The sequence below is a fragment of the Nicotiana tabacum genome, chromosome 19 (assembly GCF_000715075.1).
Source record: "Nicotiana tabacum cultivar K326 chromosome 19, ASM71507v2, whole genome shotgun sequence".
Lineage (NCBI taxonomy): Eukaryota > Viridiplantae > Streptophyta > Magnoliopsida > Solanales > Solanaceae > Nicotiana > Nicotiana tabacum.
In genome coordinates this window covers 148,894,775-148,966,863 of record NC_134098.1, presented here as the reverse complement: position 1 = coordinate 148,966,863, position 72,089 = coordinate 148,894,775, and the positions used below count along the sequence as shown (strand labels likewise).

The 72,089-nt window shown below is 36.2% G+C and overlaps 1 protein-coding gene and 1 pseudogene across 5 annotated transcripts; one reads left to right on the top strand and one right to left on the bottom strand.

Annotated features, from left to right (window-relative positions):
- Positions 1–14,361: 14,361 nt before the first annotated feature.
- LOC142173895 (uncharacterized) lies at positions 14,362–16,160 on the top strand (annotated as a pseudogene).
- Positions 16,161–41,911: 25,751 nt separating this feature from the next.
- Positions 41,912–67,637, bottom strand: LOC107774113 (callose synthase 2). Of its 5 annotated transcripts, none has more exons than XM_016593581.2 (44): positions 67,359–67,637; positions 66,968–67,054; positions 66,517–66,753; positions 65,789–65,889; positions 65,058–65,179; positions 64,866–64,959; positions 64,557–64,667; positions 64,356–64,472; positions 64,160–64,252; positions 63,980–64,071; positions 63,326–63,452; positions 62,470–62,607; positions 62,310–62,386; positions 62,156–62,240; positions 60,600–60,722; positions 60,376–60,493; positions 59,061–59,395; positions 58,886–58,938; positions 58,724–58,784; positions 57,529–57,610; positions 57,375–57,424; positions 57,198–57,284; positions 56,636–56,770; positions 56,462–56,556; positions 56,188–56,272; positions 55,932–56,092; positions 55,702–55,825; positions 55,521–55,618; positions 55,317–55,440; positions 47,923–48,074; positions 47,049–47,158; positions 46,820–46,945; positions 46,654–46,722; positions 46,381–46,570; positions 46,138–46,291; positions 45,565–45,684; positions 45,369–45,484; positions 45,139–45,222; positions 44,651–44,763; positions 44,343–44,572; positions 43,448–44,245; positions 43,310–43,360; positions 42,536–42,721; positions 41,912–42,455 (listed from the first exon to the last, which is right to left on the bottom strand). In XM_016593581.2, exons 3-44 carry the CDS (start codon positions 66,701–66,703, stop codon positions 42,207–42,209), a joined length of 5,823 nt encoding a protein of 1,940 aa, XP_016449067.2. In that variant the 5' UTR covers positions 66,704–66,753; positions 66,968–67,054; positions 67,359–67,637; the 3' UTR covers positions 41,912–42,206. The 5 variants fall into 5 exon arrangements, with proteins under 5 accessions (XP_016449067.2, XP_075094980.1, XP_075094978.1 ...); XM_075238879.1 differs by having other exon boundaries at positions 66,517–66,802; positions 67,359–67,498; XM_075238877.1 differs by having other exon boundaries at positions 66,517–66,784; positions 67,359–67,498.
- Positions 67,638–72,089: the final 4,452 nt, after the last annotated feature.

Sequence of the window (72,089 nt, the reverse complement as noted above, 5' to 3'; positions counted from 1 at the left end):
TCTTAGTCGTTCTACAGTAGCGAACCTGATTGAGCTAGATATGGTAGAATTTGATGTTATAATGGGTATGGATTGGTTGGCTTCTTGTTATGCTAATGTTGATTGTAGATAAAAGATGGTTCGATTCAAGTTTTCAGGGGAGCCAGTTCTAGAGTGGAAAGGTAATACTGCATCGCCGAGAGGTAGGTTTATTTCTTATCTCAAGGAAAGGAAGATGATCAGAAAGGGCTATATTTATCACTTAGTTCGAGTACAGGATGTGAAAGCAGAGTCACCGACCCTTTAATCTATTTCGGTGGTTAATGAGTTTGCTATTGACACATTACCAGATACTCAGCTGATATCTATTCCTCCTTATAGAATGGCACCTGCAGAGCTGAGAGAGTTGAAAGAACAACTGAGGGATTTGCTTGAAAAAGACTTTATCAGACCCAGTACATCACCGTAGGGAGCACCTGTGTTATTTGTGAGAAAGAAAGATGGTTCCTTGCGGATGTGTATTGATTACAAACAGTTGAATAAGGCAACGATCAAGAATAAGTACCCACTCTCGAGGATTGATGATTTATTTGATCATTTGCATGGTGCCAGGTGTTTCTCAAAGATAGACTTGAGGTCGGGGTACCATCAGGTAAGGGTTAGAGAGAAGGATATTCCGAAGACAGCATTCAGAACCAGATACGGACACTTTGAGTTTCGTGTTATGTCATTCGGTTTGACTAATGCCCCAGCGGTATTCATGGACTTAATGAACCGTGTGTTCAGACCCTTTCTACATATGTTCGTGATTGTATTTATAGATGATATTTTGGTTTATTCTCGTTCAAAGGTTGAGCATGCAGATTATTTGCGTACTGTGCTTAGAGGTCTACAAGAAAGGAAGTTGTATGCAAAGTTCTCTAAATGCAAATTCTGGTTGAATTATGTAGCCTTCCTTGGTCATATTATTTCGGGTGAGGGTATCCGGGTCGATACACAGAAGATTGAGGCAGTGAAGACTTGGCCTAGACCCATGACACTGACAGAGATTCGTAGCTTCCTGGGTTTGGCAGGTTATTACAGGAGATTTGTAGAGGGGTTTTCTTCCCTTTCAGCACCATTGACAAAGTTGACTTAGAAGGAAACCAAGTTTCAGTGGACTGATGCTTGTGAGCGGAGCTTAAAGGCATTGAAGGACAGATTGACTTCAGCACCGGTTCTGACACTTCCAGAAGGGACCGATGGTTATGCTATCTATTATGACGCTTCAGGCATTGGATAGGGTTGTGTATTGATGCAGCATGGTAAGGTTATCGCTTATGCTTCTAGACAACTAATAAACCACGAGAAGAATTACCCCACCCACGATTTAGAGTTAGCTGCGGTGATTCATGCACTAAAGATATGGAGGCACTATTTGTATGGAATTTATGTTGATATCTATACGGACCATAAGAGCTTTCAGTATATATTCAAGCAAAAGGAATTGAATTTACGTCAGAGGCGATGGTTGGAGCTACTAAAAGACTATGATGTTGATATTTTATACCATCCAGGAAAGGCGAATGTAGTAGCCGATGTCCTCAGTCGTAGATCTATGGGTAGCTTATCATATTTACAGCTAGAGAAGAGTGAGATAACTTATGAGATTCATCAACTAGCTAATCTTGGAGTTCGATTATTAGATTCAGGTGGTACTAGAGTTACTATTCAGGACACGACAATATCCTCTCTAGTAACTGAAGTGAAGGAATGCCAATATGAAGATCCTGTGCTAGCTCACTACAGAGATACAACCCCTAAAAAGGAGAAGACACCATTGGAGATTACAGAAGATGAAGTCCTCAGATATCGAGGTCGATTATGTGTTCGTAATGTAGCAGGGTTGCGCCAACAGTTTATGGGAGAAGCTCACTATTCTCGTTATTCCATTCATCCAGGAGCGACGAAGATGTATCATGATATCAGGGGAATATACTGGCGGGACGGAATGAAGAAGGATATAGCAGAGTTTATTTCTCAGTGCCCAAATTGTCAGGAGGTTAAGATTGAGCATCAGAAACCAGGTGGATTATTGCAGGCTATAGAGATTACGACTTGGAAATGGGAAGTAATTAACATGGATTTCATCATAGGCTTACCTCGTACCCAACGTAAGTTCACTTATATATGGGTTATTATGGATAGACTTACAAAATCAGCCCATTTTTTGCCTGTCAGGACTACATATTCAGCAGAGGATTATGCAAGGATTTACATAAAGGAGATAGCACGACTTCATGGTGTCCCTATATCTATTATCTCAGATAGAGGTGCTCAATTTACAGTTAATTTCTGGAGGTCCTTCCAAAAAGGATTGGGGACTCAAATAAGTCTTAGTACAATATTTCATCCCCAAACAGACGGTCAGGCTGAGCGTACGATTCAGACACTAGAGTATATGCTACGGGCTTGTGTGATGGACTTCAGGGGTAACTGGGATAATCATCTTCCACTTATTGAGTTCGCATATAATAATAGTTATCATTCCAGCATTCAGATGGCTCCATACGAAGCTCTTTACGGATGAAAGTGTAGGTCACCTATCGGATGGTTCGAGGTTGGGGAAACTAAGTTAGTAGGACCAGAGTTGGTACAACATGCAGTTGAGAAGATTAAGCTTATACGGGAAAGGCTATTAGCAGCTCAGAATCGTCAGAAGTCATATGTAGATAATCGACGACGAGACTTGGAGTTTTAGGTAGATGACTGGGTATTCCTAAAGGTATCACCGATGAAAGGCGTTATGAGATTTGGTAAGAAAGGAAAGCTTAGCCCTCGGTACATTGGACCTTATAAGATCATACGCAGAGTAGGCCAGGTAGCATATGAGTTAGACTTTCCTTCCAACTTGGAGTCAGTATATCCAGTTTTTCACATGTCTATGCTCCGGAAGTGTATTGGAGATATTTCTAGAGTCGTTCTAGTTGACGATATTCAGGTCACAGAGCATCTATCATATGAGGAATCTCCAATTGCTTTACTAGATAGACAAGTTCAGAGATTGAGAACTAAAGACGTATCTTCGGTTAAAATACTTTGGAGGAACAATAATGTGGAGGAGATGACTTGGGAAGCTGAAGAAGACATGAAGTCTAGGTATCCTCACTTGTTTCCGCTTCCAAAGGAGAATCAGACTGAGACATCACAGCCTTAGGTACGTATATGGTATTTGATTCTTATGTTAGTTATTGTCATTGGTTGTGTGAGACCATTGGTGTTATTGATGATTGTGGACCTGTGTGGCTTTGTATTGTTCGGTTTCTGTCTGACAGGTTGGTAGTGATACCATTACATAGGAGACTCTGCCAAAATTTCTATAAATCTCTAGGAGTTTAACATTCGAGGACGAATATTTCTGAGGGAAGATTGTTACACCCTGTACGTCCGAAGGCGACGTATAATGAATATGAGACTTGTTAATCATGATTTAAATGAGTTTAAAGTCATAATATGACTATATTTGATGGTTGGACAAAACACATAAAGTTTGGGAAAAATCGGATTAAAGTTGCGGAAAAACCGACTACGAATTTGCCCTATAAAATAGCTTTTTGAGAAATAAATTTTGTGTACTATATGAGGTTTTTTTGGGACATTATATACCAAATTGAAGGTCTTGGAATTTAGTTTCCAACTCTTTTAACCGTTCGTTCTTACGATATCCGTATAAAAAGATATAAGCGTTGGAAAATGGGCGAATCGGAGGGTGCCAAGCTAGCACCTTTTGACTTTTCAAAAGTTTGATAAATATGTTTTAACTCGTCTCTTTCTCTTCATTTTACATAGAATCTGACCAGATACACCATAAAAGAACGGTCCTTGAGCTCTCTAATAGCTTCAAATAATACTAATATCCCGAGTACGAAATCGAGAAGCGATAACATCAGAACGATCCCTACGACGTAAGTATCACTATATCACCTCTCTTTTTCTTTGTAGTTTGAGTTTTGGAATGTATTTATTAGTTAATAAAAAAATTTAATTTCTGTTTTTAAGCTTTAAAATATCAAGAAAAGTTGATAAATTCGTTTCCTAATAGTTAGACCTCACGGGACGGTAATCGGAAGCCGTGAGTTCGAGTTATTTGAATTGTAGTGGACTATTTTGTGGGCTGTTTTGTGTTGCTTTTGGGCTGTCTATTGTTCTGCTGATTTATGGAGTTTGGAAGGATAAAAGTGGCATGGAGAAACGCCACATGTGGTAGGGTAGTAGGTTGGTCGCTCGTCGTTGTAGTTGCAGGCTAATTGATAATTTGTTGATTGGGTGTATTATGGTATATTTGGGGATTTTGTTGTATTGAAGGTCCCGAATTGTAATTAGGTTGGTTTTGAGTTGCTGATTGTATTATGTTTGTATCTCGCCTATAGTAGGCTTGAGGGAGCAGTAAAATCAGGGGAAATACTGCCCGTTTTATTTTAGAATCGAGTTATCGCTTGAGGTACGTAATATACTACCGCCATCTAAATTGTACACGTATTTCTTTGCTATAGGGTTGTCCCTCTAGTTGTCATAAGCTTGTTGTTGAGTTGCATTGACGACTTGAGGTATGTTAAGGCTATCCTTTTTTTTCTTTCTGGCATGATCCAAATGATACAAACGAAACGAGCAAAATATGCAACGTTCATAAATGACTCTATTCATAGAAATACTAGAGGTGTCTATATTCTTGATTCCCCATGTGAATTATTATTATATCCTCTATTCACGGGTCTTAGAAAAATACGTATTTGATAAAGTTTGTCCGGAAGGTATATTGATTTTATGATATTTGAGAAATCTTATTAACGTATTTCTATTGCATTTCATACATTTATACATGTACATTGACCCATGACCAGAAGGAGTTATATACACGTATATTATATGTATATGGGATATGGGAAAAGGTTAAGGTGTTATATACGCACCACCACCTGATCAGCTGGTATATGTTGATGATTTTGCCCATAGTGGCCGAGATGATATGATGGGATGCTCTCAGAGGATTGATGATGTTATGTACACCTATACCTATGCATGATACGACATTTACACGCACGTGCATGATATTATAAATATTTTAGGATTCACAAAGTTATTTAGACTCACAAGTGGAATTCTTTACCCTATGTTTCATCTATGTCTTTTATGTACTGATTTTCATGCTTTACATACTCAGTACATTATTCGTACTGATGTCCCTTTTTGCCCGCGGACACTGCATTTCATGCCCCGCGGGTGCAGGTAGATAGGCTGACGGTCCCCTTCTTAGGATCCTTGATCAGCGAGAGTTGGTGTGCTCTATTTGATCCGGAGCTGCTTTGAGTTTTGGTATGATGTGTTTACATATATATATATATATATATATATATATATATATATATATATATATATATATGGGATATGGAAAAAGGTTCCATCCTTTATACAGTTGTACACTCTATTAGAGGTCTGTAGACAGTCATGTATAGTTATATAGTATGTGGCCTTGTCGGCTCGCCCTACAGTATATATATGTATGTATATATGTCTTTTGGGCATGTTTTCCCACGTAGGTTGTTCATATGACGGCCTATCAGTTTGGGTCGTGACAACTTAGTCACTCTTTCTCAAGTAGAGACTAAGTCAATTAGGCATGAATCAATGTTTGCAACCATTAATTCCTAAATTCAAGTAAGAACTAGGCTAAATATCATACACCCAACCACAAACAAGCCCTAAATCAAACACCCGTTAGGTACCCACACTAGAGTTGGGTCTCAACCCTAGCTAGAGATTTAGCTACTCATAGGCAAAAATGAAGAAACTAGGAAGAAAATAAGATTAAACTCATAATAGATGATAAAAGGATGAAAATCCAATGTTAAAATGATAAACTAATACAAAGTTTCCCAAAGCAGTAAAGGAAAAACGGCTATCTACTTTCTGGAGTTCAAACTTGACCTAAATCTGACTGAAAGAACTTTTTATACACAACTGAAATTATCGGACAAAATTTCCCCTGTGGAGGTTCTGTGGCCGCACAATTCTGTGTGCGATTCGCACTTTGAAGTTGGGCTTGACAGGATGGACTTCTGCGGCCTCACAATTCTGGGTTGCGGCCGCACGTCTTCCGATTCTGCGGACCGCACATTTCTGAGTGCGGCCGCACTCTTGAATTTGAGCTTGATAGGAGGGACTTCTGCGTACCGCACATTTCTGAGTACAGCCGCACTCTTGAATTCTACGGCCGCATAATAGTAGTGCGGTCTGCACTTCTTCATGGACTCAGAACTCCATCTCTCTGAACCTCATCTTCTGCGGCCGCACAATAATTTTGCGGTCCGCACTTTGCAAAGGAATTCTGTGAGACGTCCTTCATAGTCTGTGGCGGCACTTGATATTGTGCGGTTCGCACTTTGCTCTTTTTTCTTGGTTTTAGTCCTTATCCAAAAATACTCTTTCTTGAGTTAAATTTCATCATTTTGGCTCTTTTTCCAATGCTCCTGCAAGTAAGCATATTTTATCAGTTTTCGGGAATACCTTTAAGCATTTTTGAGCTAAAACTAAAGTAAAAGAGTGTAAATAAGTAGTCAAAATCCCTACTTATCAGTACTCCAGATAAGTCCTTATTTCCTTTCCCCGAAAGGGATGCCTCTTGTCTAAATTCATTGTCCATTCCATTATTTGTTTTTCTTTGAATCCCTTTCGGTCTAACTCTGTTCTGAAAACTAAGGCAAAGAAGGAATGGCAAGACTGATTTACAGGGTTCTCATCTGATACAAGCGAATATGCAAAAGTTACCCAACCTCGGCAGGGGGATCAAGTCGACCCCGAGTGACAATGGCGGCAGATGCTTTGAAATCAAAAACTCTTGAAAGAAGAAAATCAAATTAAAATTCCTATAAGGGAGGAACGAAGTTGAAAAGATTAAGTCCCATGTGACTAACCGTCTTGACAAGGTTTGAAAAGTCAATCAGTCCCCAATGCTTTGAAGAAAGAAAGTCAAAAACCCACAAAGGTAAAATGAAGTTGAAAAAGTTTCTCACGCGACTAACCGTCATGGTAAAGTTTCAGAAAAGCCAGAGGTTCTCTGGGGACAGAAAGGCAATCGGTATTCAGGAAACTAGTAGTTGTAGGTGAAATTATCATCAAAGAAGTCGTCCAAGATCAAGCGACTGAAACACTCAAGGCCGCAAAACCAACCACCGTTTCAAACTAACAATTGTTCTTTGTTTGAAAACAGGAAACATGTGCAATCCAAAAGTAACCTTGCAAGAAGCAGGTGCAACTAAAAAAAGAAGAAGAAGAAGAAGAAGAAACTGCGCAGGAGCTAGAAACAGCTTTGCAGCAACAACAACTCCAAAAGAGAAGTTTTCTCCAAATTCTTTCCCGTATTTTACTCATTCTCTTAAAAACAAAAAAAGTTCAAAATCATGGTAGTATAGGGTCTCCACTCCCTAGCTGCGTTTTCCAACATAGGGTCTCCACTCCCTAGTTGATTTTATTTTTAGATATAGAGTCTCCACTCCCTAGTTGATTTTCCAATATAGGGTCTCCACTCCCTAGTTGATTTTCCAGACATGGGATCTCCACTCCCTAGTTGATTTTATTTTAGACATAGGGTCTCCACTCCCTAGTCATTTTTCCAACATAGGGTCTCCACTCCCAAGTTGATTTTATTTTAGATATAGGGTCTCCACTCACTAGTCTCTTTTCTAACATAGGGTCTCCACTCCCTAGTTGATATTATTTTAGACATAGGGTCTCCATTCCATAGTCTCTTTTCCAACATAGGGTCTCCACTTCCTAGTTGATTTTGACATAGGGTCTCTACTCCCTAGTTGATTTTATTTTGACATGGGGTCTCCACTCCCTAGTTAATTTTATTTTAGATATAGGGTCTCCACTCCCTAGTCGCTTTTCCAACATAGGGTCTCCACTCCCTAGTTGATGTTATTTTAGATATAGGGTCTCTACTCCCTAGTCTCTTTTCCAACACAGGGTCTCCACGCCCTAGTTGATATTATTTTAGACATAAGGTCTCCACTCTCTAGTCTCTTTTCCAACATAGGGTCTCCACTCTCCTTAGTCACCTTTTCCAACATAGGGTTTCCACTCCCTAGTTGATTTTATTTTAGGCATTGGGTCTCCACTCCCTAGTCTCTTTTCCAATATAGGGTCTCCACTTCCTAGTATATGTTATTTTGGACATAGGGTCTCCACTCCCTAGTCTCTTTTCCAACATAGGGTCTACACTCCCTAGTTGATATTATTTTGGACATAGGGTCTCCACTCCCTAATGTCTTTTCCAACATGGGGTCTCCACTCCCTAGTTGATGTTAATTTAGACATAGAGTCTCCACTCCCTAGTCTCTTTTGCAACATAGGGTCTCCACTCCCTAGTTGATGTTATTTTTGATATAGGGTCTCCACTCCCTAGTCTTTTTTCCAACATAGGGTCTCCACTCCCTAGTTGATTTTATTTTAGACATAGGGTCTTCACTCCCTAGTTGATTTTATTAGACATAGGGTGTCCACTCCATATTCACTTTTCCAACATAGGGTCTCCACTCCATGGTTGATTTTATTTTAGACATAAGGTTTTCACTCCCTAGTCACTTTTCCAACATAGGGTCTCCACTCCCTAGTTAATTTTATTAGACATAGGGTGTCCACTCCATATTCGTTTTTCCAACATAGGGTCTCCACTCCCTAGTTGATTTTATTTTAGACATATGGTCTCTACTCCCTAGTCTCTTTTCCTACATAGGATCTCCACTCCCTAGTCGCTTTTTCCAATATAGGGTCTCCACTCCCTAGTTGATTTTATTTTTAGACATAGGGTCTCCACTCCCTAGTCTCTTTTTCAAAATAGGGTCTCCACTCCCTAGTTGATGATATTTTAGATATAGGGTCTCCACTCCCTAGTCGTTTTTCCAACATAAGGTCTCCACTCCCTAGTTGATTTTATTTTAGACATAGGGTCTCCACTCCCTAATCGCTTTTCTAACATAGGGTCTACACTCCCTAGTTAATTTTATTTTAGATATATGGTCTTCACTCCACTCCCTAGTCATTTTTGCATCATAGGGTTTCACTCCTAGTTGATTTTGTTTTAAACATAGGGTCTCCACTCCCTAGTCTCCTTTTCCAACATAGGGTTCCCTCTCCCTTGTTAGGGCACCATTTTGACAATCAGGGTACACCATTCCCAAAGAATCATGTTTTCTCCGAGTACACCATTCCCGACCCTTTTATCGCTTTTAATAATGAAGTACTATAGAGTTTTTGTTACAATAACTCACAAAATTTTTCTAGTGCAAACTGGGGCAGAAAAATTTCATTCGTTTGATTGTTTTGATGTCTGAGTAGGTTTTACCTCGAGGCACAGAGTTTGAAATGACCAAAAGAACAAGTCTCAATTCAGAATAAAAGAAAAAAATAATAAATAAGTGAATCCAAAATGCAAAAAGATGTGAAATGCTCAAGACATGACTAAAGCCACGAGCATTGAAGTCCCGTTTTAATTAGAAGAAGCTATAGAACAATGAACTAGAACCTACAACTAGCGAGCATCAAGGTTTAGATCAGAGTCTGCATGAAAAACCAGTCAAAACTCAAGATCAAGTTGAGAAGACTCATAGATAGAAATTTGGTAACTCATAGCTGATAGGCCTGTTTAGTTCCATTTTTATTTTTGATATAATAGCAGGACTGCGGACCGGAGCCTCGACGAAACCTCACTCTACTCCTCAACTCATCATTCCACCATTCTCCTTGAACTACACGCGATCCGATTTTCCTATAACCCGAGATATGTATGTTCTCCAAACCAGGACTCGGTTGCACTCTATCTTTTATTTATTTTCCTTTTGAATAACGGTTTGGTCAAATATTAGTCACATGGCTCACCTAGTCTTTGTGTGAAAGCTCTTCATGTTTCCAAGCAAAGAGGGGCAGCTGTGAGAACCTAATTTTTGACTATATTTGAATTTTTATCACCTTCTATTGTGTAAATATTTTTAGAAATTTAAAATATTTTTTTTAGCTTTGTTACATTTTTTTTATATAGGGTAAAAATTAAAAATAATTTAAAAGGTCAATTATTACTATTAAAATTATTTTTATTTTTATCTTTATTTTAAAATAAAATCAATTAAAAAAACGAAAAAATAAAATATTTTTTTATAATTTTAGGATGTGAATAAAATAATAGGAAAAGTATAAGTATGGAATTAAAAAGTAAAAGTAAAAGTAGGTGGAAATTATTTAATAAAAAAGTAAAAGAAAGTGGAAAATTTAAAAAATAAAAGTAAAAGAATGTGGAAATTATAAAAAATAAAAAGTAAAAGATAGTTGGAATTTAAAAAAAAAGTAAATATAGGTGAAAATTTTAAAAAAAAATTAAAAGAAAGTGGAAATTAAAAAAATAAAAAAAGTGGGAATTTAAATATAATAAAAGTAAAAAGTGAAAAATTAAAAAATAAAAGTAAAGGAAAGTGGAGAATATTTTTTTTTTTTTAAAAAGAAGAAAAATGGGAAGTGGGAACTTTTTTTAATTAAAAAATAATAATAATAATTTTAAAAAAATCTGAAAAATTTTGAAATGTTTTCTATAAATAGAAGAGAAATGTGAAGAAGAAAAAAGGGGAGAAAAAGGAAAAAAGAGAGGGGCGGGATTTGGAGAGAAATGTTTTTGCTTCTTCTACACTAAGGACAATTCTATTCGTGTCATTTTTTCTTCGTCTTTCTTTCGAAAAAAAACAGCTGAGAACCCAGCCAAGATTCAGTCCAAAACACATCTCACAAAATAACTTCATAACCACCGAGTGCTAGTATTGGAGTTTTGGAGTTTCGAGGTTACAGATTCTGTTTGTGGTTCCAGAGGTCCGTCGAGGTTGCCGCCGTCAAAAGATTTGCGGTCGTGGTCTTTGTTCTCGGCTCGATGATTGAGTTACAGAAGTGTAAAGTTTGATCCGGTCAATATAAAGATCCATCTTCCTATTTCATTTCAGTTTATATGGTTTTCGTTCAAGTTTCGTGAGTATTCTGTTTGATATTTTGTTATTCTTCATTTTTAACTCATTGAGTTAATATTGAATTTGTTCTAATTGCTTTCTTCCACTTAAGAGTCTTGTTTGCTTCTTCGCTCAATCTCTCGTAAATGCCTTTCACATTTTTGATTCATTTGGTTTTGTTGTAATTAGTCTACTAAATAATTTAATGCGTTATCTTTATTTTGTATTGTGAAGTGATCAGTTAGACTAATAGAGTAAACTAACAAATAAAGAAGAGTAGGGTTTGAAAATTTGGACTGGATTTCTTTTGTAACATTTGGGTTACTGTGGTAGTAATTTGAGAATGAATTTTGGATTAAATGTTGGGCCACTAGAATAAACTTGAAGATTGTTACACAAATAGCTGGTCAGATTCAATGTTTACTTTCTAGTGGTAAAAAGACGTAGAAAAAGTCTTATCTAGTGATAAAAGACGTCTAATATCAAACAAATGGTTAATGTTATTATCTATTATATATGTGTTTCAATTAGAAATTGATAAGTTAATTACCTTTTGTTTGTCTTAGTATAATAACAACTTTCAATATAAAAAAACGTCTTTGAAAGTGCATGTCAAGATTGTGCATATTTAGTTTTTATCGGATGTAAAATATAGTACCATATTTATAAGTAGAAATACGTTGATTTTGAATTCCTACCTAGTTCAAATATGGAAAATATTATTAACAAAGATTAGTTGAAATCAAAGTCTTTAAATTAGGAAAATAATTAAATAGTTATTCCTAAATATTAGATAATTAATTAAATGTTATTCCTAAATATTAGAAAAATAATTTGATATGACTATTTTGTCCAGTATGAACTCCATTTTTAAAGGGTAAAAAAGGCGAATGACATTTTGCCAAGGGCCTTTGTGCTTTTAATGTAATATAGATAATATAATAAGATCGATAAATATAGATAATATAATAAGATCGATAAATATATAATAATAAAAAGTATAGGTACTTGAAAGAAAATAATAAATGTATCGACAAAGAAAAATCGGGTTAGGAGATGACTCATAATCGATCCGGCCGTTGGACCCTAAACCCACCAAACCCGTATATTTCATGTAATGATATTGATCTAAAATAGCATAACATATTGATTTTTAGTATCTAAATTACAGGCCTAAATAACATTATTTGTGCTAAAAGTCAATAAATTTATAATTACCTTAAAGAAATGCGTACAATTATTTACTGATAATTTCGATGTATATATTTTAGTATCTTATCTTTATTTCATTTATCTAATTAGGTTTGTGTTCTAACATGTATAAGTTTACAAAAGAAATTGATGTACATTATGTTATTCACTATAACTGAATTATAGTTCAAAAGGTAGTCTTGTCATTTGTAAACTTATTTGTAGATATTATTGTTATTCGCAATTAATTACGGATATTTTTTCAAATATATACTACATAAATTGAAAAGTAGAAACTTTTAGCCTATAATTATTTTTTAAAGTTATTTGTTATAAGGTGTATTGTGAATACCTTTTGAAATATTCACGCTAAAAGAGTATTATTTTATAATATTAGAATTCCTAAACCTAAAAGGGAGTTCCATGTGCACGAGACTTCATTTGTAGTTTTTTATTCTCTTTTAATTAACTTTTATTTTACTAAAATTATTAATAAGTAATTGTTTATAATTCTATACAAAGAATAATGACTCCTAAATCTAAAAAGAGTTCAAGTGGACGAAACTTTCCTACTTCAATTTTTTTGGGTGTTACTTTTATTTTACAACTATATTGTCTTACCTAGTTTAAACAATGGAGAATTCAATACAAAAAATTTAGTTAGATTTTGAATTCCTAAATATAAGGAAAATAATTAAATGATTATTCCTTATATTAGGAAAAATAATAAAATGACTATTGTGTCTAGCGTGAAATATATTTTTAAAGGGTAAAAAAGGTGAACGATATTTCGCTAAGGGCCTTCGTGCTTTTAATATAACTAGTCTCAAGGTACGCGCGATGCGTACCTCGTATCGATGAGTATTAATTTATTTAAAATTTATGCTTGAGTTATAAAATAAAAGTGTAAGTTTATGAGGATGATCATGAATGTTGATAGTGTATAACTAACTCATTCAAGAAAGTTTTCAAGAAAGAAACTGTCTCATAAAAATTCTCAATCATTAGTCAATAATTTAATTTATAACTTGTTCCCACTTTATAATGTCATAATTTCAATTTCACAAGTTATTATGCTTCCTTTCAAATTTGAGAGATAACAGATTACCCTTGAAAATCTATATAATACTGAAAGGTAGTATTTAAAATATATTATTATGTAACTAATAATTTACTAATGTCAAATGAATACAAAAACCAAAGGGCAATAAAAATAAAATAAAAACACTAAAAAAGGATACTAAAGCAAGCTAGTGAAGGAAAGGAGTACAAATGTAATAAAAAAAATATTATAGTGCATATATAAAGTTCAAAGTTAGCTTGGAAGGAATTTATATAATTGTTATGCACTATTCAAATAAGAACAAAATTTACAGAAGATTAAATTTTAATTAATTCTGGATAAATTTTAATTAATTTCAGAATCTTAAATATAAGGACTTAATTCAAATACGGAGAATTTAATAAACAAAATTTCAGTTAAGCTCAAGATATTATGGAGTAAATATAAAGAAAAACAACATTAAAGAATTATAGTTATTTGCAATAAAAATTTTATGCTCAAAGATTATTTTTTTACGTGTCTTTTTGACAAGTATACTAACGTTTAGCCTTAATTTTTTTCTAATTTTTAGTACTACCAATTATACTTGTGTTACCTACCTCAATTAGGAAAGAATTTATGAAAGGTAAATCTTAAGTGATTTTAATGTCTTAAATATTAAGAATCTATAATAATATTTTAAACAAGGAAAGATTTAATATTCAAAGTTTAGTTGATTTTAAAGTTCTAAATATTAGGAAAATAACTTAAATTATAATTTTGTCCAATGTAAAATCTGTTTTTAAAGGGTAAAAAAGACAAACGACATTTCGTTAAGGACTTTGTGCTTTTAATATAGTATAGATTTAGATATGAACCAAACCACCTCTAATTAAGACATAGTCAAGTCCTCTCCCTCCGCATCTCTCTCTATCTCCTAATAATAAGTAATTCAACGTTAGTTCTTAATGATGAAAAAATTCAAGCAAGTTGCAAAACCACACCAAAGTAGTTGCAGAAGACTTGGGGAAAAAATCAGTTTGACTCCAAAATTATTTATTCATATTAAGACTCTGCCGCTGGCTACTTCCTCTTCTTCCGTTGCTTTGTTCATTTATTTTCTTTCCAACATTCGAATAACACAGACGAACCAGCACATGTTACCTAAGGTGGTGCGTTAGGTTGAAAAATTCCAAAATCAGAGTTCTCTTCAGATTCTCTAAAAGTCAGCTGTTTTCCAGAATAAGAATAAGAAAACTTGATGGTGGATGTACAAAATTCACATATTTCATTTTCGAGAAATCCATATAAACCAAGTCTACCCCCCCAAAGGAAATCACACATTGAAAACATACAGACTAAGGAAATTGAGAGAGATGAAATTTCAAGATAACCAACATTTCAGCCACCCCCATATTTTGAAATCACTTGTTCTTGATGAAGGTGACGAACTTCATTGCCAAGCCTGTGAGCAACCGATTTTTGAGCCATTTGCATCTCTTGCAATTTCTACCTCCATGACAATTGTCTTAACGCGCCTCGTTCTCTGGTGCACCTTTCTCATCCTTCTCACCCTTTAACGCTTCTTCCAACTCCAACTAATTCTAGCCGATCTTTTACCTGTAATGCCTGTGGATCTGAAGGAAGATTATGTAGCTTAAGTTGTGCTCATTGGCGACTTTGATTTACACTTGAAAGTGCTCTTTTGCCTCAAACTATCTTACTTGATCAACATCATCATGAACTTAAACTTATTTTCGATTCCCCTTTTAAGGATGAGGATGAAAACACCATTTTTGTTTGTGATCTCTGTCATGGAAAGACGGATCATAATTACTGGTTGTATTATTGTGGTGATTGTGATTTTGGAACACATATTGAATGTGGCCTTTCCAAATATGTCAACAAACCAAAAGAAAATCCTGTAATCAAGAAAGCAATCATTGAAACAGTCATTAGTACACCAACAAGAAGTAGTCCAATAAGGAAAACAGAGAAAAAATCAGCCAAGAATCCTAGAAGAAATTCCAAAATAAAGCCAGTATCTCCAAACGGGAAACCAGAAGAAAATGAAGGAGATGGAGAAGAACATCCAGTGATGATGAAACTAAAGGGAAAAACAATCAAGTCAGTCAATAAATGAGCCAGTCATTAGTGCGCCAACGAAAAGTCCTGTTAGGAAAACAAAGAAAATATCAGCCGAGAGCCCTAGAGAAAATCCCAACATGAGATCAGTAGCTGAATCTTTGGACGAGGAACCAGCAGAAACTTCAGCTGATAAACCAGAAGAAAATGAAAAAGGAGAAGAAAATGCAGTGATCATGAAACCAAAGAATGAACCAATCAAGAAAGTAGTCAACGATACGGTCATCAGTGCACCAATAAAAGGTTCATCAGTTAGGAAAACAAAGAAAAAATCAGCCAAGAATCCCAAAAAGAAGCCAGTATCTGAATCGCCAACAGACGAAAATTCATCAGACAAACCAGAAGAAAATGAAGAAGGGGAAGGAGAAGAAGAGGGGTCGGAATTATCATATTATGAAGCTCAGCACAGATTGAAAGAACAACATATGGAACACATGCTTATGATGCAAGCTCTGGACAATGCTGCAAGCTACGTCGGGCCATCACGCGGTTATAATTACTATTATTGACCTTCATTCAACATCATCACAGTGATGAAGATGAAAGTTCAGTAATCTTGCACATTCAGGATTTGCCACAGAGAGTAATATGTTGAGTTCCAGATGCAATGATCTGTTGGAACATAATGATTTGATTGAAGTATTTCTGGATTTCCCTGCGTTTCAATATTGGTATTACATGTTTTTTTGAAGTACTAATTTCTATGTTTGAATGGGGTTATATGTATATGTTTTTTTATCATTCATTGTATTTTCTTTATTGCTGTTAGCTGTTTATCATAATCTGCGCAGTCATTTTTTTTAGCATTTTGACAGTAATAATTCTGGACTTTTGCAAAATGAGAAAGAAGAGATCAAATCCAAAGATGTCATCTTTTTGCTTTTCTCTATTCTTATTTAACACCTTATAATATGGTTACTTCTTCTAAATCAGATAATAACTAATGCTGTTGGAAAATTTGACCACTCTCCTCCCTCAAAGGAAAAAAGAAAAATAGAAAAAGTTCTGCTAATACATGCAGAGCACAAAATGTTCAAATTTACTCTCAATAAAGTTTGTAAATTCTGATTATCCAATACATAGCACAATTGTTTATACATTGAGGGGAACGTTGAAGCTGCAAAGTTTTTCATGCATTTGTTGTTGAACATGGATTATCAAGAGTGGTACTTGCAGTTAAACTAAGCACGTGTCTAACCCAAAAATTCTGCATAATAAAATTGATAATCAACAAGTTTTATTAGTCAGATCAAAAGTTAACAAGAGAAGCAACATTAACATCCTAAGAGCTACACTATTACCAACCTAAACACAACAAACTATACAGAAGCCAGAAGAAAACAGTTCATAACAATTTATCATCTTCTGCTTCAATGGCCACCTCAATCTACTACACTTTCCTTCTTTTTTATTGTTTTTACGATGGTGTTCGGAGCAGCTTGCATGCACCTCAATCTCCTACACTTCTCTCAGAACCCGCTTCATTATCCGACCCATTTTCGTTTTCATCTCCACCACCTTCCAAATCCCGAATCTTTTTCCTCAATTCCTCCAACTCCCTCTCCATTACGTACATCTTGTCTTTCAACTCCATGTTCTCTTCTTCCAATCTCTCAATATGTTCCTCCACGTCATCAACTCTGTAACCAAACCCATATGCATCTCGACCCGACCCGCCATCTCTCGGGTCATATATCATCTCAAAACGGCTCAAATCATGGCTTAATCTTTTCTCCACTTCCTCAACGTCACTATCCCAGGAAATAATAACCCCTTCTCCTTCATCCTCTTCTTTATGTTCATTCTCCGGCGATCTGACCCGGATTAACCCGTTCATCGACCCGTAGCCGTCTACACCCCACTCTTCCTTCGCCACGTCAGCTAAAACTTCCCTCGCAGGAGAAAACTTCGGCGTCGGTAGAACAGCCGGAGTCGCCGGATATGGGGAAACCAAAGAGGCGATTCCGCCCGATTTTTTTGCACGGATTAGAAACGACGTCGTGTTGTGCGGGGTGAAAGAGGTAAAACGATAATTTTGTCTCTGTTTCTTTTTCTGAAAAAACCGGCGCGGTTTGTTGTTCGACCGGTGGGGTTTCCAATTACTCCGGATTACGTTCCCTGGAGTATAACTAGGTCCTTGTGAAAAAACTGGCGCGGTTTGATTTTCGGGTATCATTGTGGGACGTGGTGGTGGCCAAGGGTGGTAACTCCGGTTCAGCAGCTGAGACTGGTTCATGATCGTTGACCCGTCGGCTGGTGAATTTCCGACTAAAAATGATAGTACCCAGAAAATTTAAAGTGAAAAAAAACCGTAAATTTTAGTTGGAAAATCTAGTGGGAGATGGATTCATGTTTTGTGCAAGTGGAAATGGGGTTATGTGGAAAGAGGAAGGAGGAGGCACGTGGAAATCACGTGGATGACGCTAAAGCACCAGATAAAATATGGTAGCATGCGCATCAGTTGGTTCTGAAGTGGGGCCAAAGTGTAATTTATGATATACTCGGATTACACGATTTATAATTAGGCGTCTTGTGTCTAACTTTTCCTAAAATAAAGGTTTTCTACTCACAAGACTTTTGTACAAGAAACTACGGCATAGGAGGAGGTGTATTTCGAGACTCTCAGGGCCACTGGGTCAGGGAATTCGCTGGTAAATTACCTAAAACTAGCAGTGTCCATACAGAACTCATTGCGCTACTCGTGGGATTACAAATTGCTTTGCGCAACACACTCACACCTCTCTAACATTGAGACAGATGCCACTGAGGTAATTGGCATGGTCACAAAAACTAACCCTCATTATACTAATATTGTTGATGACCGTAGGTTGTTGCTCCTACAGCTGGGTAGCCCACCTATCCATCATATTTACATGGAGCAAAATAGCGTGGCAGATAGTTTAGTTAAATATGGCGCTAAGCAAGCAGATGGTAGCAGCTGTCTTCTTTTTGCAACACCATCACTTTTTGTCCAAGATTTGTACCATCAAGACCAAGTAGGAACTAATCACGAGAGGCTCGTTAAATCCTGTTCTTCCGGCAGATCTTCTATACCTACACTGGCAGCTCCATTACATGATATAACAACCTCTTCTTTAAATAGTTTTTCTAGTAATGTTTTGGCTTGTAACGCACCCTATGAAGGTGTGCAAATAGTAGACTCTAATATGCAACTAGTAGACTCTAATATGCATAGCTTAGTTACTCTGATGCCTACAGTGCATCCTGCTCCCTATAATGCTATCAACTTTTAGTTTCTTAATATAAGTACTTCCTTTATGACCGCAAAAAAGAAATTACGTAATATTTTAATTCTTTTTTCGAATTTTGAATTAATAATAGCAATGGTAGAACATAAAAGTGTTGGAAGTAATTAAGACATAAGCGACCAAACACACTCACGCAAGTATACGCGGTCGTCAAGTAATAAAGAGATTAAAAGTCGGATGTCGAACCCACGAGGACTTATGATTAACTATTAACTAAATTAGACTATCCTAATTATCTAAACAAGAATTAAATCTAAAAATATTTTATTCTAAACTAATTAAATAAGAAATATAAATAACGAACTTTGAACAGAGAAAGAGCAGATTTTTATGATATCAATGTAATGAAAACGATCTAGGGTTATGGGCTATCTAACAATCCTATTGTATTCTTAAATTGAATTGACCGATTAATTTATCTAGCTTATTGGTTGACAAGGTTAATATTGCTCATAAGAATCTGTCGAGTTCTTACTCGCCTATTCAAGCTAACCTAACGCCTATATGTCTATGGAGTTAGAATCAACAAGAACGCATGTATAATTCCTGTAAATCAACCACGCAAGGCAATTAGGTATATGTCTATCCTAACCACGAATCCGTTCCCCGATGCCCGAGTTCAAGAACTTGCCCTACTCAATCCTATATGCAATATAGAATTCCCACTTTCGAGTTCAATTCTAGATTCGTAGATAATATTCAATTGGTGATCAAGCAATTAAATAATTAAGTGCAAGATTGAATAAATAAACTAATATGATAAATCAAGAAGTCAAAATCAATATCCGAATAACAATAGTCATGAAAGAATCACAACCCTAGAACGTGAAGTTTAGCTCCACATAGACATGGTAGCCAAACAACAAATCATACAAAGAAACATAAAGATTACTAAGTTTGGTAGGAGAAAGATGAAACTTGATGAATTTCGGCCTCCACAACTTTGTCGTGGCTTTTTCCCTCTTCCCAATATGTTAGATGCCCTAAAAGAGGCGTTTTTAGCTTATATATTACGTACAAAAGTCGTGGGCCAAAGTTCTCCTATTCCTAATCCGACTTGGCTACAGGGATTGATGCTGGGGTGGATGCGTCGCATCCACCTCGTCCTCCACTTCTCAGCTTCGCATGCTAGGGTGGATGCGTCGCATCCACCCTTTGTTCCTCTTTCTCAGCTTTGCCTAGGTGCGGATGCTATGGCGGATGCTATGGGCCGACTTCACTGCTAAGGGTGCACGAAATCCAACCCCTCTTCCTCTACCTAGAGCACCTTTTCTTTATATTTTTGTACTCCAAATACCCTAATTCATCACACACAACTCAATTAGTCATAAAACCAATACTTAAACCATGTTGGGCATTTTAAAGATCAAATAGCATCAAAAAGTGGTTAAAACATGGGTAAAGTAACATCAACACATATCGAAATATGCCCAACATCACCACCCCACACTTAAACCTTTGTTCGTCCTCGAACAAACCATCACTATAGTAGACGAAACAAAATTAAGCTCTTATCATTCAAAGCATACTACACCTATGACCATGGTCATTTGCCACAACTAGGCTCTAGAATATGCATCATATGCACTTACCTTTACTTGTGTCATTCTTTTAAAAATATTCAAACAAAGACAACATGCTCACAACAATCCTAGCCTCAAAAACCGACTCAATGTCACAATGCACTCATGGCTTGAACACCCAACATCATAGAGAAGTCTAATAACGTTACCTATCCCTCGTGAAACCATGTGCCCTCACAACAAGAACAAGAGAGCTAGTTCAATCCACACATTCGAATCTCATGATCAAATATTTTAATGACTCACATATATCAAAGAAAATCGCTCACTCTCACAGAGAAGTCACATGCATGCAATTGGTACCATATGCTTGCCCTTAATGTAAATCTCTACTAATGTAAGCTCGTTCGATCTAAAATCAATTAAGACTTTTTCATGGTTGTAATGTGGGCAAAGGAAAAGGTAGGATATATTTTAGGAATAGTGACTCAACCTCCTAAGCACTTTAACACATCATCAAATAACTTAAGCGCAAATTCTTCAACACCACTTCAATTTCACAAATAATATCACCCCAACAATATTTTCTCTTTCTTTAAGCACTACTTTAATTCATACCCACTAGCAAGAACAAGACAACAATTTATTCCTCTATATTTTTCTTTCTTTCTTTTTTCCAGATTTTTCTCTTCTTTTTTTTTCTTTCAATTTCCGCTAGTGGTGTATTATTTTACAAAATAAGTGCACCCTTCTTTCTTTCATTGGTTCCACTCAAAAGTCACCCCACACTTAGTCCCTTCTTACTTCTTTTAGCGCTCATCTAACAATTAAAATGCTTTAAGAGGTAAAAGGATCAAAACAATATCAATTAAGAATAAAAAGGGTATAGGCTTGTAATGTGGGTACCAAATAAAAGGTCTACAGGCTCAAAAGGGTTAACTAGGGATAGATTTTATTTGTGATAAGCAATAAGCTCAAAAAGATCAAAGAAAGCCTAAAATCATTTTTCAAATCGAGCATCACCTAAAATTTCGCTTCAACTCACATACCGGGCAAGTTCTAGACACAAGTACAATACATGGACAACACAAAAACCTCACCACATATGGCACATGACTCACTAAGGACGATCACATTCCGACTCTCAAGCAATGCAAGTATTCACGGAGCCACGAGATATTAAGTATTAAACACAAGGTGAACATAAGTCATGTAAACGAGACATAGGCGTCACAAAATATGCTATCCAATTTAACAAGGCATCATCAATAAATTCAAATCATACAGAAGATACTAGACATGCCAAAGCATAAATATGTTACTATCAAACAAGTCAAGGGCGCCTAGGTTCATCATTCTTGCTCCTTTTATTCCCTAAATTCCTAATCTACTCGGAAAGAAAAAAGCTACCTGGTTCAAACTATATCCCATGGAAAAGAACCGAGGCACAAAGAAAAACCACAGGGGATTATTACTACCTAAAGAAAGCTAAAAGATATATTTTGGATTTTTGTTTAGACTTTAATCCCTCAAGAAAACTGTCTAGGAGATCAATCGTCGGGAAAAGTCCAATTTTTCTACTTTTTTCGTTTTTTTTTTAATTTCTTTTTTTCTTAAGAATGAGTACTACAACTAAGCTAAAATAGCACAGAAACTCATCCAAACGATCTCTTCACCCCACACTTAAAATTTTGCAATGTCCTCAATGCACACTATAAATAATAAGATGGTAAACGAGACTCCCTGGTAGGCCAAAGGCCGAAGCAATAGCGGCTCACGAGGTACTCAGACTTTCCCCAGACATCGTCCTTTGTGTGGGCACCCCACACTTAGTCCTCACCATCTAGCTCGCTTTTGCACTCTTCTAATGGCTTTGCTTCCTATGCTCATAATCCTACAAAACAAAAATAAATACTACAAAATAATTAAAAAAAAAAAAAGTAAACAAAAATAAAAGAAAGTAGTAAAGCTGGGTTGCCTCCCAACAAGCGCCTGATTTAACGTAGCGGCACAACGTGAATCACTTTTTGCCTCCACCTCGAACTTATGAATTGAGCCCCTAACATAGCATCCAGTTTGCGGCTATGCTCCAGTGGTGGGGCTACAATGATAACCAGGCCAAGTAATAAATATTTCACTCTATACTTCTCGGCCTTTAGATGAGGAATGTATTTTTTGCTTTTTGGCATGACAAATTCAAGAATACAAACACTCTCATCCTCACTCTTTGACTCCCCCATAGGCTCAGATGGCTTGATTACTATCTTACTATCTAAACACAATGTGGAAAAATAATTGGAATGAGGACCAATACGCCCTAACTCTAGAATTGTATTACTCTTTACATCCTCATATTTACATACACAAGAATCTTCAAATATAACATTATCTACTTCCTCACATGGCTCTAGTGTACTTTTCTCAACATGGGCATCATCAACAAAAATATGCTCGAGTGATTGGCTCTCCACTTTTAGCTCCTCAATTTGGCGTATAAGCTCATTTTCAGCTTTACACAACTCATTACTGTTTTGTTGGGCGTTAGACGCATCAACCTTTGTATTCAATTGAGCCTCTAAGTCGTGAATAGTAGTGCCAAATTTATCGATCTCTTGTCCCAATTTGGCTCTTCCTTCTATAAAGTATCTCATCTCATTTGTAATTTCCTCACGTTGAGCCTCATATATTTCTAATCTTTCGGATTGTTCCACCAGCGACATATGGCTCAAAATCTCCACTTTTTCAAAATTATCTGTTTGCTGGTACTCGCTCTCTTCATTCAATTCTTCCATATTGGCCTTCATTCTTGTGATTGCTGCCCTCATTCTTTTCATATCTTTTTTGAGTTCATCCTGTTGCTCTGCTACTTGCCTCAGAATATCCCTAATATATGCATCAGGCTCCATATCCTGCACTTCATTGCCCCTATCAAACTCAGAAACATCATTAGAAAGATCATAATAAGGGCTCAGAGAAGGATGAACAGGATTAGGACAACCATCCCAATGGTCATCTTGACCACCACACATATTACAAATATTCCACTCAAAGGATTGAGATTGTGCACACAAATCGGTCCCGGAAATATTCTGACAATTTTTTCACCAGTGGGGTCCTCCACAATATGGACAAGGATCATCAAAATAAGAATAACCATCATTCGAATAATTTTCATTCCAAGATGCCATGTTAAAATAAATAACAAATACTAACTAAACTAAAAAAAATGAATAGATAAAAAAAATGTCTAATCTAGAAAAATAGCTAATTTCTAAGTCCCCGACAACGGCGCCAAAAACTTGTTGCGACCAAACACACTCACGCAAGTATACGCGGTCGTCAAGTAATAAAGAGACTAAAAGTCGGATGTCGAACCCACGAGGACTTATGATTAACTATTAACTAAATTAGACTATCCTAATTATCTAAACAAGAATTAAATCTAAAAATATTTTATTCTAAACTAATTAAATAAGAAATATAAATAACGAACTTTGAACAGAGAAAGAGCAGATTTTTATGATATCAATGTAATGAAAACGATCTAGGGTTATGGGCTATCTAACAATCCTATTGTATTCTTAAATTGAATTGACCGATTAATTTATCTAGCTTATTGGTTGACAAGGTTAATATTGCTCATAAGAATCTGTCGAGTTCTTACTCGCCTATTCAAGCTAACCTAACGCCTATATGTCTATGGAGTTAGAATCAACAAGAACGCATGTATAATTCCTGTAAATCAACCACGCAAGGCAATTAGGTATATGTCTATCCTAACCACGAATCCGTTCCCCGATGCCCGAGTTCAAGAACTTGCCCTACTCAATCCTATATGCAATATAGAATTCCCACTTTCGAGTTCAATTCTAGATTCGTAGATAATATTCAATTGGTGATCAAGCAATTAAATAATTAAGTGCAAGATTGAATAAATAAACTAATATGATAAATCAAGAAGTCAAAATCAATATCCGAATAACAATAGTCATGAAAGAATCACAACCCTAGAACGTGAAGTTTAGCTTCACATAGACATGGTAGCCAAACAACAAATCATACAAAGAAACATAAAGATTACTAAGTTTGGTAGGAGAAAGATGAAACTTGATGAATTCCGGCCTCCACAGCTTTGTCGTGGCTTTTTCCCTCTTCCCAATATGTTAGATGCCCTAAAAGAGGCGTTTTTAGCTTATATATTGCGTACAAAAGTCGTGGGCCAAAGTTCTCCTATTCCTAATCCGACTTGGCTACAGGGATTGATGCTGGGGTGGATGCGTCGCATCCACCTCGTCCTCCACTTCTCAGCTTCGCATGCTAGGGTGGATGCGTCGCATCCACCCTTTGTTCCTCCTTCTCAGCTTTGCCTAGGTGCGGATGCTATGGCGGATGCTATGGGCCGACTTCACTGCTAAGGGTGCACGAAATCCAACCCCTCTTCCTCTACCTAGAGCACCTTTTCTTTATATTTTTGTACTCCAAACACCCTAATTCATCACACACAACTCAATTAGTCATAAAACCAATAATTAAACCATGTTGGGCATTTTAAAGATCAAATAGCATCAAAAAGCGGTTAAAACATGGGTAAAGTAACATCAACACATATCGAAATATGCCCAACATCAATAAGCATGGCGTTTGGTGATCATTACGATAGAGTAAATATTTGTATGTTGAAAAGAGTAAGTGCTGCAATGTAACAGTGGAGTAGAATACACATTATGGATAAAAAGTTTTTCATTTGGCTGGGTTTGGTACGAAGGTAAATATTTTTCGTAAAAAGTTTTTCAATTTTCCATGTTTGGTTGGATTAAACGTTTTGGAAAACATTTTCCTCATGAACTCATTTTCCCAATCAAGAGAAGGAAAAATATTTTCCAAAACTCTTTTTCAATCTTTCCCACCTTATTCCATCTCCACCAACCCACTCCCACACCCTCACCTACCCACCTCCAACCCCCAACCCCACCCTTAATAAAAATATTATTAATAGTACTTTCTTTTCATATTATAGATTTTTTTTTATCATTTCAACAAATGAGTGTTTTCTTTTCATGATATAAAAAAAAATTATTTTAATAAAAAAAAGAACTTTTTTTTCATGATGTAGGAAAAGTATTTTCTTTCCATGATGTAGGAAAAGTATTTTCTTTCATTTCAACAAAAAAAATAATTTCTTTTCATGATGTAGAAAAAGTATTTTCTTTTATTTCAATAAAATAATTACTTTATTTTCATGATGTAGAAAGATTATTTTCTTTTTCAACCAAAAAAAGTATTTTCTTTTTAGTTATGGAGCATAAATTTTAACGTTGTTTTGCGTAAAAAATAGTAAAGCATCACATTAGTTCATTTGGGTTTGTGTGAATTTTCAGAAGAATAATTAAATTGTTGAAGAAAATAGAGTCCTGAAAACGTTGGGTATTTGGGGGGAGGGGGAGGGGGAGAGGGGGAGCAAGGAAATATGGGGACTTGGGGGAAGGGGGTGAGGAGAATAGCATAAAAATATATTTTCTACTCTCTAACCAAACACTAAAAAATATTTTATGGAAAAAGTTTTTCACTCACCAACCAAACAAGGGAAAAATAAGTGATAAAACAACTCATTTTTCATGAAAAATATTTTTCTTCATACCTGTAAGCACATGAATTTTGTGAAATTAAAAATCATATTAATTTGGATAAATTCCTAAATTCAATAAATGTCAAGCTCAAATTAATATTAATAGATACCAGAAGTGATAACAAGAAGCAAGCAGAGAGCTCGTGGATCAAACACCGCAGATTTTTCTACAAGCTACAAGTTCAAGCACTCAAGCTACAAGTTCAAGTTCAAATTCAAGATCAAGAACGAAGTCAAATCGAATACCAAGGCGTTCAAGATCAAATTACTTGTTCGTGATCAAGTTCAAGTTCAAGAAGGAGATTCAAGACCAAGCTTTACAAGCCCTTGAATCAAATCAAAGTCAAGCTCATTAAGATACTTTGCATTCTTGAAGAATCAGAGGAATACCATAGAGATTGTAACACTCATTTTTTTTTTATTGAAATCAAATACTACATTTGTTACGCAATTTTCTAGTCTTGATTATTTATTTTTCTCGACGCGAGAATTTGTTGTTACAAATTTCTGGCACGCCCAGCGGGACAATCTCTACCTCTCATCTCTTCAATTAAAGAATTTCAAGAATACTAAAATGGCTCCTAAGAAGATAAACTTCAAACTCACTACTGCTAAGGCTACACAAGTTTTTCTCTGATGTTGAAAACTTGCTAGATAGTACTATGGAAAGCGTAGGACCTGTCACTAGGAACAAAGCAAACTTGCTGGGACAACAAGCATTTCAAATGCCTTCTGTATCAGTTCCTATCTTTGATTTTCGATCCTCAAAGGGGGGAAGATCATTTTCAACTGAATTGGAAGAAGGAGCGAAAATTGCTGAAATTGTTGAAAAGACATTGGCTCTACTTAGCCCGTCTAGATCTAAGAATCTCATCACACAAGATGATGATGACGTCTTGATCACTAGATCTGCTCCAATCACTCCACGTGAGTTGTTCCACTCAAAGTATGGTGTAAGAGAAAATTCATTCTTTGTTTCACCATTCACAACAGTTATCCAAGCAATGTTGACTAACACTTCAACTGTTGAAGAACAACTCGCAAATTTAACAAAGGCAATTGAAGGGTTAACGAAGCATATGCAAGATCAAGATAATCAAATTGTCAAGATGACAGATAGAGTTGAAAGCATGATGGAGGGAGATTCAAGTCATGCACCTGGAAAGCTCCCTATGATGCAAGATAAAGGAGACTCATCTGCAAGGCAGACAACGACTCCTAAGGAACTTCAGATTTCATCTGATGGGGTTATTCCCATTGACCAATTGAAAGACTTCATTATGGAAACCATCAAATATAAGTACGATGTTGCTACCAAGTCTTCTCTCGCATATGCGAAGCCATACACTGCGAGAATTGATAGTTTGAAGATGCCTGCAAGTTATCAACCCCCAAAATTTAAACAATTCGATGGTACAAAATCCAAAACAATACATTGCACACCTCGTCAAAACTTGTAATAATGCTGGAACCTATGGAGATTACCTTGTCAAGCAGTTTGTCCGTTCCTTAAAAGGAAATGCTTTTGATTGGTACACTGATCTCGAGGCTGCTTTCATCGATAGTTGGGAGCAACTTGAACATGAATTTCTCAACTGCTTCTATAGCACAAGGCGCACTGTAAGTATGGTTGAACTCACAAACACGAGTCAATGGAAGGATGAACCAGTTCTTGATTTCATCAATCGATGGAGGAATGCAAGCCTCAACTGCAAAAGACGAATTTAGTGAAGCTTCTGGAATAGAAATGTGTATCCAAGGAACGCATTGGGGACTTCGCTACATCCTACAAGGTATCAAGACTAAGTCTTTTGAAGAATTGGCTACACGTGCTCATGGAGTTAAGCATGTCTTCAAGTGGAAATCAAGGGCCACATGTTTATGAACCTCACAAAGTGAAGGATAAACAAGAAATAAAGAAAAGAGGCAAGTTGATGCCGAAGTCTAAGAGCAAGGAATCAATGAATGTTAATGCCTCGCCATTAATGGTCACTACAAAAGTGAGTAAGAAGCAAAGTGTGAAGACAACGTCCTTACAGGATAAAGTTGGCCGAAAGTTAACTCTGAAGGAAATGCAAGCGAAAGAATATCCATTCTTGGACTCTGATGTTTCAGGAATTTTTGAAGAACTCCTTGACTTGAAACTCATTGAGTTACCTGAAATGAAGCGGCCAGACGAAGCTAGAAGGACTAATGATCCAAATTATTGCAAGTACCATCGGTTGATTAGCCACCCTATTGAAAAGTGCTTTATCTTCAAGGAGAAAGTAATGGACTTGGCTGCTGAAGGAAAAATCTTGCTCAAGGATGAGAAGGAAAGTTCGAATCAAGTCTCTGTCACTTTTGGTTCACTTGAGTCCATTGTCCTTTGCAATTTTGTCGAAGTACATGAATGTGATGGCATCAATATTGCATCATCACCAAATATGATTAATTTGGTGATTTTAGCCGTATACGCGATGTAAGAAAATCATTGCTTCTCCTTATAATGTATAAACTAATAGTGGAGGAAAGATCTCAAGAGGAAAGTGAATCACGTGATGGTCAAACTGATGTTGAAGGTTGGATTCTTGTGACTCGGTGGAGACACTACAAGACAAGTTCACAAAGGGAGTCAAGTAAGCAATTGACTAGGGGAATAATGGTGAAAAGACCCAAGAAGAAAACGATAAAGAAGAATTGGAAGAAAACAAAAATGGAGGAGAATCACAATCAAAGGCTACGTCGTCAAGTGACATTGGATGAATTCCTTCCAAGCTGGTTACGCCCGCAATCCTGTGAATATATCAAGGCCTCATGTTGTAAGGTAGATGAAGAAGAGACAAAGAAGGAAGATCCATCATTGCTGCCATCTCCCTTGTCTGAAAACTCATTGAGAATCTCTCTGAAGAAGTGGACATTTGTGATGCAAAAATCACATTTATTAATGATGATCTTTTGCTTGGTGAAACACATCATAATCGCCTCATGTTCATGGTTGGATTTGTGCGTGAGCGGAGAATAAGTAGAATTTTTATTAATGATGGATCTGGTATCAACATTCTTCCAATTTGTACTGTCAAAGAGCTTGGCATACCAATAGATGAACTATGTGAAAGTCATTTGATGATTCAAAGGTTCAATTAAGGGAGGCAAAGAGCTATAGAGGCTATTAAATTGGAAATGAATATGGGAGATATGCGTTCGAGTGCATGGATGCACGTGATCAATGCAAAGACCTCATATAATATCTTGTTATGAAGGCCATAGATACACGAGAACAAAGTGGTTTCATCCACCTACCATTAGTGCTTGAAGTATTGTGAAGATGGGGTCGAAAAGAAGATAGTTGCTGATGATAAACCTTTTACCGAGGTTGAATCATACTTTGCCGATGCAAAATTATTCTTAAAGAATTTTGTCTCAAAGGAGGTTAAGGTTGATGACGTGAGGTCGACCAAAATTATTACAAAGAAGGTTGACGTTACAACTAGTAAGGCAAAGATTACCGTTGAAAAGGATCAAGTGCTTTATGATAGGAACAAGATAAATGAGAAATCCTCAAGTAAGAGAGTGACTCCTAATCTTCGTTATGTCCCAAAAGTAGCGAAGACTAAAGATCCATCTTCTGAACTACAAGGTAATGTGTTAGGAGGCTTAACCCTTCCTATCAAGTGAATTGGTGCAATTAAGTCATCCACAAAGTTGCTTAAAGGGTTTGTCAAATCATCAAATCACAATTCGCTTCTAAATCTAGCACTTCCTTCAAAGCGCACAGATAAGGGCTTTGACCCAAATGCCTACAAGTTGTTAGCAAAAGCTGGATATGATCCCAATAAACCATCCAAGTTGGGAAAGCTCCCACATGAAGCTTCAAACTCTACTCAGAAGATGATGATGGAGAAAGGGTACCCCCTGAAGCAATCACGTGAAGATTTGGGTTACAAACAACCCGCGCCAATCCGTATCTCCATAAAAAGAGCAAGTTGTAACTACATTACTACTAAATAAGAGCCTACGACATTTAATGAGAAGCCTTCTGTGTTTGATTAACTTACAAAACCAAGGACCTCAGTCTTTGATAGGTTGGTACCATTGAAGAAGGAACACAAGCGTCATGGAAGTAATAGAAGGATCAAAGCACTTATCTTCACTAAAAAGGAGATTTTGACCACAGATTGCCCGAGTCTGATTCCCTCTAGAATGAGGCGAGAAACACAACTTGTAGTTTCATGTGGAAAGGTCCTCAAAGCAAAGGCTCATACCATAGTCCATACTAAAGAACGTGAGGAAGATGAAGAAAGTGTAGGCTAATCATATCATATCACCATTCATGACGAACAAAATGCTTCATCTTATACGAAAGTCAAGGAAAACTGCCTTGATATCCATGTATGTCATCACATATCTTTCAATGATGGTGATCCACAAGAGGATGAAAATGCTAAAGATGCACCACCTGAGCTTGAAGAAGGGGTGAAGACAATGGTTGATGCACTAAAAAAAGTTAACCTCAGAGGTGTTGAAGATCCAAGGCCCACATATGTAAGTGCCTCTTTAACTGATGGTGAAGAGAGCAAATATATTGAGCTACTTAAGGAGTTCAAAGACCTATTTGCTTGGAGTTACAAAGATATGCCAGGTTTAGACACCAAGGTGGTTGTTCATCATCTTGCTGTCAAATGAGGTGCTCGTCCTGTGAAGCAAGTACAACGTCACTTCAGACCTGAACTGGTTCCCTTGATTGAAACCAAAGTTAACAAGCTTATTGAGGCTGGTTTTCTTCGTGAAGTTAAATATCCTACATAGATTTCAAGCATCATCCCTGTAAAAAAGAAGAATGACCAAATCCGAGTTTGTGTTGACTTTAGGGACCTAAATAACGCTTGTCCTAAGGATGAATTTCCCATTCCCATCCCGGAGCTCATGATTGATGCCACAACTGGATATGAGGCGATGTCTTTCATGAATGATTCGTCTGGATATAATCAAATTTGCATGGCACCGAAAGATGAAGAACTTACTGCCTTTCGAACCCCTAAAGGTATATAATGCTACAAGGTAATGCCTTTTGGTTTGAAAAATGTTGGTTTTACATATCAACGTGCCATGCAAAATATTTTTGACAACATGCTTCACAAAAACGTGGAGTGTTATGTTGACGACTTGAGGGTAAAGTCAAGGAAGAGAGATGATCACTTACAAGATTTGAGAGTGGTATTCGAACGGCTTCGGAGATACCAACTCAGAATGAATCCATTGAAGTGTGCCTTTGGGGTTACTTCTTGAAAGTTCCTCGATTTTATTGTTCGACATCGAGGTATCGAAATTGATCAAGCTAAGGTGGATGCTATCTTGAAAATGCCCGAGTCTAGAGATATTCATGAATTAAAAAGCTTACAAGGTAAGTTGGCATATCTTAGAAGATTTATTTCGAATCTGGATGGAAGATGCCAACCGTTCAGTCGCCTCATGAAGAAAAGAGTTCCTTTTGAATGGGACCAAGCTTGCAAGAATGCTTTTGAAAGCATTAAATCCTATGTGATGAAACCTCTAGTACTGGCAGCCCCCATACCTGGAAAACCATTAATATTATATATTTCAGCACAGGAAAGTTCAGTAGGAGCAATTCTGTCTCAAGGAAACAATGAAGGCAAAGAAAATGCACTTTATTACTTGAGTAGGATGATGATGCCAAATGAGCTCAAGTATTCACCTATCGAGAAGTTATGTTTGGAACTTGTCTTCTCTATTCAGAAGCTGAAGCATTACTTCCAAGCTCAAGTTATGTGACTCATCTCAAGAGTGAATCCTATCAAGTTTGTCATGTCTAAACTTGTACTAAGTGATCAGTTAGCGAGGTGGTACCTCCAATTTCAATAATTTGGAATAGTGTATGTTTCTCAAAAGGCAGTAAAAGGACAAGCATTAGTAGACTTTCTAGTTGACCATCCAATTCCAGATGATTGGGAGTTGTCTGATAAATTGCCTGATGAAGATGCAATGGTCATCGGAATTCAATCTCCTTGGAAGATATATTTCGACGGCACTGCACATCGTTAAGGAGCTGGCACTGGAATAGTGTTTATCACTTCTCAAGAAGAAGGTTTGCCATATTCTTTCACTCTGACACAATGTTTCTCCAATAATGTTGTTGAGTATCAAACGCTTATACTTGGGTTTGAAATGGCCGTGGATATGAAACAATTGCAACTACAAGTTTTTGGAGACTCCAAGTTAGTGATCAATCAGCTTTTAGGTACCTACGAGGCCAAGAAGCCAGAGTTAGTCCCATATCACAAATATGCTCAGAGATTGGTAAGTTGGCTTGGACAGGTAACTATTCAACATATGCCGAGAAAGGAAAATAAGAGAGTTGATGCATTAGTAGCCTTAGTATCTACATTATCTTTTCCTGATCAAACGCAAGTCATTGTTCGCCAAAGATGGGTAGTTCCTCCACTGAAGGACTACAAAGAAGAAGAAGAAAGCAAAGTTGAGCATCTTGCTTCCGTTCTTGAGGTTGAAATTGAAGATTGGCGACAACCATTAATCGATTATCTTTGTTATGGGATAATACCAGAAAATCCCTGAAGGAAGGCAGAAATCCGAAGAAGAGACCCTCGCTTTCTTTATTACAAAGATACACTCTACAGACGATCATTTGATGGAGTGCTCTTACGTTGTTTGGGGGCTGATGAATCCCTTCAAGCCCTGCAAGAAGCACATTCTGGAGTATGTGGAGCGCATCAATATGGGCCAAAACTTCATTTCCACATAAAAATAATATGTTATTATTGGCCAACCATGGAGAAATATTGTTTGGATTATGCTCGAAGGTGTAAAGCTTTCCAATTCCATGCTAACTCCATACATCGACCACCTAAAATATTGCACCTAACTGTTGCCTCTTGTCCATTTGATGCTTGGGGTTTGGATGTTATTGGCCCATTGCCAAAGTCTTCTGGTGGACATTTATACATTTTGGCTACAACTGATTACTTCTCGAAATGGGTTGAAGTTGTTTCTTTTAAGGAAGTAAAGAAGGAAAATGTGGCTAACTTCATCCGAGTCAATATTATCTATCATTTTGGCATTCCTCAATATATATTGACAGACAATGATAAGCCATTTGATAACAATCTGATGAATAAAATATGTGATCTTTTTGGCTTCAAGCAACGCAATTCCTCCATGTATTATGCTGCTGCCAATGGACTTGCTGAAGCGTTTAACAAGACGCTCTGCAACTTGTTAAAAAAGGTTATCTCTAAGTCTAAGAGAGATTGGCATGAGAGAATGAAAGAATCTCTTTAGGCATATAGGACCACATATCGCACACCAATGCAAGCGACTCCTTATTCACTTATTTATGGAGTTGAAGCAGTCATTCCACTTGAGCGTCAAATCCCATCGTTACGGCTTGCCATTCAAGAATGACTCACTGATGAAGAAAATGCTCGGTTATGCCTTGAATAATAGGAAGCTCTTGATGAAAAGAGGCTAGAAGCTTAACAAAGGCTTGAATGTTATCAAACTCATTTGTCTCGATCTTTTAACAAAAGAGTGCGCCTTAGATCTTTCCAAGTAGGTGACCAAGTTCTTGTGGTCAAAAGGCCTATTATTACCTCTCGTAGATCTGGGGACAAATTCTCTGCTAAGTGGGATGGACCATATGTCGTACAAGAGGTATACTCAAGTGGCGCTTACAAGATAGTTGACTCAGAAGGTTTGCGGATTCGCCCCATCAATAGGAAATTCATGAAGAGATACTATCCTTGAAGAAAACAAATACACTCCTCGACGCATGAGCATAAACTGCATGTTACTCCTGGCCCGCAAGAGTATAAACTATGCACGGTCCAAAAAAAAAGTCTGCTAGATTGAAAACCTCGAAAGAGGCGGCCTAGGAAAAAGTTATGAGAAAAAACAACTCACCCATTTTGATCTACGGTATGACTTGATCCTCTTCACCGAGGTAGGTAGGCATCTTAGAGTTTCATTCTAAGTTCAATCATATGAGTTCAAAAATACATATCACCCAAGGCATTATTCAAATGAGGTATGATGGGATGTAATTCACTTGATTGACACTTGAAAATTAGGTGTACATGTATTCTTTCGTTGAACTAGAAGCCTTATTTTGATGGCTTAAGGGGGCAAGCCCTCCGTGTCAAATTGAGGTCTTTGATGGAATGATCGTAGTTTTTTTAATATGAGGCTAAATATTCAAGTTGAAGTCTCCAATTCTAAGTCAAGTTGATTTTTCTAAGTCTGTTACATCATCAATTTGAAGTGTTCAAGCCCGTTAGGTCTTAAAGTTGCAGTCTTCAAGTTGAATTCTTCAAATCTACTAAGTGAAGTTGAGACCTTCGAATTCGCCAAATCTTTAAGTTGAAGTCTTTAATTTTGGGAAGTCTTCGGATTGAATCATCAAGTTAAAGTCTTCAAATTCGCCAAGTCAAGTTAAGGTCTTCGAATTCACCAAAAGTTGAAGTCTTCAATTCTGTAAAATTTTCAAGTTGAATCATCAAGTTAAAGCCTTCAAATCCACTAAGTCTTCAAGTCAAAGTCTTCAAATCCGTTAAGTCTTCAAGAAGAAGCCTTCAAGTCTGTAATATCTTCAAGTTGAAATCTGCAAGTTAAATTCTTCCAAGCACCATCTTCAATTGAATGCAAATCAGATGCCACCATAATAGTTTTGAAGTCTTCAAATTGATATGGCATTCGATTCTTTAGTTGGAAGCTTCAACATATCTTCAAGTGTATGGTAGGAGACTTTAATATAGTGTACACCATTTTAAATATTTATATCTTGAATTCTTTGAAGGAAGGTTTTAATATATCTTCAAATCTTCAACTGGAAGTATTTAAAATGTGGCCTTGTATGACTTGATTTATGTTGCAGAAAGAGGATTCTTCGACCGTGAGATTTTCTTTACTAAAGTGGTATTGGAATTGATTTCTTCTTCTACCTGCAAAAAAAAAAAAGGAGAAACATATTTATATAAAGGATATCAGAAGATTAGGATTAAAGAAATATTCTTGGTGGTCAGCGTTTTTGAAAAAAAATCATGCTTCATACAATCTCTGATTTGTGTATATCAAATGAGGAAGAGTTTTCGTTCCTTTGCGCCAAAATATCAAATCTTTTGGCGGTAAAGTAAAATATGCAAGTTAGACTATATAATGATCTTCGCTGGTATTCATCTCGGACAAAATATAGTATTCAGTTTAGACGGTGTAATGATCATAGCCTCGAACAAAGTAAAGTGTTCAGCTTAGATGGTTGTCTTTGTATTAGACAAAATATGGTCTTTAGCTTAGACGGTGTAATGGTCTTAGCCTCAGACAAAATAAATTCTTCAGGTTAGATGATTATTTTTGCATTGGACAAAATAAGATCTTTGGCTTAAACGGTGTAATGGTTTTCCTCGAACAAAAGTAAGATCTTTGGTCTAGACGGTGTAATGGTCTTTGCATCAGACAAAGTAAATCCTTCAGCTCAGATGATGTAAGCGTCTTCACTTCAGACCAAATAAAATCTTTGGCTCAGATGTTGTAATGATCTTTGCCTCAGATAAAGTAAAGTCAAATATTCTAACAAAATAAAGTCTTCAGCTCAGACGGTGTGATGATCTTTGCTTCAGACAAAATAAAGTCTTTAGCTTATATGGTGTAATGATCTTCATCTTAGACAAAGTAAAGTTAAATCTTTAGACAAAGTAAAGTCTTCACCTTAGGCGTTGCAGTAGCCTTCACCTCTAACAAAATAAAATCTTCAGCTTAGGCGGTGTGATAGCATTCGCTTTGGTCAAAATAAAGACTTCGGCTTATACGGTGTAATGGTCTTTGCTTAGGATAAAGTAAAGTTTTTGGCTTCAGGTTATAATGGTTTTTGCCTCGTACAAATTAAAATTTTTCGCATAGATAGTGTAATGATCTTCTTCGAACAACATAAAGTCTTCTCATTGGCCGAAGTAAAGTCTTGGCTTCGAAAGGAATAAAGAAAAATCATGCTGGAACTGAGTAAGAAAAGTCTTATGTCCGGACGAAGTAAACTCTTGGTACCACTTTAAAAACTGATATCTTTACCATAATCGACTCCTTTTGAGCCTTAAAAAAAAGAAGGAAAAGCAGAAGTACGTACAAGAAAAGTAAAGAATTTACCTGGCAACCACAAATAAGTTTTTTGCGACTTCTTTATTTCATGGGATTCTTTGGAGGTCTGGTATGCGGTGATATTCATATATTCCTATATCTCAAAAGGTTGCGCTGAAGTGATGACATAAACCAGAAATGATGTGAATAGAGAATAAAAGTCAAAATTTACGGAGAAAAGGAAATAAAATATACTAGCCATGATACTAGCTAGTTGCAGGAAAAGAAAGAGAAAAAGAATATTCTTGACAGAAGAAAATTAATAAAGTATGTGAATTGCTATATATAAAAGAATGCCTGACGAAAAAAAATGGCAGCTTTGGATTATATTTCCACTATGCATTACGCTGAAGTAAATTAGCCTTGTGACCTTTGAAGATGTCACAGTTATGGGGCTTTAGCAAATACATGGTTACATATAAAATAAAACTGGCGAACCAGCAAATTCTTTATGACAAAGAGAGTACCATGTAATGATCAGTCGAAATCACCTGGGAGAAGCCTGCTGTTGAATCTGCTTTGGTCATTAATCGAGGACGCAAGAATACAATTGTGTCTCAAGGCTAGAGTGCAACTATGAGGTTTCGTGTATGGAATTAATGAATTCTAGAAACACTAAACAAGTCTGTTTCTTTAAAATGGGGATATGAATTTACGTAGGAGTGGTGCTTGAATCCGGAGGACCACGGGTTCACCTGAACCACGATTTACAGCGTGGATCCGCCCCTGTGCAGAATAAAAAAGATAATCTTGAAGCCACATATTGCCGCATATGGAATCTGTAATGTGTATCAAAGATCTTAATCAATTAGAAAATACTTTTTTATTCCATGTAGTGGAATGACCAAGTGATATCACGTGCATGGCACTTAAATCTCTATTTAAATGGGTATAATTACAAGTTTACTCATTGTTTGATCCTTTTTTCAGTGGTCATATAATCTAATCAGGGTTCAATTAATTCAATTAGACTTTTATTTTGACCCAAGGGACGAAGGAGTTGGGCATGACCATAGCTGGTAATTTGCTTTTCGCCGGCAAAGGAAGCATCAAACGCGATTACATTACATGAGATTATGGCCCTTCATTGGTACTTCAAGTCTTATCTCTAAGTGCAATACATTTACACCTCGACAAATCTTGAAGTAGGGGCATTTGTAAGCACATGAATTTTGTGGAACTAAAATTCATATTAATTTGGATAAATTCCTAAATTCAATAAATGTCAAGCTCAAATTAATATTAACTAGTAAATTTGTCCGCGCTTCGCGCAATCATATTGAATTTACTAACAAATCTTTTTCTAATATTTGAACATTAAAAAATATTGTCAGCTCAAACAAAAGGGAAAGAAAAATGATGGCCTCACAAAAAACCTTCATTAAAATTCCCAGGAGAACTTACTCTGAAGTGAGAGCAAATGCATTAGCAATCATGCTTGAACATGAACATAAAATTTAAAAGAACATCAAATCAAAGTTACAAAAAATCTATAGCTGGAGCAAATACTGACTTCCTTAAGCTCTTGTGATTTGTTCTACTTTTATTTAATTGTGTGTTCATATAATCATGAAATAACCTCATTTAACTTAATCTCTTAACAGGTACCAATGTCTGGTCAATCATTAATTCCTAGAACAACCATAGGCACAGGTGCAACAATTTTCAACACTAAATGCAATTTACATTAGTCACACATATTCCACCAAGAAACAATAACTATAAAGTCTACAAATATAATGAATATTATTTATTTGCAGCGCATATAAAATAATATTACTTAACAGCACCCGGAGAAGGCAAAAAAGATGTCACTTAGGTGAGGAGCTTTCAAGCTCTTTTCAAGATAAAATCCGATGAGACTTTTCGGCTTCCTTATGCAAGGGAATTAGTGTTGTGTTTTTATTAATGAGTTTTGAGTTTTTAAATATAAGTCGAATGAAAAGAATGAAGGAAAAATGACAAAAAAAAAAAAAAAATATTATCAAAAAAATTTGTTCGCAGAAAGCAAAAAAGGAAAAGGAAATTAAACAATTTGGTATTAAGGAGACCTCTAGAGATGTTAATTGAAAAAGTAAAGTCAGACTTTTTGCCTGCACATATTTTGCCAGGTGCAATCTTTAAAATAATATTATCTTTTTTTGTCATAAATAAATAAAATATGTCTAAACGGAAACTTATTTCATACACAATTCAGTTCTCTTTTAATATATGATTATTTATGAGACCCACCTTTTTTGTCCTAAAGATTTAGTTTTTCCAAAATGTTATTTTTACTCGCACTTTTGACTCAAACAAGTTTAAATGCAATTACATTTCAACTCTTAAATTATCTGTAAATATATACAGCGCAAACATATGTTCCAACTTCCAATTATGAATATTATAGAAAGCCTTCATTTTGTTTAAATTTGATGAACCTTAGATATCCAAATTCACCACAAAATCATACTGGTCAAAATTGTATTGAGACCTCCCTCCTTACATTTTTGAAGAATTAACCCAAATAACCATTCATCCAATTGCTTAAACTAAAAATAGTCGTCGGATGTATAATATATCCATAATTTATGTATTATATGTATATAATTATGTATATTGAATGTATAATCTATGTATATGCTAGAAAAAAGTAAACAATAAATATGACTGTCTATTTGTATAAAGATCCCTACCTTTTTAATCAAAATGACCCACATACAAAGCAAAACAATTTGAAAGCACAAAATATTAATAAAGTAATAATCTCAAAAAGAAAAAATAAAAATGAACATTTAGAACAATTAATGTGATATGATGGTAACAACATATTTTCAAACTTAAAATAAAAATAAAGAACATATGTTCCAAAAAGATTCAGCCAAAAAGATTTGTAAATTTCCAAAAAGATTCAGCCATAAAGAACGACAGTAAATCTTGAAAAATCATTGGTATTTGTAAATTTAATAATTTCTCTTGGTTTAATTTCAACTTGGGTTTAGAGGGTTAGGTTGAGAGTTTAAGAGTAAATGGATAAGGATAAGAGATGAAGAGGAGGAATGATCTAACGTGAGATTCAATGAGTTTTATCCTCTTTTAATTGACATGACATGAAATATTAATCTTGGAAAGGGAAAATAACCAAAATACTTAATGATGTTCTACATTTTAAAAGGAAGTAAATGAAAAAAAGATAGGAAAAAGTAAAATAAAAATTATTTGATATAAAAAAAGAATAGAACTGAATGAAAACGAACCCTGATGGTAAATTGGTTACAGAATAGTTAGAAGTTAGAACAATATCATTATATATACGTATGTATAATGGTTACTAAATATTTTCAGCATGACTAACCCTATATCTGCTTCATCCTATACGAAATGAAGAAACATTAAAAATGTCTTCTTCTCTATCTGCTAATAGCCAGATTTCGTAGCATTCAATCAGTTCCTGCAATCTATTTCGTATTTAATGCTGATCACTCCAAAATGCCTAGTATTAGATAAGTTCTTCAGTGGTAAGGTTCATATCAATTACCATGTTAGAAGTAATTTGCAATGAAGAGTTCACAGTTCCAACTAATAATTGACCAACCAGATTAAACATCAATAAAACATGAGAGAGAATTGATTAATCTCAAAACCAAAATGAAGGAATTTACGTTGGACAATTGGGAGAAAGAAACGAAGAGAGGGAGAAATTTACCTCTAGCAAGTGAGAGAAAGAAGAAGAAGAAGAAGAAGAAGAAGAGAAGCAACATTACCAAAAAAATTAACGATGGGCCTATTATACGCCGTGGAAAGAAGGATGGGAAAAGATAGAGGCATGCATAATTAAGATGACTATTCAAATTTCAGTGTCTTTTCAATTATGGGGGCTTTTAAAAGTGACGTTCCAAATTATTAATTGAGCACTAAATAAAGGAAAAGGGAAAAATTTAAGAAAAAAAATAAATAGTAATCCTAGTTTCTAAGAGGTGCCACATCATCTTCTTTTGTCCCTCTTTTATATATATGTATATAGATTATTTAAGTCCGACATGGATTTAAATTAAAATTCAATTTTATTTGGGCCAATTCATTTAGTTGGACTCCAAAAGACAAGCCCATTTTACTAGCCCAAAGTCCAAATGGCTAGTAGCCCATCTTAAAGCCAAGGTTCATACCACATGTCAAGTGACGTGGTAATCCAAGTCAAAAGAACGAGCCAATAAAATCATGCCACTTGTCAAATGATGTGGCAATCCAAACCAAATAAATGAGCCAATTAAGTCATGCCATATGCCAAGAAATTAAGGGTGGCATACCAAGTCAAATCAATAACCAATAGAGGTTGTGTCAAGTGTCTATATAGTATTGGTCAGTTCAAACGGACCAATAAAATCACAGAGCCACACCACTCCCTACAACTATAAATAGAGGTCTTCATAAAGTTAGAAGACACCAGAAGTTAGAAGACACCAGAAGTGATAACAAGAAGAAAGCAGAAAGCTCGTGGATCAAACACCGCAAAATTCTCTACAAGCTACAAGTTCAAGCACTCAAGCTACAAGTTCAAGTTCAAATTCAAGATCAAGAACGAAGCCAAATCAAATACCAAGGCGTTCAAGATCAAATTACTTGTTTGTGATCAAGTTCAAGTTAAGGAGATTAAAGACCAAGCTTTACAAGCCCTTGAATCAAATCAAAGTCAAGCTCATTAAGATACTTTACATTCTTGAAGAATCAGGGGAATACCATAAAGATTGTAACACTCATTTTTTATTGAAATCAAATACTACATTTGTTACGCAATTTTCTAGTCTTAATTATGAACTTGATTTTGATTTTGATTCAAGGGCGTGTAAAGCTTGGTCTTGAATCTCCTTCTTGAACTTGGATTTGGATTTGATCACTAACAAGTAATTTGATCTCGAACGCCTTGGTATTTGATTTGCCTTCGTTCTTGAGAAATCTGCGGTGTTTGATCCACGAGCTCTCTACTTGCTTCTTGTTATCACTTCTAATTTCTTCTAGCTTTTTATGAAAACCTCTATTTATAGTTGTAGGGAGTGGTGTGGCTCTGCGATTTGATTGGTCCGTTTGAACTGACCAATACCATCTAGACACTTGGCACAACTCTATTGGTTGTTAATTTGACTTGGATTGCCACCCTTCTTGACATGTGGTATAATTTCATTGGCTCATTTATTTGATTTGGATTGCCACATCATTTGACACATGGCATAATCTTGGGCTTCAAGATGAGCTAATAGCTATTGGACCTTGGGCTAATGAAGTGGGCTTATTATTTAATATCTTGAATTTAATATAGTCCATTATTTTATGGATTTAAATCCAATAAAATTTAAATGCTTACAATACCAAACACACCCTTGGTGTAAGATATTTTTCTTAGGAAATGTTTCAACAAACTTTGCAACTAAACATGGAAATTAATTATTTCCAAAATCAACAAGAGAAACATATATTTTAAAAGAATATATTATATGATATGTCTTGCTCCACTTATTGTTTTTCACATGAAAATTAAGAGAACGATAAAATGTTAGAATTATTGAAAATTTGAAGAGAAAGCTCCAGAGAAAATATTGTTTCTTTCTTAGAAGAGTTAGACATGAAGTAAGAAAATGAAGTTTTACCAAATACCATGCAGTATGCACGTTTAAAACTACAATCAAACAAACAATAAATGATACTTATTTGGTATACAATACTGAAATTAATTAAGTAGAATAGATAACAACGTTCACCAGGTGACAATGACTTAAAAAACTTTATACGAAGCATTCTCTTAATTCACGAGGGACTAGACAAAAAACTTTTAAAAGAGAAGGGGAAAAAAAAACTTAAAAAGGACTAAAAAGTAGCAAGACCTCCTTTTGAAATTTCCATCAACTACTACAACAAAAAAGGGTAGTGTGTACACAGCCTTATCCTACCTTTGTGCAGGAAAAGAAAATATTTTCGATAGACCCTCGATTCAAAGCAAGAAATAAAAAAGTCTACAACTAAGTTCCATAAACTAGCTTCAGTAATTGAGCCCTCTCCGGTTGATTTCACATATATCATGTACAGGTCTACAACTCATTTGTAGGAACTATATACACACAAGCTTAACTGAAACTTTATACATAAACTAAGTTCCTTACATATTTACAATAAGATATATATACATAACTAAGTAACTTATGTTATTTACAAGATATTCTTCTGTCCATATATCATCCCATAGCCTCAAGATGTCCAACGATTTCAGCCGTCTGGAAATGAGTATTATAGCAGTGAGAACTACTCCTTGTTGCTAGAGGAACGATCCTTCTTCGGTCCACCAAGAATACGAGAAATCTGCAGACCTCTACTGAATGCTTGGTTGAACAACATTCGAGTTTGGAATTCCGAAACAAATGGAAACCAAGCCAAAAATGCAACTGGTGTGAACAAGAGCAACCCCATTATAATTTCATAACCACGAGCAAGTGTCCGAACTGATGCCCAGATGCCAGCACGTTTAACCCAAGGCCTCAAAGCTTGAGCAATCTGAAAGAAGCAGAATAAAGAATCAAAACTCCGGAAGAACAAAAGAAAGATCAGAAGGCAACAAACAAATGAGCATTCACCAAAAGCATTCCCCATCCGGTAGGCATGAAAGCAAGAATGCAAACAATAATGTCGCGAAATTTCAGGTGTAGAATAGCAATCAAAGAAATGAGGAGGGCAACAAATGAGAGGAAAATGAAGCCTTCGATCAAACGAAATGCGAGCTGAAAATCAGCACTGAATTTCCTCCTTCCGACAGACACAACCTGCAAAGAATGAAGAAAAGCAAGACGAAAGATTAATCAGTGTATGCACTCAAAAGCGCAACTAACAAATTTGGGTTAACTGGGACAGCAAAAGCAGGTATACTCATTTTACATGTTGGATCAACGGAATGAGTCGAGAACAAAGATTTTACAGATATGTTGGTGCGTTAGGAAATCAACTGATCAGGAAAGAACATGCTTTAATTAAACTTATGGTCATAGATTCATAGATCAAATCTTATTTAAATCATCTCAAGATGGAATTCAGCTACTTTTTCTTTTTTATAGAATTATTATCTTAAATAGGAAAACACTTTTCTTTATTAGGGAAGTGTTTTTATCCCAAATTAAAAGACACAATGTTCAAGGCAATCATTAGGATAGTCTGTAAAGTAAGAAACTTCACTTATGCAAAACAGAAACTAATAAATGCCGGAAAAACATGAATTGCCACTATATCTTAATCCCCTAAAATCTTTTAGTGGTAACCTACAATTTTGTGAGATAAGATTTTGTATCTGCAAAACTTGTGAGATCTGGGAACTTAACAATGAATACAGAAAGCAACTGAAACTTCTGGGAACTCACCTTCATTACTGCTAATATCAAGAAAATGACGATCCATGATACACCATAAACCTGATTATGCAGCAAGAAACAAACAGGAGTTACTTGATTACTTCAGCAGATCATTTGTGCAAATAGCTATGCAAACTAAGGACATACCAGAAAACTTGTTTCATTGTTCAAAATTGTGAGGTGATATACAAGTCCATACTGATATATAAAAAAGCGCATTGATAACAATATCTCGACTACAGTGCCAAGAATTCCTGTATGATAAAGATGTTCTTGTTCTTTTTCCCACCAAGATTCCCAACTTTTTTCTGGCGATACACCAATACCACCACGATTGCTTATCCATTTATTCCAATCTGTCCAGTCATCCACAATCTTTTGCCACTCGAATCCAGAGGGATTGAACAGGAACGGCGCAAAGAGCCATGTAACAACCAGGAACCATATAGATACAGTTATAAGAACATATGCCACAACATCTCTGTATGATCTACCAAATATATGGTAGACAAGAAGTAACATCATCAGTTCAATTCCCTTCACAAAATGGCTTCGGGAGTACAAACGATAGTTTTCAGCAAATTTGGCATGAAATACAACAAAGCCACGACCAGTGCCTCTGTATTGAGCACCCCCATGAAGCAATGTTCTCCCATAATAGTGGGTCCTTGTTCCAAGAGAAAATGTGAAGAAAACAGGAGCAAGTTGTAGTTGCATCAGCACAAAATCAGTTAAGGCATTACGGAAGCCCCTCTCAAGGCCTATTTCCATCATCATTGGCAGTGCCATCAATAGGCCAATTTGCACAAAAGACTGAGAGGCAAGAGCAACTTGAAGAGGCTTATTATTTCGAATAGCTGGGTGCGAACTCAATCCTTCTTCAAGCCCACTGACGACAAGATACAGCCGACCATAAAGAAATACATATACAATAATGACGGTTATCTGCCAAAGCAGAGACACTCATTTAGATAGGACTATAAAGAGAATAAACCCGGTTAGGATCATGAAAGACTAAACTGGAGAAGCAGTTGGGCAATACCAAGGTAGTAAAGTAGAACCCTATAGTGGTGAAGAAGCATGATAGCATACGGAAGAAATCAAATCGATGTCCAAGCCTGTAAACATCACGACTCATTGTCTGCTCACCATTTCCATTAGCTATCTTTGCCTCAAACAATGAAATTTGGTTAAGTCCAACATCCCTTCCTTTACCAACTTGGATGTACTCATGGTGAGTAACATTGCCCCCGCGTAGGGTAGAATTAAAACCTGAGAGATGCATTAAATTTTGTAAGAGTAAGAAAAGCTACAGGATTTACATGTTACAGTTTATGGATTTTCACATACCGGCAAATATGTCTTCACTTAGGTTGATGATTTTGGAAGCCTTGCTCACACCACCTCTTGTTAAATGAAACAATCTATCGAATACATCAGGATGACCATAGTGGAAACGTACTCTGAGACAAAGTATAGAAAATAGAGGAAGCTTCATATCAGTAAAACCTTTTTGACCTTTTTGGCCTAGGCAGCTAGGCCTAGACATGAAAAGGAGTTCAAGTGCTGAATAATAGACATTCAGCCTCTGGCTACACAAGGGAGGATGGGCGGAACATGGTAAGAGTGAGGAGAAATGAAGATTAACAGGGAGGTGCGGAAGAGATTTCAGTGCATTAGCGAAGAAACTCCTGTCATAGATAGACTACTTACAGAACAAAAAACAAAAAAGAAGAGGGAGAAGAGGGGAATAATATAGCATATAACAGTTCCAGTTGGCACTCACAATGAAAGACTTGGAACTTCATGTCCTATACAAAATATTCTTGGCTACTTACTTCAATGGATTGGCCAACAATCTTTGCCCAATTGTGACAAAGCTGGTTTCCTGATTTGACATAAACCATGCTAGTGAAGAAACACTGCACAGAGAAAAATAAAACGGCGACTGATAAGGAAACATACATTTTACTGCAAGATAAAATTTGCATGCACAAGTAAAGTCTTTTCTCCAACCCCACCGTAGCAACAAAAGTTAGTGGTTCTATAGAAGAGGCCATTTCGATACCTGCCAGTGAAAATATGCTCCCGTAGTCCCAGAATAGTCGGATTTCTCACTCCATTCTTTTTCAAAAATTCTTGCAACAAATTCCTCATTTTGAGGGCTTCTTCCATGTAGTTATCCTTATAGTTGAAAAGGCAATAATGTGTCAAACCAAACGTACCAACTTTGTTTCATAGCAAATGAGAATCTTATCGGATACCTGGTTCATATCTATTGTTTGCAATCCTTCCCCACGAGTAAATATTATCGCGTGGTTTTGATTCTCTGGCTTTCCTTCTCCCAATATAGCAGGTCCAGGAAGTCTTATTCGATAAATAACCTAGACAAAAATTCAGAGGTTAATTGCAGGGACTAGAAAGTAATATGGACCAGCAGATGCAGATGTATCTCCAACGTAAAAGCTGGTTCGTAACTGATGAATAAATTTTGAGATTGTTCCTACTTTTTGTAACAGAGAACAGATATATCATTATAACTTCCACAAACAATTGAGTGGATTTTCAAGTATCCAAGCACAAACTCTATGTGTCAATTGACCAAATAATTTGCAGAGATGCAATCCAGCCAGCAGAACTAAACTATAAAAGGAAGGCCACAAACCAGGACCATACATCCAAGAACCAAAATAAAACTAAAGATAAACTCTTGTTATGACACTCTTAAAAAAAGCCAATGCCACAGAAAAAAGAAAAAGAAAACTAGAACAGGAGAAAGTGCTTATTTTAGCTGCTAGGTGATCATAATGTTCTAATTCAACACCTGCAATGGGTACCTGATCTAACTTCTGATCTGGCTCTGCTGAGTCCACAGACCTTGGTACAGCCTTCACAAGGGCTGAATAATAGACCTTATCACCAGTCCTTTTTGATTTATCTTTGCTGGTTTCTTCAATCTCATCAATGTAAGCTACTCGAAGAGAAGGGTACCTTCCAAAGAACAAAAGGGACAAACTTTAGAAATAAAAAATCAGACACTTAAAACACAAGACAACAAAGTTATGGCTTCTGGATCATACTTTGTCATTAGTCTCAAAATGTCTTGAGCACGATGATCAGCAGACCTTTTCTGAATGCCATATTGCTGGCACGACACAACATAGGTAAATTTCATGTCTGCAACTGCCTGACATTGTGCCATCAAGGACCTCTCATTTTTTAGCTGTTCGTCAGTATTAGATTCAGCAGCCTTGTAGCCTTTCATTAACTCTGCAAAAATGTAGAAAATGCACTTCATGAAAAATTCCACTCTTCAAAATGACGGGAAGAACAGCAATAATTCTCGTAAGCACCTTCATCTTTTGCCATATCAAGAAAAGCCTGAAGTTCCAAAGCCTGCCGATAGTACATCATACCTCGTACTGATTTTTATAGTTGACCAATCACATCCAAATTAAAAAAATTGTCAAGCCAATACACTGCTCCAAAAGGTCAAAATAAGCATAAAGATAACCATACCAGTTTTGGTCAATGTTTGGCCTCTATATGATGCCCATAGACGAAGTTCTTCCTCCAATTTAATGTTGCCCTTAAGATCCTCTTCACTGCTACAGCTAACCCTCTCAAGGAAGTTCTCCCATTCATCTTTAAAGGTTTTCATATTGATATAAAAACATGAAGAATGATATCGAATCATAATATGTCAAGGTAAGTCCATCATGCCTAAGTTTACAATTAGAATACTAACCTGGGTATATCTTTTGCAAATAAAATAGTATAGAAACACCATCTTCATTTGGCTTTTCCAGGGAATTTATTGAGAAAAGAACCTCCTCGTTGTAGTAAGGTGTCAAAATACTAAAAAAGAAAAAAAGACATCACATAAAATAGTTATAGAAAAATACATTATAAATAACTGACTTTTATAAAATGCACACAGATAAAAGATGTACATCCAAACCATACCACAGTACTCTGAAGCGAACTAGATACCGATGATTGCAAGTTCATGGAGAATAACATACTATCTTTTTTTGACAAGTAAATAATTTATTACCCCAAGGCTAACAGATAAACAGGATCATGATCTTCAAAACTTCTTATCCTAAATGAGTACGATCCTCATAACAGCTCACTCTACTTCCTTCAGGAATGGGACAACCTCATAATCTAAGATGATACAGATGTGAAAGCCCAAGAACGTTGACAAAAGTTGTATCATAACGATAGCCAAGGACAAAGCAAGAATAGTCTACCCATTTAAGAGATAATTTAGATGACAGTTAGCTGCTTGTATGAAACTGTTCACCAAGGTAATGAAACCAAAACCAGAGTTTATCCAAAGATATTACAGGTTATGGTGTAATATCCACAAAGTGCAAGTGCCTTTATCTATCATTATTGGCCTCGATTCCATCTAGTTGAAGTCTTGAAAATATTTATATGATTGTCATGTTTTAATTTTCTCCAGAATCTCTAATTTTATTTTTCTGCAAGAGGCTCCAATACCGACAAGCTACACACAAATAAGTTGAGGTTTTAACTAACATCCCTGTGATGGTGTCATGATGCACTGTGATTACGTATCCATTAGCAACAGATGTTTTAGTCAGAAAACTTACGAAAAGGAAAGCATATTGCGAACTTTGGGGGCTGAAGGCATATCCATAAACAATGAATTTGAGAAGAATGAGATGCGCCGTCTAGCTTCCAAGTTGGTTGGCACATCCATAGCAGATTCCTTGACAGTAAGCAACAAGTAAAGCCTTCTGATCTGGAAAGGAGGAGAACCTCATATAAGTGTGGCTCAAAGAGATAACTAATCACCTTCTTTTACCAAATATGTAGTGAAAGGTTATTAAAATGGTTCAACAAAAAACACGAACCTGGCACAATATTGTATACTCTTTCTTCCAAACTTACTCTCTCTCTCTCTCTCTCTCTCCCTCCCTCTCTCTCTCTCTCTCTCTCTCTCTCTCTCTCTCTCTACACACACACACGCGCGCACACACACTAGTTTAAGATAGTCCTACACACACACATTCTTCATTTCATATCTCGCAGAATGGTTTGATGGCATCGCAAATATATACATACACGCTGATAAGTTGGCTTTTTAGCCAATGTCTCTTGTGTTTTTACAAGATTTTATGCTCCATTTATTGGAAAAAGTAACTAATTGTGCTTTGAATGGCTCGATTTCAGGCAATGAAGGTTTGAGTACGCTTAAAGAATGGAAATAATCAAAAATATCAAGAAAAGACCAAGTCCAAGTAAAGAATGGAAGAAAAGTTGAAGTTTGAGCTGAAGACCCTGCGTAGCCTTGCGTAGGCAAACTTGCAGACCTGAGAAGTAAAGATTTGAAGACATTCTGTTTTTGCCTACGCAAACCTGTCTAGGCTACGCAGATATCCTACGTAGAGAAAAAAAGCTGAAGTGTTCAAACTTGTGTAGGCTACGCAATTAGCCTACGCCCATGCATCCAACCTACGCAATTGACCGAAGGGCAATTTTGTCCTATCGTGGGGCTTAGTATAAATAGCTATTTTAAGTCATTCTAGGGTATCTTTTTGGCAAGAATACTTTGTGCAGCAGCTTTTGGGATTCTTCTTTGGGGATTTTGGTGACTTCACCATTGTTCTACGCAATCTTTCTTTCCTCTTTAGCTATTATGTTTAGTTTTTCATCTCTTTTTATATTTTCCTTTCTTAATATGTCTAGCTAAGTTTATTAAGCTAGGATTGTGAACCCTAAGTGTGATTATGTTTTTGGGTTATTAATATAAATTCGAAGTTTGATTAAGCTTTATGTTATCTAATTACTCAATGTATTATTGATTGATTTCGTGGTTGCAAACACTGAATCCATGCTTATTTTGCGTGTTCTAACTTGGAAGAGTGGAACTTAGCTTAGGTACAAGGTAATTAGCAAGGAATTAAATGGGTTAATCACTTGATTAACGAAATCTAACTAGGAATAGTGTGAATACTTGGGATAATCAATTGCTTATCATTGAGCCTTAGTTGTCTTGGAAGAGTAACTTGGGGTAAAAACCTCTAAGTGTTGGAAGATATTGAGTTGGTATAATAGAAATTGAGGCCATAACACTGCTTAATTAACTAGAATTGAACATTTGTATACCCAAAAGCATAGCCTACACGAAGGGGAAGCAATCCTAGCGTCTTTCTCTTATTTGTTACTACATCACCTTATTTGCACTCTATGTGTTTGATAGAAATCCTTAGTCAAAGATTTAGTAGTAATTGTAGACATAATTGACAATCACTCTTTGTTTGAAGATTACATAAGAATCATCGAGTTTGCACGCATTTGGACTCTCTAACACACACCTACTCCTTGTGGGATTCGACCCCAACCTTTGTTGGGTTTATTATTGCTAACGACCGTGCTACTTTCATATAGAGAGTAGGATTGGACGTCACCAATTTTTGGCGTCGTTGCCGGCTAAGGTTCTTGAGTGTGGATTCTATTAGCCCACTTTGTTCAAAGATGCCAACACTATAACCAACGCTTGTGATCAATGCCAACGTCAAGGCAACATCTCAAGAAAGAATGAAATGCCTTTGAATCCGATTGTGGAGGTGGAGTTGTTTGACGTGTGGGGATTTGACTTCATGGGGCAATTTGTGAGCTCCTACAACAACAAATACATCTTTGTCGCAGTTGACTATGTGTCAAAGTGGGTGGAAGCAGTAGCTCTACCAAACAATGAAGCAAGAAGTGTCACTGCATTCCTTAAGAAGAATATTTTCACAAGGTTCGGCACTCCGAGAGCTATTATAAGTGACGGTGGTTCTCATTTTTGTAATCGATCGTTTGCCACTTTACTTGAGAAATATGGATTCAATCACAAAGTTTCCACACCGTATCACCCACAAACAAGTGGGCAAGTTGAAGTTTCTAATCGTGAGATTAAGAGCATTTTGGCCAAAACTGTCAATGCCAATAGTACGGATTGGTCAAGAAAACTTGATGATGCTCTTTGGGCGTATAGAACGGTCTACAAAACACTAATCGGCATGTCTCCATATAAGTTGGTGTTTGGAAAGGCTTGTCATTTGCCGGTGGAGTTAGAGCACAAAGCTTTGTGGGCCATGAAAAAGCTCAACTTGGAATGGGTCGATGCGGCGAACTTAAGAGTCTCTCAACTTAATGCAATGGATGAATTTCGGTTCCAAGCATATGAGTGCTTCATTATACAAGCAAAGAATGAAGTATCTCCACGACAAGAAGATCATGAAGAGGGAATTCCACCCCGGGGACTTGGTTGTTCTTTACAATTCTAGATTTAAGTTGTTCTCGGGCAAGTTGAAATCAAAATGGTCCGGGCCATTCAAGGTTGCGCATGTTTACCCATTTGGTGTCGTGGATTTGGAGTCCGACGATGGTAAAAGAATTTTTAAAGTGAATGGACAACGAATTCGGCATTATTTGGGTCCCATTAATACAAGAAAAATGGTCTCGGAAGTTGAGTTGGGGGAACCCCCAATAACATCTTGAGTTGTATTTGCTATGGCGTCATGCCACAACAGTAAATGCGGCGCTTGGTGGGAGGCAACCCATCGTTTTAAATTTTGAGTCATTTTTTAATTTTTTTTTAGAATAGTTTAATATGTTATTTTTTATATTTATTTATTTTTTCTTTTTCTTTCTTGCATTTTGATTTTATCTAGAGTAATTTTGTGTGTTTTGTTCTTGTGCTTTGATGATTTTGATGTTTAAGTATGTGTAGGCAGAGTGTTGGCGGGAAGGAAGTGACTCAATTTTACTAAGTGTGCAAGAATGACAGAGTGGAGAGTGAGCCGCTTACTGGTGAGCACACAGTTGCTCCCGTTCACTACCCCGCGAGAATGATTAGGACACCACATCCAGGAGAGCTTAGCGTCGAGGAGCTCAAATTAGTTCGGATGCCACCCCGCTTGGATTGAGAGAGTATTTCCTTAGCGTACCCTTATACTTGTTTTAATTGCATTGAGGGCAATGCAAATTTTTGTTTATGGGGGAAGGGCATTGATGAATTTTGGTATAATTGACACTTTTTGTTGCCATTAGTTGGCGTTATGTTTTCTTTTTAGTCATTTCTCTTCTTTTATTTTTATTGGTCTTTTGTTTTTACATTTTCTAGGAATTAGAAATAACCTCGTTGGGTTTTCTTTGCCATGGTTCTTTCCCAAAGATGCAACTTGAACCGGGAATATTTTTATTTTTAGTAGTGTTGGTGTCCCAAAGTTAACCTTTGACTTGTTTGATACAAACACTACTTAGATGTATGCCTTGAAACACCTTTCCATAAAATGCATGTTTTTGAAAATTTTAGAAAGTAGTTGAGTTGGTTATTTTTGGCATGATCCTTAGGTTCCATTGTTAGCCTTAATGTCACTATATAGCTTTTAGGCTATGGCAACTTTTTGCGTTCATGTGTTTCAATTGGGCTCTGAATACATATATCTGCTTTGAGCGTACATGAGCCATGTGAGGTGAGGTGGTTGTTGAGTTCTTCTGTGTCAATTGTGGTCTAGAACTTGCCCCAAGTGTGTTTCAAGGCGAAATTCTAGGTTGTGCTTGGTTTAGAAAATGAATTTAGGCTTTCTTTGGACAGTTTGTGCCTTTAATTACTTACCCTTGATAAGATTATCCTAGTAAACCCTTTTGAGCATTTAGCCTTTTATTGTCAACCACATTATAAGCCATTTTCCCTTCTTATGCTAACCTCTTTTTACGCCCCGACTTTCTTAAGCACTTGAAATTACAATCTAGGCCAAAAGCCTAAGTTTGGGGGAGGAGGTGGAAAAAGTATGATGTGGAAGCTACTTGAAGGTGAAGCAACCAAAAAAAAAAGAGTTGAAATAAAAAGGGAAGACTAAAGACTCATGACAAAGGTGGTGATCACAAAAGGAAAGCCTTGTGAACTAAGGAGCTTTAATGGTGTAATTAAATCATTTTGCCTAGTTGAAAATGAGAGCAAAACGGGTGGAATTTTGAAAGGAATTGTGTTTTGAATTGTCAAGATTGCAGTGCTTAGGAAGGTTGTAATCACTCTTTACCCATATTGATGCCCTACCTCCAACCAAAAACCTACAATACTTTCTCGCAACTCCTAAATGATTTTGAACTAGGCACACATACATTAGTGGAAATTTACGCGAGGGGCAAGCCTATAGCACTACTTTTGTACATTTGAACTTTTTTTGTAAGAGAGAGTGCTTACTTCTTTTGATTCATATCCCACTTTTGCTTATGTGTGGGAATCTCTCTTGATTTGCGAGGGCACATGGAAACTCGGGTGTGATTAATATTTCTTTTCTCAATTGGGACACATGAACAAAAGAAAGTGGCCTTGTGACTTAAAGATAACTTTAGAAGCTTTGGAATCATAGTTTGAAAATTTTTCTTGACTTGTTAAGTACTCATGTGGTTTTGAAATTTAAAATCTTTGGAAGTTGTTGAGGGGTCATGCATATGAGGATAGTTGTGGTACCAACCAAAGTCATGGGTTTTTGTGCTTGACTGCTTCTTAGCTTGGTTTTGAAGCTAAATTCAGCTTGTGAGTTTAATTGTTTAATAGCTTCAATGAATTGATGCCTAAGTTTGAGTCTTGATTTGGTTTAGGACAACCAAATTGTAAGTTTGGGGGAGTTGATAAGTTGGTTTTTAGCCAATGTCTCTTGTGTTTTTATAAGATTTTATGCCTCATTTATTGGAAAAAGTAACTAATTATGCTTTGAATGGCTCGATTTCAGGTAATGAAGGTTTGAGTACGCTTAAAGAATGGAAAATAATCAAAAATATCAAGAAAAGACCAAGTCCAAGTGAAAAATGGAAGAAAAGTTGAAGTTTGAGCTGAAGACCCTGCGTAGCCTTGCGTAGGCAAACTTGCGTAGGCTACGCAGAGGAAGACCTAAGAAGTAAAGATTTAAAGACATTCTGTTTTTGCCTACGCAAACCTGCGTAGGCTACTCAGATATCCTACGCAGAGAAAAAAGCTGAAGTGTTCAAACTTGCGTAGGCTACGCAATTAGCCTACGCCCATGCATCCAACCTACGCAATTGACCGTAGGGCAATTTTGTCCCGTCGTGGGGCTTAGTATAAATAGCTATTTTAAGTCATTCTAGGGTATCTTTTTGGCAAGAATACTTTGTGCAGAAGCTTTTGGCAAGAATACCATGTTATCTAATTACTCCATGTATTATTGATCAATTTCGTGGTTGCAAACACTAAATCCATGCCTATTTTCCTTGTTCTAACTTGGAAGAGTGGAACTTAGCTTAGGTACAAGGTAATTAGCAAGGAATTAAGTGGGTTAATCACTTGATTAACGAAATCTAACTAGGAATAGTGTGATTTCTACTTGGGATAATCAATTGCTTATCATTGAGCCTTAGTTGTCTTGGAAGAGTAACTTGGGGTAAAAACCTCTCAAGTGTTGGAAGATATTGAGTTGGTATAATAGAAATTGAGGCCATAACACTGCTTAATTAACTAGAATTGAATATTTATATACCCAAAAGCATAGCCTACACGAAGGGGAAGCAATCCTAGCGTCTTTCTCTTATTTGTTACTACATCACCTTATTTGCACTCTACGTGTTTGATAGAAATCCTTAGTCAAAGATTTAGTAGTAATTGTAGACATAATTGACAACCACTCTTTGTTTGAAGATTACATTAAGAATCATCGAGTTTGCACGCATTTGGACTCTCTAACACACACCTACTCCTTGTGGGATTCGACCCCAACCTTTGTTGGGTTTATTATTGCTAACGACCGTGCTACTTTCATATAGAGAGTAGGATTGGACGTCACCACACGCACACACATACACACAAATATATATACAAACGCATAAACAGTGGTTTCATTTCAAATCTCACAGGATGGCTTGATGGCAAGGTAAAGAGAATATTATTTTAAGATGGTCCTAATTTAAACTCACTACATTTTGAAACAAGGGGCACACAGAACCAAAAACTGTGTTTAAGTTCTTCCACTTGCTGAATTGAGTCAATCTTTCTCCCATTTCCTATTTTACCATACTAGCCTTTATGCAGGCACATTCTACGTGTAAATGTTTTGTTAATTATTTCAAAATCAAAGAATATTAAAAAATGAAAAAAATATACCACATTTTAGGAAAAACAAATTTATTTGCTTTCACGGCAGAAGGTAAATAGTTTTGAAATTTAGAGGAGAAGTCACGGCAGAACTTTTTTTTAAAAAAGTAAAGATGTGAAACACCAAAAATAAGAAGCGGACGTATGAGAAGTTGGTGCAGGAATTATGGAATGTTTTATGAACACATGAGGTTTGTTGTTTTCTTAAGGTTTCCTCAGTTTTCATGGTGATGTTCTTGTGCTTTACTAGCCAAAACTGGATTGTATTTATTTCACCATGATTAAGAGTAGGAAATTCGCAAGATTAGGAATATGAGATCTTCTAATTGGATGTAATTTTCTAAACCAAGTAGGATTTTATTTGAATCTACCTAATTATGAATAGGACAATTAATCCAACTTGGAATATTGGTCAACTTAATTTTTCAAGGGTGAAAAAGTCGATTAACATTTTGCTTTTGAAGCTTTATTCTAAAAAAACAATCGTGTATAGATTATGAGAATTTTGACCCATCATCTTTTATTTGCTACGGTGTAATTATAGTAATCTTGACAAGAGTGGGTTGCTCTAGTGGTGAGCACCCTCCACTTCCAACCAAGAGGTTGTGAGTTCGAGTCACCCCAAGAGCAAGGTGGGGAGTTCTTGGAGGGAGGGAGCCGAGGGTCTATCGGAAACAGCCTCTCTACCTTAGGGTAGGGGTAAGGTCTGCGTACAAATTACCCTCCCCAGACCCCACTAGTGGGATTATACTGGATTGTTGTTGTTGTAATTATAGTCCACTGATTGAATCTACTTTTTCAGTCACTTGTCTGAAACTATATCCTGCAACAAAATTAACAGTAAATATGTTATACTCGATTTTGTTGAAGAGATATACTTACTTTTTCCTTCCATGCTTCTGTTTCTGTTACAGGAAAATTAAGAGTGCCAAAGAGCTGAAATTGTGGATTTGGAATCATTCCGCCATGCATTCCATAGGAGCCACCATGGGTGGAATCTAACAAACTACAACAGAGTTATGAAAATGAGAAATAATGATAAACAAATAAATAAAGAACAAGGAAACTTGCTCCAATATGATTTACCTAGGAACAGTGTCTTCCATTATGTCGCGGGTCACAACTTCTAACATATCAAGCAAGAGAATAACTACCTGATCCTTGTCCTCTTTTTTGTTTTCTTTCTACAGAATTTAGAGGCACTTAAGAGAGAATTGTATGACAGGCAAAATTTATTAGCTGAAAATTCGTGTATGATAATTTTTACCAGAAAATCAATAAGCCGCACAAATTGTTCATAGAGGGTAGGTAGAGCGCTCATGTTAAACTCCGGAATCAGATTACCCTGATCTATGTGATCATCAACTTTTGAGAAGATTTCTTTTATCACCCTGAAAAATATTAAATCCCAATTAAAAAAAAAAAACAGCTCAAGGTGTCAAAACTGTTCTCTGAAAATGTTTGCCAGGTAAGTAAATGTAACTGATGGGAACTTACTGCTGTTTATGTTCACCCAAAACCAAAATTTTTATAATGCTTTTACATGAAGCATAGCACTCACGAATGGCACTGCGCATATAACTGTCCGCATTCAACCTTTTGGTCAGCTCGCCATCTCTTCCATTGCTATCTTTAGCCATATCCAATGCAATGGGAAGCTAATAGCAGTCATGTGAGATAAACACCACTTAATAAGGTTGTCATTGGATTTCCTTCAAGTTTAGAAAATAAAGAAGCTTATAAGAGCCCAAACCTTGCTAGCTAAGAGAAATGGAGGCCACTGGATAAGGTCCAGATCAGGGTCAGCCCAATATGGCACAAGCAATAAGTTCCTTTCCCTGTAAGAGCAGCAAGTTAGCCGCTGGAAGAATAATATTGCAAGGAAGAAGAGGGGGATAGCAAAAGGGAAGAGAAGGAAAATTGGAAAAGAAACAATAGACAAAACATGAAGCTGGTTAAGGAGGCAAACAGCCGATCAAAGCTCTCAAGAAAAGGATTGTGTGGCACTACCACCATTACAACGGTACCTATTATTTATCAGATCCTCCTCTCTGAAACTCTCTATTATTTTGTTCCACATTTGTGCAAACCTTGCAGCCTCCTTTCCTCTACTAGAAGTGACCTGCAAAAGACCAGTCAATTAACAAAATTATAACACTGATATTTGCGAAGTCAATGCAAAGAGATGCCTAGGACTTGACCTCATCAAATTTCTTAGATAATGTGGCTTTGAGTCCCTTTTTAGGCTTTTCATCCTTTTCCACTGGGATCAAGCAGGCATTAAATGCGCCTGGAAGTGACTGAAACCGCGACCTAAGCATTCCCAATGTACGAATCTGAAAGCAGAAGGGAGGAAGAGAACTTATCACCCAAAAAAGAACATGCCAACTCTGGAAAATCAATGGAATTCAAGGTGGAAGGCATAATTTGGAGAAAAAGAAAATTTTACTTAATTACGTCATATGCTAACTATCTTTGAGCAGAAGTTATCCAAATCACAAAATATGCACTCAGAGATTCTATCAATAGCAATTACTACATACATACTTTCTGCATATCTATGCAATACCTCAAATGACGCATAGGCTTCTGGTAGATTAAAAACAAAATCTAGATCTGACATTAAGATGATACAAACCAACAAGTACGTATGAGATTTTAATCGAGCAACAATTTCATAAAGTCCAAAATGAAGGTTATAAATTGGATGGGGAATTTACTCTAAGTTACTAATGTCAATTAGTGGGTGGAAGCTCTACCAACCTCTCCGAGACGCCGAAACGCGCCATAAATGCCTCCAAATATGGTAGAGAAAATAGCATACCAAATCTGAGTGTCCATGAAATAGACCTGGGATAGTCTTCAATTTAGATGTTGTGCAAAAAAAGTGAAAACAGAGAAACTGCAAGAATGGGAAGACAAGCAAATGGATATGCATACAAGAATGACAGGTGACCATAGAGCAATCACAACACCGATATTGCTTTTCGCTGCAACCATAAGAGAACAGTATTAATTTACAAATCTTTACTTTAGTGCATAAGTGGATCCACACGTATATGTTAACACTCAATTTTACTTCTCATTCATATACCTCGAGGGAAGAACTCATGCCATCTATAAACGCTGATGTGAACCTTCATGATTTCTTTTGTTGGATCTACAAGAGGTTTTATCTGAAAAAGTAAAATGCTTCAAGTTTTTTATTTTGTATTTTGAGGGCCAATATTTGACATCTGTGCTAGTCCGAAAGTGACATCAAAGTAAAATAGCATGAAGATCAAAGTAAAATAGCCTTGGACTAGATGAAAAGATTAACTAATGGTCTTGGACTAGATGAAAAGATATTCCAGTTAAAACAGTTTCATGGAAATACAACTAGAAACAATCTACAAAAAGAATGCATGGTTAAAGTTCAGTTCGTACTACCATTGTCTTCTTAAAATTTAGTTTCCAGAAAAGAAATTGACAGTTATCAAACTATAGAGAATCTATGACAAATAAAAATATAAGTCTCTTCCTGGTCATCAACTTCTAATATTTTAAATAACTAAAATTTTATAAAAGTTGATATTGGCTAAAATAGTATAAATATCATGAAGATTTCAATTTATTACATTGAAGAAGAAGAAGAAGAAGAAGCAGCAGCAGCAGCCCAACATGACATATAAAAGAGTAAAACTGCTAGTTGTGCTGGATTTTTCTTTTCTTCTTTTACTATGACACCATTTGGGTTATGCACACAAAAGTTTTACAGGATTGAGATTTTTTATTTCTTGAGTATTGAAAATTCTGATTAAAATTTAAAAACATTTGAGTTAATTGAGATAGAACTTTATTTTTTATATAAAAACGCACACACAGAAAAAGAAGAAATATATTTAATCGTAAATTTTTAAAATAAAAAACTAATGTTTAGTACTACATTAAGATGATCCATCAATACATACATGTTTGACATCAATTACGAATTTTATCCACACAAAAAAGGGATAAATATGTGAAATTGTTCAGCGCTTCAAAGGCTAACAAATGGGTCAAGTGCAAGACGCATGACTTTTTTCTATCCAAAAGTTAGCACTGTTAAGATCAGGTCTTATTTCTGCATGTAAATGTTACAAGTTAGGGATAACTTGCACCACTTGGGGGGGAAAAAGGCAAGACAAAACCAAATACTAGCATTTTTTCCGTCTCAAGTATGTGATAAGCAAATAGCAGCACCAACGGGGATCCCCTTAATAGCAGTCAGACGAGCATAATGACAGAATAGAAATGCGGGAATTAATTACCTCTACATAAAAACTGAATGCCAATTTTGCTGCCAAGAGAAGAACCCAAAACAGTGTGTACCTGGAAAGAACAGCATTACGACCAATATTACAATCAATCAAAAAGAATAGCAGAACTAAATGAGAGTTGCTTCTATCTAAAATTTCAATACAGTAGATTACTTGAAAAGAGAAAATGCATCCTCGTGCATTCCTCTTCCAACATAAAGCCGAGGCTGTAATAAAGAGCATATAAAAAGTATGAGATCAAAGACCACCCAAAAGAAAGAGAATAAATCCAAAGAAGGGAAATAGACGGAATGACAAGCTAAAATAAGAGAGATCGATGTTGGAATACCTGGGACCACCACATTACCAATCTCACAATCTTGTAGTCTGACCTCTCAAGATAACGGCGGATGAAAGGAAACACAAACAGCAATGCAGATAGCATGTTTGGAGACAGGTAAAAAAGAACTGCTATGATGAATAAAGAAGGCGAACTTGAACCATTTCCAAACCAGTTCTTAATAATCTGTGCAAACGCTGGAGGATTTTTCCAGCTATATGCATAAGTCACTGGCAACACTACCACCCATGCTGCTGCTGCAACAGCTTTAAGCACATATCTTAGCTTGACATAGAATGACATGTTGTGTCTTGCTTTCCAGTTCATAATTATATCTAGAACCGCTGCATACACAAGGTAGTCGATAATCATAGTTATAATGATTTTTCTGGAACAGATAAGGATGGATACAGTAAATTATGCGAATAATAAGACTTAGTTCAAAATAAAACCCATAGAGGCTTCTCATCCTTCGCAAAATTTAAAGCACGTCTCTAAGTTCTTCTTCAGACACTTATCCAGAAAAAAAAGAATTAAAAAGGGGATATCATAGATGCTAAGGCCAATCAACTGCCAACTAGAGAAGAAAATCAAAGATGAGAGAAAAATCAGGACAGATGTAGACATCGCTAAAATGTCACTAGTTTATTTAAGTTAGTACTTAGGAGTAAAAAATTCCGAGATCAGTTAAATTATATACAGCCTATGTGATAAACAATTGACTGTTCATTTTAGCTACTCTATTAGATAAGAGTAAAAGCTCCAACATTACTTGCAGTAACACAAACTAATGCGACAATAATCGGATCGCTCAACTTCATGCATAGGAACTGGTCATGTTACTCATTTTTTGGTCCCTTTTCATGGTGACATCAAGCTTGTTTTATTTCATGTTCATTATAAGTTTCATTTTTTTTTTATTGGTTCATTATATGTTTCATTCTTCTTATGAGCTCTTTGAAAAGTCATCTCAAGTGCTAACCATTGGTCTCAAACAAGGGAGAGTGCTACTAATAAAAAAGTTAGTACTTTTTTTTAACTAGTACGAAACAGTATGGAGATACTGGATGTAACTGATCTTAAGAAACTTTTCACTTAACAATATTCATCAAGAGAGTTAACTGATATAAAACTAGTTGAGTACTTCCCCACACTATGTGAGATGACATTTCATATTGACAGAAAAGTACAACCTTCACTTGAATGCCGTTGAAGTGATTTACTTTGAAAATTTCAGAGGTCACATAGTAGGAGAGGAAATTAACTATAACAAAAAGGACAGTGAACTATATCTAGCCTGTCTTTGCCAAAAATAAACCTTCACCTTGAGCAAGCTTCAGTATGGCAGCTGTTATGAAAATGCTCAACACTTTCTTGAACACATCACCTTCAAAAATAGAACCTAGTTGGCCAGATCCATTCCATGCAATAATGATCATCGCCTTCAGTAACACAAAGTAAATCAGCATCCGAAGACACTCAACATGTCGTACAACTAATGAGAAATAAAAGAAAACATGTTGAGATAAAGGAAAAAGATAGACTAACCTGTAAGCATAAAATAAAAAAGCTCCACATCCTATCAAAACTCCTAAAGATGTGCCAATATGAGCGTGTCTCGACAAAATTGATTTTCCCCATCCACTGGTTCCTTTTAGTTGATTCATTTGCCTGAAGATGATCAATATTCAGATTAATCGTGGAACGCTGGTTGTAACAGATTGAGTTATTTAAAATAGCATCTAACACTCAATAATTACAAAAGAACGTAATTAAGGGAATTATGCATGAACACTCGACAGTAAAACACTGGAAAAAAGAAATAGAAAATGAAAAGTAATGAAGTTCTGTGATCTCAAAACTGAATTCACGCCAAATTTCTATTGCCATAACCGAGACAATAAATGAAGACCACTATTCACATGTTCTTACACATGAAGATCAAGAAATATATCTTTTGCCAAACATAGGTTTAGATAGTCATGCATATTTATCAGCTTAACTTCCTTATAGTTAAAGAAAAACTCTGCACCACCTCTAAGAGAAATTTTTTGTTGTTGATTTCATGTTTGATAGCTCAAAATCAATGCTCTATAGGTTTATCTAGTTTACGACCGCATGCAACAGTATGATGGGTTTGACACCTTACTGTTATGCATAAAATTACTGAATTGCTATCACTGAATCTACCCCGCATATATACTTAAGGATGTTGAAGGGTTTCCGTTTATCACCATAAACAGCGTTCAAGAAAGACCTTCCTGAATGTAGTATCTGAATGAATAGCCTGTTCATTATCTAGCTATCTGGTCATCTATACCTCTATGTGATGAAATTAGTTTACTTCAACGTCTTTTATGTTCAAGGTGAAGATTTATCTTTACAGCCTACTCTCAGGCAGGAAACCATCATTTTCTCGAAACAATACTTCCCTTTTAACAGTTTTCATCAGTTTTTCCTCATTACCAGTTGATCTCTGGTCCAATGCCATTCAAGGAGAAGGTAAGTTCAGTTTGCACTACACTAAAAAGACATGATCTTTGAAGGGGTTAATATTACACATGAGGTCTGGCTTCAGGTCATTGTTTTCAACAGCATTGGAACTCCAAGAGCTTTACTTGGCAATAAGTGGTCCGTGCTATACAACCTCTTAGATATTCATAGCAGACTAGAACATTTACATTTTTCAAGGCCTATGTGAACGGGTTAATATCACAGATTCCCTAGATTGTCTGATGTTACAATGTGCCCCCTTCTTGAGGTTTTAAAATATCAAACATAATATTCATCAGATTCCCCCATACTCATCTTGACTAGATTAATTAAAGCATTTCTTTCTCTTGCAATTTCATGTTATCAACTTTGGCTATACTGAGTAGGTCTTAATATCTGAACATATTTGTCAAAATTATGCTTAACATTAGATTCACGGTTTGTGCTCACGATTGAGAGGGGTACAATTTAGTAAAAGTTATTCTTTAGGGAAACATTGAGGAAAATCTAATGTAATAGAAAATCAACACAGGGAGAACATGTTGACAATATATGATATTGGTGAAGAGTGTTATATGAGGGATGGCAAAATAATAGGTGATATTACTTACATCAGCCCGTCGTTGTTCAGCAGAAAGATGGAAGAAATCGGCATCAGCACGCATTGGCCATCCCAGCCTGAAGCAATTGACTGACCTGTAACGTCATGCTAATCATCAGTATACGTTACACAAGAGAACAGATACTCAGATAAAGAGAATATACCAAAAGTACTCATTTAAGTCATCGTAGTTTCTCCACTGAGAATGTTTTGACTTTCCTCCTTTGCTCCTTTTAGATTCCTGTTTGTTCAGGCAGAAAATAAATTCAAGGTGCATCCCGAATAAAGAATCTTGCATTTTGGCCAACAGTGCACGTGAAATACCTCTACTATAGTGTTATAGATGGGAGTCACTACTTTTCTCAAGAAAGCCTCCTCTTCACCACCATAAGCAGGTTTTATAGTTTCGCCTGTCATGGGACTAACACTTCCAGCCAGCATACCATAAAGTTCAAATGCCATCTGAGTCAAGATTTGCAACTAGTAAATGTACTGGAAAACCTAAAAGATAAAAACACTAGATAGGATAACCAGGTCCCAAACTAAACAACATAAGAAATATGATGTCAGTTTCAAGCGTAACTGCCTGATATCTTTCTAAGAAAGAATGAAAACTACACCAATGAAGAGAAGTCTCCAGACATAAAAGATAAAAGATATGATGACTGATTTCTAATCCTATGCTATTTCTAGAGAGCCTCTAGACAAAACAAGAATACACTAGATATAGGCCTCTCTAAATCCCATTGACATGCCTGACATGGCAAGGTTTTAATTATATATTTGTAAGAAATGAGATTAACTTTCAACTAACAATATTTTTAGAAACAAAAAGTAAGCTGAGTGAACTCACAATTTTTAATTTTTGAACATTCAATGTCAAGTTCAATAATGATATGAGTGTCAGTCCTCAAAATGTTATTTTTCAAACTTGGATGAGTAACCCAATGAGCTCTTTATATTAGACACTTTGCAACCTTCAATATCCTATCGAGTTAGATTTGATGAATAGCTAGATACTTAACAGATGATCCAAAAGAAATTATGGTTCAATGTCTCGGGGAATTAATAAAATGATGTGACAGATAAATCAAGTTCTAGAACCTAACAACAAAATAAAAGAAACCGACACAACGAGGTACAGACACACACTTAAAAGATACAAAAAATTACTCCATACATGATGATAAATATAGCACAGGCACTCAGGCATGAATCTTAAATTTGCAGCTTCCCCCCATATAAGAAGATAAAGACCCATGTATAGTAATTTTCGCTGTTGCACTTCTTGCTGGATAGTTGGCAGCCTGCAAGCAAAAACTAGTAGAATTAATAGATTGGACAAAATTTAGAAGTTATAGGCAGACTTTTTTGAAATGGTTAGTCATAGGCAGAGCTATAGTTTGGAGGATATTTATCATAGCATCCCAAGAAAGAGTGGAACGTAAAAAGAAATTCAGATTTCCATAAGAAAGTAAAGTATGCATTAAGGTATACTACCACGTCAACACCCGAGAAATCTAGTACAACAAAAATATTCTTTACAAAATGGCATTGATCTTAATTTGTTCTTTTTCACATCAATTAAACAGCAAAGTTAGCCTTGTCCATTGCCTAGAATTGACCATCTCCCCTTGGCTTTTTCTTACCTTTTCATGTCCTTTTCACATCCTTTTCCTTTTCTCTTGTCGTAAATAACTAGTATTCATTGATTGCATTTAGAACTGCCCAGTAGACAATAATACTTACAATTGCATGGCTATCAGTTAACAAAGCTGCCAGTACTAATAAACACCTCAATATCAACCAATTCATAAAAAGGAGATTAACTCACCAAAGACTGCTCTTCCGACCAAGATACTTGCACCATTTTTTGTAGTTTCTGAAAAGCTTCTTCATAACATCAGTAAGTGCCCGATCATCCAACTAGTATCAGTGATGTACATAACATCGTAAGAAACAAAAACGAAGAGATAGAGAGTGCTATTTCAAATGGAATATCCAAAAAAACAACCTTTGGTTGTTGATCAAGCTTTGGAAATTGCCGGATGTGAACATTTGCCAACAACAGAATCAGATGCTCCCGCTGATTCGCCACATTATCTTTCTGTTTGTCAATCCCAATTATAGTTAACATTGTGAGTGACAGAAGCTAATAAGGATTTACATAACTCAGTGATGTATATACAGAGAATATTGCAGTAGTGTACCTGAAAACCAAACATAGCTTGAAGCCAGTCTAGAATATCTTCATCAACTTTCTTCTTATGACTTTTTGGCCATGGAAGACCTCTTGTATTACGAAGTGCAGCGACAGAAGCTTGAATCTATAAAAAGCAAAAGATCGAGCATGTGATAGAAGCTTCATCAAGGTAAAGTCTGGCAAACAAGAAAAGAGACTACAACTCAACCTCAGGATATCTCATAATTGCTTGATTTGAACTATCAGGGTCAAGTGGAAGTATATTATAAGGGACAAGTATCTCAGTCTTCTCGGCAACCTTTGTATGAGCTTCCAAAATCTACATGTGAAATTCATATAAAATAGAGGATAAGCCAAGATGGTAGATAAAAAGCTGAAGCATATACATAAAACATCTGATCCGCAACACATCTACTTCCAACAATAATATCTCATACTGTCGAGAAGTTACTGGGAGCCCTAGATACCGATAACAACTTGAATAGATTGGAAAGACAGATTTTTTTTTAAAGTCTACCTCATCAGCCACTTCTACAGCTTCTGTCAAGTTAACAGCTTTCAAGACCTCAAAAAGAACAGCAGCTGTTTGGTATGCTTTTGTAAGGCGTGCACTATAAGAAGGCCCAAAGAGAAACAGCTAGAAAGAATCAGCATGAAGAAAACCTAACAGCAAAGTAGAGGATGCAGTGTCAGTATGCCTTAGATATACCGATCAGCTTTATCAGCAGCATTCTGCAAAGCTTGAATATATTTCCGATAGTAATGCTGGTAGAAACTCTGCATTTCACGAGCATCACTTTTTGTTCTTCCAGCCAGGGTTGTTTCATTTTCCTGCATAAATGTGATAATCAATAAAGCTCCTCAAGGTACACATTAATGTTTTAAAACCCCTAAATGTGATGAAGGTGCATAAACTGCGAGCACGCGCTCTACTTTTTGGCTCTGAGCAAACTGTAGTCTTCATCTTGATGTCAGAGCAGCAGTAATGAACTTCATCATGGCTTTCAAAATCTCTTCTTCCTCATTGTCACCCCTTCTCAATCTTCTCTTCATCTACCTATTCCTCCGACGATACCTAACGTTTAAGGTTTTGTTCCTATTGAACTTACCTACATCAAATACCTCACATGGAAAAGGGAATTTTGATCATCCGGAAAAGCCAAAAAAGATTTCCCTGTGCCGTGCCGTGCCCACAACTAACAATGCTAAGTGTAAGTTAGGGTTATACTACTATGCTTATGCGCTACTGAAATTGCAAATGGAAACTGCTATCTCCCACTTATTCCCCCCATATAGCATGAAGAATAAAACTGCACAGAAATCTAAATCATAGTAATATGATTTGACTAATACCAGCACATAAAAAATGTTACGTTGAACCATCACCATATAAAATATCATAACAAGCACATCAATAGTGGTGGTATAAAAACAGTTTACCCTTTCTAACCGTTGAAGAAGGGCAGTTTTGAACTGGCGAACTCCACGGCCACTTGATGTCGGATCTAACCGATGAGCCTTTTCAAAGGCATAAAATCGACCTGATTTTAGTGCAGGAGACAAGCTACGTCAGATAGTTGCACAATCTGCAGGATACCATTACCTCCACCATTATTAAAGATTAAGAAAGGAGGAAACGTTGGTTGCATTGGAGAGTAAAGGTATCATGAAGATGCTCATTACCGTGCAGCAAAGTTATGCTAATTGAACAAAACAGATAACTAAATTGTTGTGTTGACCATTCATTTGATCATGAGCAAGGAAATCGAGAATCCCAATATTTATCATGATAATTAGCTTCAACTGTAGTAATTCTCAAATTCAATTTTAAGTCCACGAGAACAATGCTACCTTAATATATTGAAACAATTTGTTCAGCCTAAATGTGACTAGTACCATAGTTCGTCCAGTTGTTCACAAAAGGAGTAGAGTAGAAAAGCACCATATATATTGTACAAATACAACGCCGAAAACCTCCCAATGATTCAATTTTCCAAGGTACACATTGCCATATAAATACTTACCATGGAGCCCATATATACTTTTCAAACTACATTCTAACATATCTAAGCAACTAAACCTTGACAAATATACTTTTATAAATGAAAAATATGAGCAAACATCCAAGTTCTTGTGCTCCAGCACAAACTTTGACATGTATCACTTACATAGATAAGCTACCCTCGGGTTGCTAGGCTCGACCTCATTGGCGACTCGGAGAATTGGTGCAATTTCACTTAGAGATGATGGCACTAACTCACTGTCCATCATTGACTCCCCTAGATTACCAGCAGTCTGCGTCCGCAGAATACGCCTCTGCGGTTGCAGATCAGATCCTTTTCTCTGGTAAGCCATTTTTCCTTTTGATCCCTCAAAGCTCAGGTTTGCAGCTTTCTCTAACTTGCCTGTCAAAAAAGATATTCACAGCAACCAACCCTACACGCCAGAAAAATACTGACCCCTTAACGTAAAAACCTCATATCCATTACTCAGAAAACAGAGCATGAGAAACAAACACACCTAATTGAGTACAACACTATTTTTCTTGTCAGACATTCAATAAATGAGAAAATAGTCAAATTTCAGAAAAACAAAATATCAAGGAACATATAAACCTACCTTAAGTACACTACACCGCTGGTCCTTGATAAACCAACTTCATAGAGTCACCACGGTTACTTTCCTTTTCAGATTTCTCCTTTCTCTCTTCATATATCAAAACAAACCCAAATTTTCAAGAAATCAGCAGAGTAAGAAAAGAAAAACCAAATTCAAGAACCAAAAAAATAAAATTCCCTTTTTTCTCCTTGATCATAAACAATCAAACTTTAAATTTCTCGAACCGTTTGCTAACTTCTCGATAATCATAAAAAGTGAACCTTTTTTGTAATCAAAACAATAAATTACTAACTTTACTATTAATTCTCACACTTCCTTGAAGAAATAATCAAACAAGACAAAGAACAGAGCACTTTCCAGAAAAGGGTGTGCAAAGAAGATGAAATTGTACCGGATTTTAAGCAGAGTAAATAGGAAAGTGAAATTCTTGAACTTTTGCAGTGCTTTAGCAGAGCACTAATAGATGACAAAGAAAGTTCTACACGAATAATTACTTTACTTGTATGTTGTGGTGAGGGTTAAGTTAAAGTAGTAGAAGACAGAGTAAGACAGTGACACATTGAAAGAGAGAGAGAGAGAGAGAGAGAGAGAGAGAGAGAGAGAGAGAGAGAGAGAGAGAGTGGAAGTCATGGTGATGTCTCACAAGATAAGAGCTGCCTAACTGACACTGTTACATAGGAGAAACAAAAGGAAAAACATCAACGCGGGTAAAAGCAAAATAAGATGACATTGATTGATCGTAGCATATTAAGATTACCTAAATGCTCTTTATTATGATTTCGTTGATAATGCAGTTTTCTTTTCTCCTCCTCCCCCTCCCCCTTCCCCACCCCTCCTTTTGGCTATTCTACTAAATTAGCTACTTTATTTACTATATATGTTCTTTAAATATTCTCGAAGGTTTTTGAACTTTGTCACCGACTAATTAGCTACACTAAGTTTGTAATTTCTTTCTCAAAGTAGTATACATAACCTTATAGTAGCTCCTATAGTATCAGAGTTTTTGGAGGCGAGAAACTAAAAAAATATTACAAGCTCATCCTTTTTTGCTTACTTCCAAATATTTTTATCGTAATCATTAATATTTCATAATTAAATTTGCAAGCAATGAACTGTGCTATGAAGACATGCTTTAATTTATTATATAGAGGTTAAGATGGAATATAATAACAATAATATTTATTATTATTATTAGTGGTGTAATTAAATTTAAGAGACTAACATAAGTTAAATTAACCACAAGCAGTAATTAAAAATGAAATTATTCACAAAGGATAAATTAGTAACTTAGCTTAGAATGTGTGATGTTGGGCATATTTCGATATGTGTTGATGTTACTTTACCCATGTTTTAACCGCTTTTTGATGCTATTTGATCTTTAAAATGCCCAACATGATTTAATTATTGGTTTGATGACTAATTAAGTTATGTGTGACGATTTAAGGTGTTCGGAGTGCAAAATATGAAGAAAAGGTGGTTTAGCCAGAGGAAGAAGGGTTGGATGCGTCGCATCCAACCTAGGAAAACATCATCCTGCGTGCAACCTTAGCAGTGAAGTTGGGCCATAGCGTTCGCCATCGCGTGCGAAACTGGGAAGTAGAAGAGAAGGCTGGATGCGTCGCGTCTACCCTAGCATGCGAAGCTGAGAAGTGGAGGACGAGGTGGATGCGACGCATCCACCCCAGCATCAATCCCTGTAGCCAAGTCGGATTAGGAATAGGAGAACTTTGGCCCACGACTTTTGTACGCAATATATAAGCTAAAAATGCCTCTTTTAGGGCATCTAACATATTGGGAAGGGGAAAAAAAGCCACGACAAAGCTGTGGAGGCCGGAATTCATCAAGTTCCATCTTTCTCCCACCAAACTTAGTAATTTTTATGTTTCTTTATATGATTTGTTGTTTGGCTACCATGTCTATGTGGAGCTAAACTTCACGTTCTAGGGTTGTGGTTCTTTCATGAATATTGTTATTCGGATATTGATTTTGACTTCTTGATTTATCATATTAGTTTATTTATTCAATCTTGCACTTAATTATTTAATTGCTTGATCACCAATTGAATATTATCTACGAATCTAGAATTGAACTCGAAAGTGGGAATTCTATATTGCATATAGGATTGAGTAGGGCAAGTTCTTGAACTCGGGCATCGGGGAACGGATTCGTAGTTAGGATAGACATATACCTAATTGTCTTGCTTGGTTGATTTACAGGAATTATAAATGCGTTCTTGTTGATTCTAACTCCATAGACATATAGGCGTTAGGTTAGCTTGAATAGGCGAGTAAGAACTCGACAGATTCTTATGAGCATTAACCCTGTCAACCAATAAGCTAGATAAATTAGTCGGTCAATTCAATTGAAGAATACAATAGGATTGTTAGATAGCCCATAACCCTAGATCGTTTTCATTACATTGATATCATTAAAATCTGCTCTTTCTCTGTTCAAAGTTTATTATTTATATTTTTCTTATTTAATTAGTTTAGAATAAAATATTTTTGGATTTAATTCTTGTTTAGATAATTGGGATAGTCTAATTTAGTTAATAGTTAATCATAAGTCCTCGTGGGTTCGACATCCGACTTTTAGTCACTTTATTACTTGACGACCGCGTATACTTGCGTGAGTGTGTTTGGTCGCAACAAGTTTTTGGCACCGTTGCCGGGGACTTAGAAATTAGCTATTTTTCTAGATTAGACATTTTTTTTTATCTATTCATTTTTTTTAGTTTAGTCAGTATTTGTTATTTATTTTAACATGGCATCTTGGAATGAAAATTATTCGAATGATGGTTATTCTTATTTTGATGATCCTTGTCCATATTGTGGAAGACCCCACTGGTGGAAAAATTGTCAGAATATTCCCGGGACCGATTTGTGCGCACAATCTCAATCCTTTGAGTGGAATATTTGTAATATGTGTGGTGGTCAAGATGGCCATTGGGATGGTTGTCCTAATCCTGTTCATCCTTCTCTGAGCCCTTATTATGATCTTTCTAATGATGTTTCTGAGTTTGATAGGGGCAAAGAAGTGCAGGATATGGAGCCTGATGCATATATTAGGGATATTCTGAGGCAAGTAGCAGAGCAACAGGATGAACTCAAAAAAGATATGAAAAGAATGAGGGCAGCAATCACAAGAATGAAGGCCAATATGGAAGAATTGAATGAAGAGAGCGAGTACCAGCAAGAGAAAATTTTTGAAAAAGAGGAGATTTTGAGCCAAACTTGGCTGGCAGAACAGGCTGAAAAGTTAGAAATATATGAAGCTCAACATGAGGAACTTATTGATGGGATGAGACACTTTATAGAGGGAAGATCTAAACTGGGACAAGGGATCTATAAATTTGTCACTACTATTCACGACTTGCAAGATAAATTAAATGCAAAGGTTGTTGCGTCTATCGCCCAGCAAAATAGTAATGAGTTGTCAGAAGCTGAAAAGGAGCTTATACGCCAAATTGAGGAGCTAAAAGTGGAGAGCCAATCATTCGAGCATATTTCTGTTGATGATGCCCATGTTGAGAAAAGTACACTAGAGCCATGCGAGGTAGCAGATAATGTTATATTTGAAGACTCTAATGTGTGCACATATGAGGATATAAATAGTAATACAATTCTAAAGTTGGGGCGTGTTGGTCCTCATTCTAAACATTTTTCGACATTGTATTTGGATGATGACATGGAAATCGAGTCATCTAAGCCTTTGGAGGAGTCAATGGAAGAGGAACATGATGCCTATATTTTTGAATTTGTCATGCCAAAAAGCAAAAAATACATTCCTCATCTAAAGGCCGAGAAGTGTAGAGTGAAAAATTTATTACTTGGCCTGGTTATCTTTGTAGCCCCACCACTGGAGCATAGCCGCAAACTGGATGCCATGTTAGGGGCTCAATTCATAAGTTCGAGGTGGAGGCAAAAAGTGATTCACGTCGTGCCGCTACGTTAAATCAGGCGCTTGTTGGGAGGCAACCCAGCGTTACTGCTTTCTTTTATTTTTGTTTACTTTTTATTTTATTTTATTTTTATTATTTTGTAGTATTTATTTTTGTTTTGTAGGATTATGAGCATAGGAAGCAAAGCCATTAGAAGAGTGCAAAAGCGAGCTAGATGGTGAGGACTAAGTGTGGGGTGCCCACACAAAGGACGATGTCTGGGAAAAGTCTGAGTACCTCGTGAGCCGCTATTGCTTCGGCCTTTGGCCTACCAGGGAGTCTCGTTTACCCTCTTATTATTTATAATGTGCATTGAGGACATTGCAAAATTTTAAGTGTGGGGTGAGGAGATCGTTTGGATGAGTTTCTGTGCTATTTTAGCTTAGTTGTAGTACTCATTCTTAAGTGTAGTAGCTTTTGTGAAAAAAAAAAAGAAAAAAAGAAATTAAAAAAAAAAACGAAAAAGTAGAAAAATTGGACTTTTCCCGACGATTGATCTCCTAGACAGTTTTCTTGAGGGATTAAAATCTAAACAAAAATCCAAAATATGTCTTTTAGCTTTCTTTAGGTAGTAATAATCCCCTGTGGTTTTTCTTTGTGCCTCGGTTCTTTTCCATGGGATGTAGTTTGAACCGGGTAGTTTTTTTCTTTCCGAGTAGATTAGGAATTTAGGGAATAAAAGGAGCAAGAATGATGAACCTAGGCGCCCTTGACTTGTTTGATAGTAACATATTTATACTTTCGCATGTGTAGTATCTTCTGTATGATTTGAATTTATTGATGATGCCTTGTTAAATTGGATAGCATGTTTTGTGGCGCCTATGTCTCGTTTACATGACTTATGTTCACTTTGCGCTTAATGCTTAATATCTCGTTGCTCCGTGAATACTTGCATTGTTTGAGAGTCGGAATGTGACCGTCCTTAGCGAGTCATGTGCCATGTGTGGTGAGGTTTTTGTGTAGTCCATGTAGTGTACTTGTGTCTAGAACTTGCCCGGTATGTGAGTTGAAGCGAAATTTTAGGTGATGCTCGGTTTGAAAAATGATTTTAGGCTTTCTTTGATCTTTTTGAGCTTATTGCTTATCACAAATAAAATCTATCCCTAGTTAACCCTTTTGAGCCTGTAGACCTTTTATTTGGTACCCACATTACAAGCCTATATCCTTTTTATTCTTAATTGA

Coding starts and splice junctions, on each gene's coding strand:
- LOC107774113 (XM_016593581.2), bottom strand. CDS start 66,703: ATGGCTTACCAGAGAAAAGGATCTGATCTGCAACCGCAGAGGCGTATT. Junction 65,180..65,788: donor TTCTTCAACGGTTAGAAAGG/GTAAACTGTTTT, acceptor ACATTTATGCAG/GAAAATGAAACAACCCTGGC. Junction 46,723..46,819: donor CCAAACATTGACCAAAACTG/GTATGGTTATCT, acceptor TATAAAAATCAG/TACGAGGTATGATGTACTAT.